We start from the raw sequence: 71,790 nt of genomic DNA on the forward strand, positions 1-71,790 counted from the left end.
CGTTCCCCCCGCTGACAGGTCGGACCCACCAGCTATATCTTCGCACGCAAGGAAGTGCCTCCTTATTACGCCCAAAAAAATGAATACCCCCCTGCTAGCTGGGACCCACCATATTGTTGGGCTGACTTGTGGGCCTACTAAGTTGACGGGGACGGAGGTCTTTGTCAACTTAGTCAATACTCTAGTGACCGTATGATGTCCATCCAACGGCCATAGTGCTTCTTCAACCTCTGGTCTTCTTGCTCCAGCCGCCCAAAGCAGCGCCGGTCATGCCGCCTGCTCCTGCCTCCCGTGGCCGGTTGTGCTACAGCGGAGGCCTCACCGCCCCCATACTACTCCCACCACTGGCCAGGCCATCCCTCCACTCACCCACACCCCCTGTTATTCTGCGGCGACGGCAGCCTCACACCGCAGCCGAACCAGTGAACGCTCGTACTCCTCTCCGCGCGGGCATCCACTGCCACGTCTTGCCCGGCTCCGCGTCGTCCCCTTCCTAGGCCTCGCCGTCGTCCACCGCCTTGGTGCTCTCGGCGCGGCGTGGTCAATGTGGTCAACGACCGACTTCCATCGGAAGAGTACTGTACGTGGAGAGGCTGACAGCTGGGTCCACGGCAGCCGCAAGGAAGTGCCTCCTTATTACGCGGAAAATAATTATTCCTCCACCTGACAGCGGGGACCCACCGGACGGGCCACTAGTATTTTGCGAAAAAAATCGTTTCCCCTGACTGCTGGGACCCACCGAACGGGCCACCATATTTTCCGAAAAAACGTTCCCCCCGCTGTCAACTCGGACCCACCGGAAGTGCCTCCTTATTACGCACAAAAAAAGAATACTCCCCCGGCTAGCTGGGACCCACCATAGTGGGGCTGACTTGTGGGCCTACTAAGTTGACGGGGACGAAGGGCTTTGTCAACTTAGTCAATATGAACGATTCTAGCTCCAGTGACCGTACGATGTCCATCCAACGGCCGTAGTACTTCTTCAACCTCTGGTCTTCTTGCTCCAGCTGCCCAAAGCAGCGCCGGTCGTGCCGCATGCTCCTGCCTCCCGTGGCCGGCTGTGCTGCCGCAGAGGCCTCACCGCCCCTACTATTCCCACCGCTGGCCAGGCCCTGCGGCGACGGCAGCCTCATACCGCAGCCGAACCAGTGAACCCTCGTACTCCTCTCCGCGCGGGCTTCCACTGCCGTGTCTTCCCCGGCTCCGCGTCGTCCCCTTCCTAGGCCTCGCTGTCGTCCACCGCCGTGGTGCTCTCCGCACGGCGTGGTCAACGTGGTCAAGGAACGACTTCCATCGGAAGAGTACTGTACGTGGAGAGGCTGACAGCTGGGTCCACGGCCACAGTCCAGTTTTTTTGTGATTTGCCAAGTAAGTCGCATTGTCAGGCCTGTTGGGCTGCAAATCTTTCAAGACGAGGAGAGCTTTCATTCGGCTGGCCGAGAAAATGGCCCATCAGTAATGAGAAATGGGTTGTACATTTTTAAAACACATCAAACCGGCAATTAGTTTCAAATATCTTTTTTTCATTTCAAGATTTTAAATTACATTAATTTTTATGCGTGGAGAATTTGTTGGATTTTATATTGATATACATTTATTTTTAAAATCAGTTTGAATGTGAGTCGAAATTTCGGGATAAAAAACAGTTCGGACCGCACCGAAATATGCAAAATTTCGTATAATTTTTTAACCGTGGCCACAATATGGGCTGTAATGCTAACAAAAAGAATATGGGCTCGAAAAAAACCTTAAGAATTAGCAAATGGGCTGTAAATTATTAGAAATAATGGCAGATGGGTTGTATGCTGTTTTCCATAGATTTGAGGCTTTCCTAAAAAAAGGTTGACGCACAAGCACTGACTGTTGGATGTCCATCCAACGGCCGTCGTGCTTCTTCAATCTCTGCTCTTCCTGCTCCAGCCGCTCAAACAAGCGCTGGCGGGACTACCTGCTCCCTCCTCCCTGCGGCCGGCTATGCTGCCGCGCAGGCCTCACCGCCCCATCGTACTCCCATCGCTGGCCTAGCCATCCCTCTACTCACCCACACCTGCTGTTATTCTCCGGCGACGGCAGACAAACCAGTAAACCCTCGTACAGTCGTACTCCCCTCCGCGTGGGAAACAACTACCGAGTCTTCCCTGCCTCCGTGTCGTCCCCTTCCTAGGCCTCGCCGTCGTCCACCGCCGTGGTGCTCTCAGCACGGCGTGGTCAATGTGGTCAACGACCGACTTCCATCGGAAGAGTACTGTGCGTGGAGACGCTGATAGCTGGGTCCACGGCCGCAGCAAGGAAGTGCCTCCTTATTACGCGGAAAATAATTATTCCTCCACCTGACAGCGGGGACCCACCGGACGGGCCACCGTATTTCGTGAAAAAAAACGTTTTCCCTGACTGCTGGGACCCACCAGCTACACCTTCGCACGCAAGGAAGTGCATCCGGGCAAAAAAACAAAACGATTCGCCCCCCTGACTGCTGGGACCCACCAGCTACATCTTGGCACGCAAGGAAGTGCCTGACAATCGGGACCCACCTGGTCGAAGCGTACGTAGCGTTGTCATTCTGGTCGCGAACGTGTACGTACATATATACTGGTGGAGGTAGAGGCGCGCACGTGTCGTAGTAGAGGCGCGCACGTGTCGTAGTAGAGGCGCGCACATAGCATGTACACGTACGTACAGCGGCCAGGGTGCAAGAAAGAAAATACGGCCACGTATGTGTACATACGGGCGGGGTCTCGAACGCCTACTCGCGCATACGTACGGCGAGGGCTCGTTGACATGGCTGGGTCGGAACGGAGAAACAGCGTCGTCGTCGTGTTCATGGGGAGGCAACAGAATGTGTCGTGTTCATGGGGAGGCAACGGAATGCGTCGTGTTCATCGGGAGGCAACGGAACGCGTGGGAGCCAACCGGCTGGGTCGAAACGGAATGCGTGGTCGTGTTCATCGGGACGGCTTGGACGGAACAGGCGATGGAAACGAGGCCTGGCGTACCGCAGAACGAAGGAAACGGCCTTGTGTTCGACCGGCCACGTTCGAAACGGGATCCTGTTCATCGGGAGGGGTCTGGCGTACCGCAAAACGGACTAAACGGACCTCCTACGGTCGAAACGGGGGTCCTGTTGATCGGGAGGGGTGTGGCGTACCGCAAAACGGACGAAACGGACCTCCTATGATCGAAACGGGGGTCCTGTTGATCGGGAGGGGTGTGGCGTACCGCAAAACGGACGAAACGGACCTCCTGCGGTCGAAACGGGGGTCTTGTTCATCAGGAGGGGTGTGGCGTACTGCAAAACGGGACTCCACGGGATATTGTTCATCTCCACCGTCGACCTCCTCCAGCCTCCACGGGCTACCGTCGACCTCCTCCAGCCTCCACGGGCTCCTGTTCATCCAGCCTCCACCGCGCGCTACTCCACCGGCTACTGTTCAACCACCCCTCCACGGGCACCCCTCCACCGTCTACTGTTCATCCAGCCCTCCACACCACGGGGTCCTGTTCAACCACCCCTCCACGGGCACCCCTCCACCGTCTACTGTTCATCCAGCCCTCCACACCACGGGGTCCTGTTCATCTAGAGGCAACGCCACCGCTCACTGTTCATCCAACCCCCCCCCCCCCCCCCGGCAACGCTCACTGTTCATCCCAGAGGCAACATCGATCGGCTTCAGTTAGCAGCAGTACCAAAGGAATCGCTCGATCGGGTTCAGTTAACAGCTATCGATCGATCGCTCGGGTTCAGTAAAGCGTAGCCTGTAGTGCAATCGCTCGGGTTCAGTTAGAGCCCAACGCCTCGCTCGGGTTCAGTTAGAGCCAACGCCTCGCACACACGCGCGTACGTGTACGAGAGATACGCGCATCGCTCGGCCGCTGACCTCCCATCGTAACCGGGAACTCCCCGAAATTTTCCTCGCCCTTGCTTCTACCACAATTTTTTCCGTCATGGACGGCCCAAAGAATGTCATGCAGCTGCGTCTCCGGCCCGCCCAGGACGAAAAGCCCATTTTCTGTCATGATTTTTTGTCATAGAAGTAGGAGCCCACCACATCTATGATGATACCAGGTTTTGTCACAATTATCGTCATAGAAGTGTCATATGTATGACAGAAAAAAAATTCGTTCGGCCCAAAATGTCACGGATGTGTCTTTTTTTGTAGTGTGTTGTGGCACATCTTACTAAATTAAATGATATAGCCACCCTATTCACTAATGATGAGAAAACTCGCTACTACTATATCCTTAAATTATTTCCATTCTCATTAAAGGGTGATGCTAAACACATGGTTTAATGCTCTTGATCCTGGTTGTCTGCGTAGTCCCCAGGATATGATTTATTATTTCTCTGCTAAATATTTCCCCGCTCATAAGAAACAAGCTGCCTTAAGGGAAATATATAATTTTGTGCAAATTGAAGAAGAGAGTCTCCCACAAGCTTGGGGGAGGCTTCTCTTAATGCTTTGCCTGATCATCCTCTCAAGAAAAATGAAATACTTGATATCTTTTATAATGAACTAACCGATGCTTCCAGAGACCACCTGGATAGTTGTGCTGGTTGTGTTTTCAGGGAAAGAACTGTTGATCAAGCTGAATTGCTATTGAATAATATGTTGAGTAATGAGAATAATTGGACACTTCCTGAACCAATTCCTAAGCCAACTCCGAAGAAAAGGGGTATTCTATTTCTTAGTCCTAAAGATATGCAAGAGGCAAAGAAATCCATGAAAGAAAAGGGGATTAAAGCTGATGATGTTAAGAATTTACCTCCTATTGAAGAAATACATGGTCTTAATTTGCCACCTGTTGAAGAAATACATGGTCTTAATTTGCCACATGTTGAAGAAATACATGGTCTTGATAACCCGACACAGGTAGTAAAGGTAAATTCTCTCTATAGATTTGATGAAGGTGATATTCCTCGTTATAAGTCTGCTAGCCAATGCTCGGATGAGTTTGATAATTTTATTGTCAAACAAGAAAACTTCAATGCTTATGTTAGTAGACAATTGAAACGCAATGCTTATATGATTGAACACTTGAGTGATTATATGTCTAGAGTTAAAGGTGAACTTAAACTTATTAGCAAACATGCTTCTATGGTTACCACTCAAGTAGAACAAGTACTTAAAGCTCAAAATGATTTTCTCAATGAATTAAATAATAAGAAAAATGATAATGCAATTAGAGTTGTGACTAGAGGGGGTAGAATGACTCAGGAACCTTTGTATCCCGATGGCCACCCTAAGAGAATTGAGCAGGATTCTCAGAGAACTAATGTTGATGCACCTAGTCCTTCTAAAAAGAAGAAAAAGAAAAATGATAGGACTTTGCATGCTTCTAGTGAACCTGTTGTTGACACACATGAGAATCCCAATGATATTTCTATCTCTGATGCTGAAACACAATCTGGTAATGAACATGAACCTAGCGATAATATTAATGATGATCTTCATGTTGATGCTCAACCTAGCAATAACAATGATGTAGAAATTGAACCTGCTGTTGATCTTGATAAACCACAATCAAAGAATCAACGTTATGATAAGAGAGACTTTGTTGCTAGGAAGCACGGTAAAGAAAGAGAACCATGGGTTCAGAAACCCATGCCTTTTCCTCCTAAACCATCCAAGAAAAAGGATGATGAGGATTTTGAGCGCTTTGCTGAAATGATTAGACCTATCTTTTTGCATATGCGTTTGACTGATATGCTTAAAATGAATCCTTATGCTAAGTATATGAAAGAAATTGTTACAAATAAGAGAAAGATACCAGAAGCTGAAATTTCCACCATGCTTGCTAATTATACTTTTAAAGGTGGAATACCTAAGAAACTTGGAGATCCAGGAGTACCAACTATACCATGCTCCATTAAAAGAAACTATGTTAAAACTGCTTTATGTGATCTTGGAGCCGGTGTTAGTGTTATGCCTCTCTCTTTATATCGTAGACTTGATTTGAATAAGTTGACACCTACTGAAATATCTTTATAAATGGCCGATAAATCAACTGCTATACGTGTCGGTATTTGTGAGGATGTGCCTGTTGTGGTTGCAAACGTTACTATTTTAAGAGACTTTGTTATTATTGATATTCCCGAGGACGATAGTATGTCGATTATCCTTGGTAGACCCTTTTTGAATACTGCAGGGGCTGTTATTGATTGCAACAAAGGCAATGTCACTTTTCATGTTAATGGTAATGAGCATACGATACACTTTCCAAGGAAACAACCTCAAGTCCACAGTATCAATTCTATTGGAAAAAATTTCAACTATTACTATTGGAGGTTTTGAATTTCCTCTTCCTACTGTCAAGAAGAGATATGATATTCTTATTGTTGGGGATGTGCATATCCCCGTTGAGGTAACCTGGTGTTATTCGAAAATTTTCCGGTTCCATGTTATTCGAAAAGAGTTTGTTAACAAGACTTGATCAACCTTGTTAGTGGATTCCTTTTGATGAGCATGAGATGGATGAAGTTAGAAAGCACAACTTTCTGTACCCTCCTTTTACTTTCTGTTATTTAGATTAAATAAAGCAAAAATAGTATTTTCTGTCTGCTTTCTGAATTATCCGTGCAATAAAAAATACCCCGAAAATAGAAGTTCTCCAAATGCCCTGAAAATAAAATATGATTTTTTCTAGAATATTTGGCACTGAGAACACATCAGGGGGAGCCAGCACCTGGCCACGAGGGTCCAGGGCGCGGCCACCCCCCTGGGCGCACCCCTGCCTCGTGGGCCCCACGTGGCTCCCCTCCACTTACTCCAGCATCCACACACTCCTTCTTCCTCCAGAAAAAATCACCAACCAGCTCAAGCACGAGTTCTAGCTCGTTTTGCTACGATTTTCGATCTCCTTGCTCAAAGCTCCACTCACAAAACTGCTTTGGGGGATTGTTCTTCGGTATGTGACTCCTCCAATGGTCCAATTAGTTTTTGTTCTAGTGCTTTCTTTATTGCAAATTTTTGCTGCTTAGGTGACTCTGTTCTTGAGCTTGCATGTCAAATTTATTTGGTCCCAAGTAGTGCTAATGCATGATATAATCTCTAGGCACTTGTGGGAGTAGTTGCTATCAATTGTGTTGAGTCTGGTTCACTTTTATTTTTAGTTACTAAAATTTTTAGAAATTTTTTGGAGGAAGAAATATGTTTAGGAAAATGTACCAAGGTGGTTCTTCAAGGAAGCAAGGACCGAGGCCCGCAATACGTGAACCGGACCATGAACCACCGAGAGAAGCCCAAGTGCGGCCTTGTGAATGGCCGTCAGAAGGTTTCATGGTCCAAGCAGGAATTAAGGAGGAATTTGACGCATATGTGCGTAATGCTGAACTTGAGGGCTTCATGCTAGATAAGTGCCCTCAGTACTACCACCTTACTGATTCCTTTGTGAGAAGATTTAAATTTACATAATCGCTCAATTCTCACACTGTCCTATTTGATCTCTATGGTAAATCTTATACTATGGACTTAGAAGATTTTAATACTGCTTGTAAACTTCCGCAATGGGGTAGTGCTAGTGAACCTCGCAAATCTGAGTTTAAGGATTTTCTTGCTAGTATCACTGTGGGGGAATCTAGAGAAATAACACAAGCTACCATAGGGAGCATTCATTTTCCTGCTATACATTATTTTCTCTCTTTATAGGTAGATGCATAAATGTTAAGGATGAGGCATGCCACATGTGTGTTCAAGATCTTAGTGTTCTCAAGAGTGTTGTGTTAGGAGCTAAACAATATAACTTGGGGGCCATTATTGCACGTAGGTTGCATAATAATAGTATTAGTGGAGATTTGTTTGGTAGAATTTATGCAACCCGTGTGGCTAATTATCTTGAGATAGCCATACATGAAAATGATATGGAATTGCCTCCTGCTTATTTAGATTATAATGCTATGGTTCGCCATCAGTTTGTTGAGAGGAATGAACAGTTCCTCCAATACCGACTAATCTTCGACAAACGTCGCACTATCCATGTTGCTCTCCCTGCTCCTGCTTTCTTTGACTTTCAGGCAAAAGGGAGATATGTTATAACCAGAGAGGAGGCGAACGAGTACGAGAGGAGGACGAAGGCAACTCGCCTCCAAGCTGCATCTCATCAGGCAATAGCCGCTGCATCTCAGTACGACCCTAGTTACAACTTCGGATATCCGCCAGGCCATCCTTGGGCATAGACCAACTTAGGCCAAGAGCCTAAGCTTGGGGGAGTACGTATTTCTCACCGACATTACATTCATGTTCACACACTCATTCCAGTTTTCGGTGCTCATACTTTTTCATTGTACTATCCATGCTACTTTATTTTCCTTTTTATGCTTTCTTCTTGTGTGTTTGAAAAACCTTAAGAAGAAAAAACTAGTTGTAGCTTTTTAGCTAGTTTACTTTCCATGCCCGTAGTAGTAGTAACTAAAAGAAAACCCAAAAAGATTTCTCGTTCTTCTTTTGCTTCTTGGGAGCTTTCCCGTGTAAATAGTTTTATTTTATTTCTTTTCTTTGGGGTCGAGAGGAGAAGACCGTAATTAAAATGTTGAGGTGGCTCTTATATGCATTAGTGTTGATTTAACCAAGAGCCCATATTACCTTGTCTTCTCCCTTGTATTAAATGCTCGCATATTCCAGCTTAGTCCAATTGCACATGCACTATTATTATTCACATCGTTCGGTCGTGCAAGTGAGAGGCAATAATGACGATATATGATGGACTGATTGAGATGAGAGAAGTTGGTATGAACTCGACCTCTCTTGTTTTTGTAAATATGATTAGTTCATCGTTCCTGATTCAGCCTATTATGAATGAACATGTTTGCAATGACAATTAGAGATTATAGTTGCTTATGCCATGCTTAATTTGCTAGGAGTGTATAATGGTTTACCTTGCGTGCCAACATGCTATTAAAATGGTTGTGATGTGGTATGATAGGGTGGTATCCTCCTCTGAATGATTCAAGTGTCTTGACTTGGCACATGTTCACACATGTAGTTGAAACAAAATCAACATAGCCTCCACGATATTTATGTTCATGGTGGATTATATCCTACTCATGCTTACACTCAGTGTTGATTAATTTTAATGCATGTTCATGACTGTTGTCGCTCTCTAGTTGGTCGCTTCCCAGTCTTTTTCTAGCCTTCACTTGTACTAAGCGGGAATACTGCTTGTGCATCCACTTTCATAAACCCCAAAGTTATTCCATATGAGTCCACCATACCTTCCTATATGCGGTATCTGCTTGCCGTTCCAAGTAAATTTGTATGTGCCAAACTCTAAACCTTCAAATGAAATTCTGTTTTGTATGCTCGAATAGCTCATGTATCAACTAGGGTTGTCTGTATCTTCCATAATAGGCGGGTTATTCTCAAGAGGAGTGGACTCCGCTCCTCACTCACGAGAAAATGGCTGGTCACCGGGATGCCCAGTCCCATGCTCAAACCAAATCAAAATAATTGCAAACAAAACTCCCCCAGGACTGTTGTTAGTTGGAGGCACCCGTTGTTTCGGACAAGCCGTGGATTGATGTTTGTTGGTGGAGGGGGAGTATAAACTTTGCCATTTCTGTTTGGGAACTGCCTATAATGTGTGTAGCATGGAAGATATCGAGATCTCTCGGTTGTTATGTTGACAATGACAGTATGCCACTCAAAATATTATTTATGTCTATTTCAAAAACCGAGCTCTAGCACCTCTACAAATCCCTGCTTCCCTCTACGAAGGACCTATCTATTTACTTTTATGTTGAGTCATCATCCTCTTATTAAAAAGCACCAGCTGGAGAGCACCACTGTCATTTGCATCCATTACTATTAATTTATATTGAGTATGACTATGACTGGATCTCGTTTACCATGAATTACAATGTTTAGTCAGTCCTTGATCTTCAAAGGTGCTCTGCATTTATGTTTTGCGGTCTCAAATAGGCTAGCGAGATACCGTCTTGTTATATCATATTATGATTGTTTTGAGAAAGTGTTGTCATCTGAGATTTATTATTATTGCTCGCTAGTTGATTATGCCATTGATATGAGTAATCATGAGACCTAAATGTTATTGTGAATATGGTTAGTTCATAAACTTTGCTAAAAACTTGAATGCTGGCTTTACATATTTACAACAACAAGAGCAAACAGAGTTTGTAAAAGTTTTTCTTTATCACTTTCAGTTTGTCAACTGAATTGCTTAAGGACAAGCAAAGGTTTAAGCTTGGGGGAGTTGATACGTCTCCATCGTATCTACTTTTCCAAACACTTCTGCCCTTGTTTTGGACTCTAACTTGCATGATTTGAATGGAACTAACTGGGACTGACGCTGTTTTCAGCAGAATTGCCATGGTGTTATTTTTGTGCAGAAATAAAAGTTCTTGGAATGACCTGAAACTTCACGGAGAATATTTTTGGAATTAATAAAAAATACTGGAGAAATAATCAAGGCCAGGGGGCCCACACCCTGTCCACGTGGGTGGGGGCGCGCCTACCCCCTGGTGCTCCACCGACCTCAACTCCAACTCTATATATTCACGTTCGGGGAAAAAATCAGAGAGAAGGATTCATCGCGTTTTACGATACGGAGCCGCCGCCAAGCCCTAAACTCTCTCGGGAGGGCTGGTCTGGAGTCCGTTCGGGGCTCCGGAGAGGGGAATCCGTCGCCGTCGTCATCATCAACCATCCTCCATCACCAATTTCATGATGCTCACCACCGTGCGTGAGTAATTCCATCGTAGGCTTACTGGACGGTGATGGGTTGGATGAGATTTATCATGTAATCGAGTTAGTTTTGTTAGGGTTTGATCCCTAGTATCCATTATGTTCTGAGATTAGTGTTGCTATGACTTTGCTATGCTTAATGCTTGTCACTAGGGCCCGAGTGCCATGATTTCAGGTCTGAACCTATTATGTTTTCCTGAATATATGTGAGTTCTTGATCCTATCTTGCAAGTCATTAGTCACCTACTATGTGTTATGATCCGGCAACCCCGAAGTGACAATAATCGGGACCACTCCCGGTGATGACCGTAGTTTGAGGAGTTCATGTATTCACTAAGTGTTAATGCTTTGGTCCGGTACTCTATTAAAAGGAGGCCTTAATATCCCTTAGTTTCCGATAGGACCCCGCTGCCACAGGAGGGTAGGACAAAAGATGTCATGCAAGTTCTTTTCCATAAGCACGTACTATATTCGGAATACATGCCTACATTATATTGATAAATTGGAGCTAGTTCTGTGTCACCCTATGTTATAACTGTTGCAGGAATAATCGCATTCAACATAATTATCCATCACTGATCCAATGCCTACGAGCTTTTCACGTATTGATCTTCGCTTAGTTACTTTTCCGCTGCCACTGTTACAATTACTACAAAACTGCTACTGTTACCTTTGCCACCGTTACCGTTACTTCCATACTACTTTGCTACTAAATACTTTGTTGCAAATATTAAGTTATCCAGGTGTGGTTGAATTGGCAACTCAACTGCTAATACTTGAGAATATTCTTTGGCTCCCCTTGTGTCAAATCAATAAATTTGGGTTGAATACTCTACCCTCAAAAACTGTTACGATCCCCTATACTTGTGGGTTTTCATTCATCCACCCCCCCCCCCCCGCCCAACGGGAACTGTTCATCCAACCCCCCCCCCCAACAACGCCAACAACGCCCACTGTTCATCAAGAGGCAGCAGGTTCAATCGGTTTCAGTTAGCAGCAGTAGCGAAGTAATCGCTCGATCGGGTTCAGTTAACAGCCAGATCGATCGATCGCTCGAGTTCAGTAACGCGTAGCCTGCAGTGCAATCGCTCAGGTTCAGTAGGCGAACGCCTCGCTCGGGTTCAGTTAGAGCCCAACGCCTCGCACCCACGCGCGTACGTGTATGAGAGAAACGCGCATCGCTCGGCCCCCGACCACCCACCGTAACCGGGAACTCCCCGATATTTTCCTCGCCCTCGCTTCTACCGTGGTTTTTTCCGTCATGGACGGCCCAAAGAATGTCATGCAGCTGCGTCTCTGACCCGCCCAAGACGAAAAGCCCATTTTCTGTCATGATTTTTGTCATAGAGCCCACCACATCTATGATGATACCGGGTTTTGTCACAATTATCATCATAGAAGTGTCATAAGCATGACAGGAAAAAAATCGTTCGGCCCAAAATGTCACGGATGTGTCTTTTTTGTAGTGAAACCAAAGATTCAAAGAAGAAAAACGAGGCTATAAGTAATCATGCATATAAGAGATCAAAAGACTCAAATAACTTTCATGGATAAAAACATAGATCTGGTCATAAACTCAAAGTTCATCGGATCCCAACAAACACACCGCAAAAAGAGTTACATCAAATAGATCTCCAAGAGACCATTGTATTGAGAATCAAAATTGAGAGAGGAAGCCATCTAGCTACTAACTACGGACCCGTAGGTCTACAATGAACTACTCATGCATCATCGGAGAGGCACCAATGAGGATGATGAACCCCTCTGTGATGGTGTCTAGATTGGATCTGGTGGTTCTGGAACTTGCGGCGGCTGGAATTGATTTTCGTCGACTCCCCTAGGGTTTCTGGAATATTGAGGTATTTATAGAGCAAAGAGGCGGTGCGGGAGGCCACCGAGGTGGGCACAACCCACCTAGGCGCGCCTGGGCCCCCAGGCGCACCCTGGTGGGTTGTGCTCCCCTCGGAGCCCCCATCAGGTACTTTCTTGGCCCATCGTGTGTCTTCTGGTCCAGAAAAATCACCAAAAAGTTTTGTTGCATTTGGACTCCGTTTGGTATTGATTTCATGTGAAGTAAAAAAAAAGCAAAAAACATCAACTGGCACTGGGCACTATGTCAATAGGTTAGTCCCAAAAATGATATAAAGTTGCTATAAAATGATTGTAAAACATCCAAGATTGATAATATAACAACATGGAACATTCAAAAATTATAGATACATTGGAGACGTACCATTCTACTACAGCTCAAATCCTCATGCATAAAAGCAACCTCTCACTTGAGGATGTTCATATTGCATTAGGTCCATCCCGAATTGGGACACACCTAGAAGGCTACTGAGGACCCATAAGACTCGTATGGACATGTCTTAGCTCTAAACCTCCTGCAAAGACCTCGGCAATATTCTTAAGGCCCAATCCAATGGCATCAACATGCACTCCCACCGTCCAGAGAGCTTCTCATTGTTGAGTTGTAAAAGTTCGGTTATTCATAGAGATTTTCTTCTTCCTATGAAGCAACACACTCTTAATCTCGAATTCAGTGGCACACAATATCGAGGGATCCGGTTCGGCAACACCTCGGACGCCACTAGTGGTCATTGACGGAGGAGGAATCGCTGGTTGTTTCGACGCTAGAGATACGAACGTATTGTCCGTGGCTGCGTGGTTCGGCTTGCGAAATAAAAATCTTTGAGTATTGGGGTGTTTTATCTTAAAGAGGACCATAGATGAACTGAGAAGTTGCCCTTATCGAGAAGAAGAGGAAGGCCCTTGAGGCATCGTTTCCTCGGCTCTCAACCTTCACCCACTTGGTGGCTCTACAGCACCCAAGGGAATCCTATCGCGTGTAACTGTTCCCTCCCGGTTCGCCTTTGGCGTTTCGGCCACCGAACCTCTTCGGATAGGGGAGCTGAGGCACCCCACCAATGAGTTATATGTCTCTAACGTATCAATAGTTCTTAAATGTAGTAGAAAATAAAAAATTTGACCTACGATCACCCAGGAGTAATATGAAGATGCATAAACGGTTTCAATCATGATCGTTATCGACTCCAAGTAGCAGCGGAAGTAGACGAGTCGATGTAACTTGGAGTCCCTAGAACCATAGATGAACGATCCCGTGAACCGCCCATGAATGGTCCCTTGAACGGGAGACCGAAAGCATGGCCGCTCTACTTGGTTGCAATGGTACGGTCTTCATGATCTGTCAGCACTTCGTCGTCCAGAGCTAATAGTCGCTGGAGAATTAGAGGGTGGATATTAGAACCACGCTAGGCTTCTAATTACGAGGATTAGAGGATCTAGGCCATTCTCCAATTGATCAACTAAGACCAACTAGAACTAGAACTAGAACTAGAGAACTAGAGGACTAGAAGAGTCTCCAAAACTTGTGTGTTCCAGTAGCACCAAAACCTCTATTATATATAGGTTGGAGGGAGGGGAGGGGCCGACACACAAAGAGGGAAACCTCTCCTTGCTGCGCCGACCAAAGGGGAGAGGAGGAGTCCCCCGCCCCACTCCAATTCGGCCTCCCCACCAGGAAAAGTGGGGCGCCTCCCCTATTGGGCCATGGTGGCCCAATTCTCCTTCCATCACTTAGCCTTTTAAGGACTGTTAATATCAAATTAAATATAGAAGTATCCTAACAATTACTAGAGCCATTATTATTAATTTAGCATCATCGGAATTTTTTTCCACATATATATTATTTATCAGAAAATACCCGGTATTGCTCGATAAACTCCGAAACCCTTCCGGTGACCTCGAAACGCTTCCGGTTCCTCTCAAAACTATTTTGAATATTAATGAACAAATTCCACAAATAAATCCTTGATACTCTCATCCTTTTACACTCAGCAGAGCCTGATTACCTTAAGCTTGTGATCCCGTACATTCGGTAAAACATAGATATGAACGAAACCCTTTCGTTCAATGACTGCTAGCGGAACCGTGGACGTCCATTTTGCATCATGTTTTCCTACTTTTATTTATTGTGTTTTGGATTGTTATTCACTTTATGATGCAATTCTTATGCCTTTTCTCTCTTATTTTGTAAGTTTTACATGAAGAGGGAGATTACTGGCAGCTGAAATTCTGGATCGGAAAGGGCTATATCAGAGATACCTATTCTGCACAACTCCAAATGACCTGAAAATTTATGGAGAACTATTTTGGAATATATGAAAAATACCAGCGAAGGAATTACCAGATGGGGACCCACTAGCCAGCCACAAAGCCTGGGGGCGCGCCCCTGGACTTGTGGGGCCCCTGGCAGGCCTCCAAAGCCCATCTTCTACTATATGAGGGGCCCGCCCGTCACTGCCATGACCGACGTCGATGACCCCGCCGCCTCCTCCTCCTCCTCCCCCGCCGCCGGTGGTCTGACCCACCTCACCGCAACCGCCGCCTCTATGACCACCTTCCCCAATCTGGCCTCCGCCTCCATGCCGGTGCCCCGGTTTGCCCCACCGCAGCCGGTCGCCATCGCGCCTGAGCCAAGAGTGAAGATGTAGTGGGCCGCCAAGCCCTACGGTGGAGGCGTGAAGTGACTGGTGGCGCGGGGGCACAACCTGGCGTCGAACCAAAGTTGGGCGGCCAAGAATTTGAAGCCAGATGTGGCTGCGTCGGCCGATTGCCGGTTGCCAACGGCCTTGGCGTCCTCCTCCGGCCAAGGTTCCCCTCCTCCACCTCCACCTCCGCCATCGCCGACCATGGAGGAAGATGTTGTCAAGCCGACGGGCACCGCATCCAACGTGTTCAATGAAATGTCGCAATGGTAAAAAAATTCTTTTAATTGCTCTGGTTGTTCTTTCAGTTTTCGATACGAATAGAATGTGAGGTTGATTACGTGTACATCCATTTGTAGTCTTCATGATGAATCTTTAATGACGCTACAAATGTGTCAAATGATGATTGTTTTCTCGCATGAGTATGCATCACACGAATATGATATGATACTCAATGTGATGATAATCTCAACATGGACGAAGAGGGCTTCGTTATGAAGGGAAGAACTGCGAATTATACCAATGCCAAAGATGTGTTGATTTATATCGCATGGAAAAAGTCTCTCTCGATGCATTCATTGGCACCGAGCAAGCCACGAACAATTATTGGCAACACATCAAGGAGTACTCCGATGAGTGCAACACTAGCGACCACTTTCATTCAAGGGACTGTCTTCGTCACGTTGGGGCACCATCAACGGCGAATGCCAAAAGTGGGTCGGTTGCTTGGCAAATGTTGATCACATGAACCCGAGTGGTTGCGGTGATTGTGACTTGGTAATCATTTGCTACTTCTGTGTGCTTTCACTACTTTCCGTAAATATTGAAATGTTCCCTAATTTGATGATGACATCTTGGTTGTTTTCTTGTAGAAAATGATTGCGCAAGGATTATTTCGAGTGAGGAACAACAAAGGAGAGAAGCGGAAGAAGAAAGGAAAAGCTTTCTGGTAGGAACCGGATCCCTACCAGGGCGTGGTCTCAGGTTGTAGGGGTGGAAAGAGGGATGGCGTGAAGGAAGGCGTGGTCGCCGGTGCTGGGGCGCCGTCATTGTGTGTGTGTGCGCGCGCGAGAGAGAGAGAGAGCGCAGGGACGGCGGCTAGGGTTAGGTCTCCCGACTCCCTAAGGAAGCCGAGCAAATATGATTGCTTCTTGCTTAATCCCAAAACAGGTCCTTACACGAGTTTATATAATCCTCCTAATAAGATAATTGGGCCGAGCCCCTAATAATGATAAGATAAACTGGGCCACAACTAACTGGGCTAAGCCCCTAATATGCCGGTCATAACATCTCTCCCTGCCTGCACAAACAGCTCGTCCTCGAGCTGGAAGGCGGGGCAGATCAACGATCGCCAAACACCTCCGCGTCAACTAGGGCGGGCTGGTCGCCGAGCCCGGCGGCGGCGGGGTCCTCATCAATGTAGTCTGTAGCCTCCAGGTAGAAGAGTCGTGGGCGGACGTGGCCCGGTACATAGGGCTCGTCGCAGTTGAAGCACAACCCTTGGCGGCGACGCTCGAGTTGCTCGCCCGGGGTGAGCCGACGCAACGGGCGTGCCGTAGCTGTGGCGAGGGGTGCCGCGAAAGCCTTGGCAGGCTGACCCTGCGCGGGAACTTCCAGCCAGGGTGGCGGCCCAGCAGCCCGAGGCGGTGGTGCCTGCTGGATGGCCACGCGCGACGCTCGAACGCGCGGGCGCAGTACATGGCCGTCTGGAAGTCCTGTGGCCCGTGCATCTCCACGTCCACGCGGATGGGTCTAGTAAGCCGCCGACGAAGAGCTTAGCCCGCTAACGAGCCGAAACGCCGGGGGCGTGGCACGCTAGTGCCTGGAAGCGGTCGGCGAAGTCTTGCACCGAGGTGAGGAATGGAAGACGCCCAAGCTCCGCCAGACGGCTCCCGCGTATAGGCGGACCGAAGCGCAAGAGGCACAAATCGCGAAAGCGCTCCCATGGTGGCATGTCGCCCTCGTCCTGTTCGAGGGCATAGTACCACGTCTGCGCGGCTCCTCAGAGATGATACGAGGCGATCCAGGTGCGGTCGGACGCGAGCGTGCGCTGTCCCCTGAAAAATTGGTCACATTGGTTGAGCCAATTCAGGGGGTCGACGGTGCCGTCGTAGGTCGCAAACTCCAGCTTGGAGAATCTCAGTGGCGTCTGGACGTGGACGACGGGCGGGTGCGCCTCGTCAGGACGGTGCAGCGAGGATGACGGGGCCGAGTAGGCAGGCATCAGGGTGCCGCCCTGGAACAGGGGCCCGTCAATGCTGGCGAAGGGCTCGGCGTAGCCCGAGGACCCGCCAAACTGCATGGCCGGGTGCGTCGCCGGCGGGGGTAGCACATGCGGCCCAACCGAGGCCGTCGTGTAGACCGGCTCAAGGGACCCAGCGAGCTAGGCCGGTAACGGAGACGGCGACGGGGAAAACCGGACCTGGTGGATGGTCACCCCCGGGCCCGTTGTCAGGATGCCCAGGGCCGCGGTCACCGGTGGCGGCGACTGCAGCTGTTGCCCCTGCTGCATGGTGGAGGCGCCGGGGTTCGTCGCTTGTGGCGGCTGCCACGACAGCTGCTGCATGGCGGCGGCGACGGGGGTCACCGAGGGCGGCGGCTGCCACGACGGCTGCTGCAGCGGCGGGGCGGTGGCGAAGGGCACAGGCGGCTGCGGCCCATAGGATCTCACGAGGAACATGTAGATGCCCGTGATCGCCTGGGTGAGATCCCGGATGGCAGCCGTCATCTCCTCCGGGGTGAAGACGACAGGGACGGGCACGGCGGAGGTGACCGGTACCGGCAAGAGCGAGGCATTGGCCATGGTGGCCATCGGGCCGGTCATCACGATCGGCAGCGGGAGGGTCGGGGTGGCGGCGGCGAGGACATGATCGCACCAAAGCTATCTAATACCAAATTGGTAGGAACCGGATCCCTACCAGGGCGTGGTCTCAGGTTGTAGGGGTGGAAGGAGGGATGGCGTCGAGGAAGGCGTGGCCGCCGGCGCTGGGGCGCCGTCGTTGCGTGCGCGCGCGCACAAGAGAGAGAGAGAGAGAGAGAGAGAGAGAGAGAGAGAGAGAGAGAGAGCGCAGGGGCGCGGCTAGGGTTAGGTCTCCCGGCTCCCTAAGGAAGCCGAGCAAATATGATTGCTTCTTGCTTAATCCCAGAACGGGTCCTTACACGAGTTTATATAATCCTCCTAATAAGATAATTGGGCTAAGCCCCTAATAATGATAAGATAAACTGGGCCACAACTAACTGGTCTAAGCCCCTAATATGCCGGTCATAACACTTTCACTTTCCATCATTGCTACAAAGAGCTAAAGGATGAGGAGTAGTGGAAAACTAGAAGTTTTTGATGCTTCAAAGAATAAAAATGTGGTGGTGGAGGATGAAGAAGATGGCCCCGGTGAGCAGAGAAGGAGCCCCACTCATCACTCGGCGACTAAATCATATTGGCCTGATGAAACTAAGAACGTGAAGGGTTATAAGAATAGAGACAATGATCTTAAAGAAGGGTTTGACGCCATTGTCCTTGCGAGGAAATAGTATGCCGAAGAGGCTAAATGTTGAAGTTAAAAGAAATGGAGGAGAGGGGAGAAGCGGAGCGGCGGTGGCCGAGGAGAAGAGGGCGGCGACCAAGGAGAGAAAGGTTGAATTAGAGGAGAGGACGGCGGTGGACGAAGAGTACAAGATGGTGGAGGTGCCATGAGAGGGGTGGGAGGAGGAATGTGCGGCTACATGAATGTGATGGGAGGTGCCATGAATGGTGCATTTGGTGGCAACATGGGAGGTGGCTTGGTGGCAACATGAGTGGCATGGGCGGTGGCTTTGGTGGCAACATGGGCAGCAATGGCGGTGGCTTCGGCGGAAACATGAGTTGCATGGGAGGTGGCTTCGGTGGCAACACGAGCAGCATGGGAGGTGGCTTCGGCGGCAACACGAGTGGCATGGGAGGTGGCTTCGGTGGCAACACGAGCGGCATGGGAGGTGGCTTCGGCAGCAACATGAGTGGCATGGGAGGCAGTGGCGGATCCAGGAATTCAGCTTTGGGTGTTCAAAAAAATTTCACCCTAATAGAGAAGTCCATTGGCCCACGGCAATACAAATTGTTCACAATAACAGAAATATCTCAAAAGACGAAGAAATTTTTTCACCTTGATAGAGAAGTCCATTGGCCCCGACGGCTTGGTCGAGCTCTCCATTAGCACAGCCGCACATCAGCGCAGTGGTCAGAGCATCAAGCCGCGGTGCTCGTCCCGCTCTGGTGCTGATGGATTTGGTGAATTTGGAATGAGTTTTCTTTCGAGGGGCATTTGGACTGAACTGAGCTTTTTTTAGGGGTGGATTGAGTTGAGCCGTCGAGCATCTCTCGTGTAGTCGTGCGTGAGGGCAGAGGTAACATTACTTTTTGTTTTTTGAGCAGAGAGGTACTGCTGCTGCTCTTGGGCTGCTGGTTAGTGGGTTGTGCCACTGCTACCAGTGGACTATTATTGGCCTATTTGCCAGCAGGAGAGCTGCTGCGTAATCTCTCAAAGTAGTACTTGATGGTGTCCTGGACTAGGGGGTACTCACCACATCGTCTCCCGGCTAGGTGGATCGGGCCGAGGACTCCCATGGCGGCTCACTCATGGGCAACTTTGGGCAGCCCATGCCGCATACAAGGAGTATTCCACAAGACTTGGTGATCAAGACAAGGACTCCTCTCCATCAACGTATTCGGCTAGGACTCTTGTTATCCTAGGCCTCTGGTGCATTATATAAGCCAAGGCCAGGCTAGTCGATAGATCATGATGACATTAATCATCATACCCCTAGGGTTTAGACCACAACATATGATCTCGAGGTAGCTCAACTCTATACTTGATACTCCATCAATATAAACAAGAGCAGGACGTAGGGTTTTACCTCCATCAAGAGGGCCCGAACCTGGGTAAAACATCGTCTCCTTTGTTCCTGTTACCATTGATCCGAGAATCCACAGCTCGGGACCCCCTACCCTGAGATCTGCCGGTTTTGACAAACTTGATGCTTGCTATGCTTGTGGCCAAGATGCCAATATGAATTATGCTTATGGAGATGAACTTGCTATAGTTCCTTATGTTAAACATGAAATTGTTGCTATTGCACCCACGCATGATAGTCCTATTATCTTTTTGAATTCTCCCGATTACACTATATCGGAGAAGTTTGCCCTTGTTAAGGATTATATTGATGGGTTGCGTTTTACTACTACACATGATGATTTTGATAGATATAATATTCATGTGCTTGCTGCTCCTACTTGCAATTATTATGAGAGAGGAACTACATCTCCGCCTCTCCATGTTTCCAATACAATAAAATTGCAAGAAACTGTTTATACTATGCATTGGCCTTTACTATGTGTGCATGAATTGTTCTTTTATGACATGCCGATGCATAGGAAGAGAGTTAGACTTCATCATTGCTTGATATATGTTGCTTTGTGCTCACTACTAAATCACAAATCATTGTTAATTATTGGCTTTGATATACCTTGGGATCCGGGTGGATCCATTACTTGAGCACTATATGCCTAGCTTAATGGCTTTAAAGAAAGCGCTGCCAGGGAGACAACCCAGAAGTTTTAGTGAGTAATTTATTTCTGTTGTGTGCTTTTATAAAGTTTAAAAATAAAAATAATGTGCCAAAATTTGCCTTTAGGATGTTTACATTGCTTGTTGGTTTGTGTGGTGCAAGACAGAAACTTTGGCTGTAGTGCGCGATTTTACATTTTTTACTGGAACGTCAAACGGATCTGAAACTTTTTGCACTATCTTTCTATACGAATTGTTTATTTTTCCTAAACTTTTTCAGAATTTTTGGGGTACCAGAAGTATGGTGAATGTCAAATTACTACAGACTGTCCTGTTTAAGACAGATTCTGTTTTTGATGCATAGTTTGCTTGTTTTGATGAAACTATCAATTTCTATCAGTGGATTAAGCCATGGAAAAGTTATATTACAGTAGCTACAATGCAAAAACAAAATATGAATTGGTTCGCAACAGTACTTAGAGTAGGGATTTGCTTTATTATACTAACGAATCTTACCGAACTTTCTGTTTAGTTTTGTGTGGATGAAGTGTTCGAGGATCGAGGAGGTCTCGATATGAGAAGGAGGAGAGGCAAGAGCTCAAGCTTGGGGATGCCCAAGGCACCCCAAGTAAATATTCAAGGAGACTCAAGCGTCTAAGCTTGGGGATGCCCCGGAAGGCATCCCATCTTTCTTCAACAAGTATCGGTATGTTTTCAGACTCGTTTCGTTCATGTGATATGTGCAAATCTTGGAGCGTCTTTTGCATTTAGTTTTCACTTTTCTTTTATGCACCATGCTGGTATGAGATAGTCCATGGTTGATTTATAGAATGCTCTTTGCACTTCACTTATATCTTTTGAGTATGGCTTTATAGAATGCTTCATGTGCTTCACTTATATCATTTGAAGTTTGGATTGCTTGTTTCCCTACACATAGAAAACCGTCATTTGTAGAATGCTCTTTTGCTTCACTTATATTTGTTAGAGCATGGCCATATCTTTTGTAGAAAGAATTAAACTCTCTTGCTTCACTTATATGTATTTAGAGAGTTGACAGGAATTGGTCATTCACATGGTTTGTCATAAAATCCTGCATAAAACTTGTAGATCACTGAATATGATATGTTTGATTCCTTGCAATAGTTTTGCGATATAAAGATCGTGATATTAGAGTCATGCTAGTGGGTAATTGTGGATTGTAGAAATACTTGTGTTGAAGTTTGTGATTCCCGTAGCATGCACGTATGGTGAACCGTTATGTAACAAAGTTGGAGCATGAGGTATTTATTGATTGTCTTCCTTATGAGTGGCGGTCGGGGACGAGCGATGGTCTTTTCCTACCAATCTATCCCCCTAGGAGCATGCGCGTAGTACTTTGTTTCGATGACTAATAGATTTTTACAATAAGTATGTGAGTTCTTTATGACTAATGTTGAGTCCATGGATTATACGCACTCTCACCCTTCCATCATTGCTAGCCTCTTCGGTACCGTGCATTGCCCTTTCTCACCTCGAGAGTTGGTGCAAACTTCGCCGGTGCATCCAAACCCCGTGATACGATACGCTCTATCACACATAAGCCTCTTTATATCTTCCTCAAAACAGCCACCATACCTACCTATCATGGCATTTCCATAGCCATTCCGAGATATATTGCCATGCAACTTCCATCATCATCATATACATGACTTGAGCATTTATTGTCATATTGCTTTGCATGATCGTAAGATTGCTAGCATGATGTTTTCATGGCTTGTCCGTTTTTTGATGTCATTGCTACGCTAGATCATTGCACATCCCGGTACACCGCCGGAGGCATTCATATAGATTCATATCTTTGTTCTTGTATCGAGTTGTAATATTGAGTTGTAAGTAAATAAAAGTGTGATGATCATCATTATTAGAACATTGTCCCATGTGAGGTTATCAAAATAAAAGTGGCCAAAGAAGCCCCCCCCCAAAAAAAGAGAGAGGCCAAAGAAGCCTAAAAAAGAGAAAAAAATAAAAAAATGAGAAAAAAGAGAGAAGGGGCAATGTTACTATCCTTTTACCACACTTGTGCTTCAGAGTAGCACCATGTTCTTCATATAGAGAGTCTCTTGAGTTATCACTTTCATATACTAGTGGGAATTTTCATTATAGAACTTGGCTTGTATATTCCGATGATGGGATTCCTCAAATGCCCGAGGTCTTCACGAGCAAGCAAGTTGGATGCACACCCACTTAGTTTCTAGTTTGAGCTTGCATACACTTATAGCTCTTAGTGCATCTGTTGCATGGCAATCCCCACTCCTCACATTGACATCAATTGATGGGCATCTCCATAGCCCATTGATTAGCCGCGTCGATGTGAGACTTTCTCCTTTTTGTCTTCTCCACACAACCTCCACCATCATATTCTATTCCACCAATAGTGCTATGTCCATGGCTCACGCTCATGTATTGCGTGAAAGTTGAAAAGGTTTGAGAACGTCAAAAGTATGAAACAATTGCTTGGCTTGTCATCGGGGTTGTGCATGATTTGAATATTTTGTGTGGTGAAGATAGAGCATAGCCAGACTATATGATTTTATAGGGATAACTTTCTTTGGCCATGTTATTTTGAAAAGACATGATTGCTTTATTAGTATGCTTGAAGTATTATTGTCTTAATGTCAAATGATAGACTATTGCTTTGAATCGCTCGTGTCTTAATATTCATGCCGTGATTAGATTACATGATCAACATTATGCTAGGTAGCATTCCACATCAAAAATTATCTTTTTTATCATTTACCTACTCGAGGACGAGCAGGAATTAAGCTTGGGGATGCTGATACGCCAATATTCTACAACTTTTATATACTTTTGGCAACTTTTATACTATTTTTGGGACTAACATATTGATCCAGTGCCCAGTGCGAGTTCCTGTTTGTTGCATGTTTTTTGTTTCGCAGAAAATCCATATCAAACGGAGTCCAAACGGGATAAAAACTGACAGAGATTTTTTTGGAATATATGTGAATTTTGGGAAGTGGAATCAACGCGAGACGATGCCCGAGGGGGCCACGAGGCAGGGGGCGCCCCCTGACCCTCGTGGCCACCCCGTAAGGCGGTTGGTGCCCTTCTTTCGCCGCAAGAAAGCTAATATCCGGATAAAAATCGTGTCCAAATTTCAATCCAATCGGAGTTACAGATCTCCGGGAATATAAGAAACGGTGAGAGGGCAGAATCAAGAGCGCAGAAACAGAGAGAGACAGAGAGAAAGATCCAATCTCGGAGGGGCTCTCGCCCCTCCCATGCCATGGAAGCCATGGACCAGAGGGGAAACCCTTCTTCCATCTAGGGAGAAGGTCAAGGAAGAAGAAGAAGAAGGGGGGCTCTCTCCCCCTCTCTTCCGGTGGCGCCAGAACGCCGCCGGGGCCATCATCGTCACCGCAATCTACACCAACACCTTCGTCATCTTCACCAACATCTTCATCACCTTCCCCCAGCTATCTACAGCGGTCCACTCTCCCGCAACCTTCTGTACCCTCTACTTGAACATGGTGCTTTATGCTTCATATTATTATCCAATGATGTGTTGCCATCCTATGATGTCTGAGTAGATTTTCGTTGTCCTATCGGTAATTGGTGAATTGCTATGATTGGTTTAATTTGCTTGTGGTTACGTTGCTGTCCTTTGGTGCCCATCATATGAGCGCGCGCATGGATCACACCGTAGGGTTAGTTGTATGTTGATAGGACTATGTATTGGAGGGCAAGTGTGACAGAAGCTTCAACCTAGCATAGAAATTGATGCATACGGGATTGAAGGGGGACCAATATATCTTAATGCTATGGTTGGGTTTTACCTTAATGAACATTAGTAGTTGCGGATTCTTGCTAATAGTTCCAATCACAAGTGCATAGAATTCCAAGTCAGGGATGACATGCTAGCAGTGGCCTCTCCCACATAAAACTTGCTATCGGTCTAGTAAAGTAGTCAATTGCTTAGGGACAATTTCGCAATTCCTACCAGCCGATGATGGGCCACTCTCAACTGATAAACAGTCGCAATGGAGTCAAAATAAGTATATATCATCAGCATTTGTATTCATTATACAAGCGTCGCCTTCCGTAAATATCGTTATAGAAAGCCATAAATATGCATCAATTTGACTTAAGATTTTGGCCAAGCTGGGTTGCCTGGCTTCTGTTCTTACCCCTACGTTCCCGATTGTTCGGCTAGGCGGTAAAGGGAGCACCTCTGTGATTGTTACTACCGGGTCATCTGAGTTAGTACCTCAGACTGGGTGAAGCCGAAAGCTAGCGATCTTAAAGGATATAATTGGTCGGCAACGATGGAAGTGAAAATTTAGGTTCGCTATAGACCACATAGTTCAGGAACTTTCCCCAAACTAAATCCTCAATATTTTCCACCCACATTGATCGGAGGTGAGGTTTCATGATCATGATCAGCATGACAACCCGAAGAAAGGAACCGATGGCGGGACTATTTTCCTTGGAAGATGTTTCTTACATTAAAAAGTAATATAACATATCTCTCCGCGTACCTTTGTTTATAAAACCGTATGACCGGATTGCCTTGTTTGTCGTAAATCTTTGCTCTTATAAAGGCTTTGTAAAGAAGGACAAACACTCCCCGGCTGCTGGCCGAGGAGGTTGAAGCCCATGGTTGGTCAACAAAGTTTTGTACAATGCAGATCCGAGCATTAATGATGTAAAATACCTGGATACATAGGATCATAAATTGCGAGTAAAGTCGACTTATTGCAGCTCATCTTTTAAAGACCGAGGGGCACAATCTCACTGAGACAACCGAGCAACTTACATAAAGCTCTCTTAAATCTCAAGTGGCATCGATTTCCTTTCTATTAAGCCCCTTGGGGCCAACCTTGGCGAGCCCAGCTTTCGCTGGCTCTAGCTCCTTTAAGAGATCTTTATTCTCTTTTCGAGAAGTTTGTGTTAAACACAACAAAATTTTCTGTCAAACGGATATCGATCCTTAATTTGGCCACCCGTGCCCACATTAAGGCTTGGGGCTACTGGGTTTTGCGCTTATTATTTATAAATATTAAAGGGGCACATCGATCCCCTGATCTGGTGTTGCCACCCGACCAGTGGCTCGGGGGCTACTGCATTGCCTATTCAATGCAGAAAATTGAAAGTGCTCAGTGTTCGGCATAACCGAACTATGGACAAGCGCGTCTTCAGACGACAATAAGTACCATATGGGACTTATCCGGCATCTAGCTGATATATCACGGCGACTTCTCACGACCCTCTCTCAGGGGCCCGTCCGCCGATCACTATTACCTCTAATATATTACACTGCGTTTCTATTCCTGTGTATGTTGCCGAGCTAGGAGTTGATCCTCAGGCCGATTTCACGACCTGAGTCTCAGAAGCTACTAGGATCAACGGTTTCATATTTTCCTTCAGGTGCATCTCAGATTTTAGGCCGACAGACACCTTGAGGGCTACTGGCAATACATCTTGTTAGCAAATAAATTTATACGCATCGGAAGTAATATCCACAAACAATCAGCCCATGACCGAGGTGCTGAACCACCTCGGAAGCAGTTCGGCATATAGCTCGGATGCAAGTGGCTGGCTCCTTAGAGGGCATTTCCGGCATTAAGCTCGGCTAAAACTTTTTGAACCAATGTGATCTATGACACCTTGGATATAGTCTGGCGTTGGAGCTCGGATACAGTCCGGCGTTGGAGCTTGGATACAGTCCGGCGTTGGTGCTCGGCTGCAAAAGATACCTCGAATGCAAACTGGCGTTGGGGCTCGGATGCAAGAGGACACCGCTGCGCGGGAACAACTTCAAACCCGAGGTGGGCGTAAAAATAACAAGGCATTGATAAAGGTCGATAACTTAAAGGGGCTCCTCGGATACCTGACATGTAAACTCTTCGGATTTACTTCGGCGATCCTCAAGATCGAAGATGAGAATATTTGTTGAACCAGTTTTCAAGACCGACGACCGAAGATGAAGAACAGTTCGAAAGGATCGATGAGCATCCCCAACTTGAAGACCGGTTCAGGGGGCTACTGACGGTGTCCTGGACTAGGGGGTACTCACCACATCGTCTCCCGACTAGGTGGATCGGGCCGAGGACCCCCATGGCGGCTCACTCATGGGCCACTTCGGGCAGCCCATGCCGCATACAAGGAGTATTCCACAAGACTTGGTGATCAAGACAAGGACTCCTCTCCACCAACGTATTCGGCTAGGACTCTTGTTATCCTAGGCCTTGGTGCATTATATAAGCCAAGGCCAGGCTAGTCGATAGATCATGATGACATTAATCATCATACCCCTAGGGTTTAGACCACAACATATAATCTTGAGGTAGATCAACTCTGTACTTGATGCTCCATCAATATAAACAAGAGCAGGACTAGGGTTTTACCTCCATCAAGAGGGCCCGAACCTGGGTAAAACATCGTCTCCTTTGTTCATGTTACCATTGATCCGAGAATCCATAGCTCGGGACCCCCTACCCCGAGATCTGCCGGTTTTGACACCGACAGTACTCTTAGTATTTTTGTCATATACCTATATGTAGGAAACTTTTTGCAGTAAATTTTGGGTGTACATCTATACACCCATGGCCAATACTAGATCCACCACTGATGGGAGGTGGCTTTGGCGGCAGCATGGATATGTGAGGTGGCAATGAACGCGCTTTCGTTGGAGTTCTCGGCAAGGAGACATCAACTTTTGAAAACGTCGACAAATAAGCCATTGATGATGACGATCATACCACCGTCCACAAGGTCGCTAGTGACAACGGAGAGGACGGAAATTGAGTGATATGTTTGATGTTTATGTGCATTTCAATTTGTTGGACCAAGAACTTTGTTTGAGACAATGCACTTTTGGTTGTAGGATTTCAAACTTTGATTGATATAATATACTTTTGTTGGTAGAAATATGAAATTTATTGATATTTGAATGTTCAAATGCAGCTGTACAACGGGCGTACAACAGTCGCGCGGCCGTCGACAGCTTTTACATCTCTATTTGCATTCTCTATTGGAATTACTCTTTTACATCTTCAATTTACATCATTTGTTGGAGTTGTCTTTTTTTAAGAAGTAAAATGCACTTTCTAAAGATGAAAATCTTACAACTCTTAGGTTTACATCTTTAAATTTGCATCCTCTATTGAAGATGCTCTAGTTAAGTTGGTTGGTGTAGATAGTCTTGATAAATCTACATACGGTCATTTAGTTTCGGAGATTAAACATCTACTTATTGGTAAAGTTTGTTCCTTTAAAAATTTCTAGAGCCCAAAACAGAGTAGCAGATCGCCCGGCGAACTATGATAGAATAGAGTGTAACACGGCTTGTTGGCTACATGTTTGCCTACCTTGTATTGTTGAGCTTTTGCCAGCTGACTGTAACTCTACGTCTATGGAATAAAATTCTTTATCCTCGAAAAAGAAAAGTTGGTCTGTGTAGCTCTAGAATATCCGTACTACGACTAGTTTCATACCCAGTTGACTGCACACGTTATTCGCGATGCACGCACACGGCGCAGCTGCGCTCCGGCGCGGCGGAAAAAGCCGCGGCTGCGTGGAAGGCAAACCACGGTGTGCCACACTTTAATAATAACAAAACAAATCATGATACCCTCAGAAAAAAAAACAAATCATGATGTGATGAAAACTTTGGGCCCATCTGCAGCAGTATAATGAAAGACCAATAGCCCCGGCACGTAAAGCTAATCCAGATCGCCGTCAGTAAAGTGGAGATCCACGTCACCCCCTCCATCCATCTTCATCCCCGGGATCAGCTGAGGCGACAACTCAGCAGACACCACGCCTGTGTAATATGTACCTCCATGCATCAAGTTTACGGTCTCGATGCGTTCAAGGAGAAAGTATACGGTGCCTACCAAAGAAAGGTTTTGAGTTAAGACTTCAGTACGCCCTAGAGCAACGAACCTAGAGGCTTTAAGCGACCGTCGTACAAAAACCTAGAGGTCTTAAGCGTACTATAACTAAACATCAAGGCTACTAGTTGGTGCCATCAAAATCTCACTAGTACAAACCTATAGCTCTTAAGGAATGAATTTATGAGAGACGAGCAACAACCTACTCCTAAATCCGTCCACTGTCTATGCCTTTTAACACCAGCCAACTCGACATAAATGGATGTTAAGAAGAAAGAAAACGCTCTCATAAATGGATCCTTCTCCAAGATCACCAAGAAGGTTCACACGATTAGCCGTCACAGAAGATCCAGCGTCCAGGAGAAGGGAAAAAACGTCGCCCTCGGCCCAGGCTTCAGCATCAAGGATGTCCCTTTGAGCCGCCCACCCACTCGCCGCGGCTCCCCTTCTTCCTCCCATCGCATTCTCCCCGCACACAACCCATCTTTCTTTATTCTTCCCTTCCACTCTTCCTTCGAGTCTAATCCCGTTTCTTCCCTCGTCCAACTCCCAACTTCCGCTCTCCCGCACTTCACATCACCTTTGCTCCGGCTTTCTTGCCGCCCGCGGGCCGCCGTTGAACTCGACAAGAAGGAAGAAGCCAAGCACTCCACGGAACCTCCCACCACAAGCCGAGAGATTCCAGAGGGAACCTTTGGCTCCAAAAACCCCAGAAGAGAAGCCAAGAAATCGAAAGGAGGGATAGTAGTAGTAGTACTGCAGTAGCAGCCAGCCATGGTGAGGAGCAAAGAGATGCCCAAGAGGCCCAAGGACCCGCTCATGACCCCTCCGTCCAAGCCCAGGGGCTTCAGGGACGACGACGGCGGCGGCTTCGGCGGCAGCCTGCCGAGGAACCGCGGCGGCGCGGCTATGTCCCCGGCGCCGGCCTCCGTGCCCAACTACATGCGGGCCACCAGCAGCTCCGGCGCCAAGGCCGGGCCCGGGCGGCGCGCGGGGGCGGTGCCCTCGTCGGCGTCGCCCGCGACCAGGCGGGGGCCGCTGCGGACGGTCACGAGCGGGAGGGTGCTGTTCCCGACGCCGGAGGTGCCCGGCATGGTCCGCGCCACGCCCACGTGCTCCTCCACCATGAAGGAGGCCAAGTTCCCCGGCGCGCTCGACCTGGCGCCCGGGGCCACCGACGCCCAGGGCCCCGCGGCGATGCGCGTGTGCCCGTACAACTACTGCTCCCTCAACGGCCACACCCACTCGCCGGCGGTGCCGCTCCGGAGCTTCCTCGCGTCGCGCCGCCGGCTCATCAAGACGCAGCAGAGCATGAAGCACAAGGGCGTCTCGGCGTTCCGCAAGGGATCCGGCCACCAGAGGCCGGAGGACAAGAACGGCGGCCCCGTCGTCCGCGCCGCCGTCGCCAAGGCCGCGCCTCTGGTCGACGAGGAGGCGCTCGGCGACTTCTTCGTGGAGGTGTACGCCGGCCCGAGGGTGAGCTCCGACATGAGCTGCAGCGACATGTCCCTGGACGAGATGGACGCCGCGGTGAGGAGGATGGAGTTCGTCGTCTTCGACCGGTGCGGCGTGGGCGAGGACGACGAGAAGGGCGGCGATCCTGCCGTTCGCGGCGACGGCGGCGGGAGGCCGGAGGAGGACAGGCTCGGTTTCTGCAGGGACAGTTCGTCCGAGTGCAGCGATGACGGTGCCTCCGGTCTCATCTCCGGCAACCTCGTGGAGGAGCTCCCCTGGATGAGGTACGATTGCGATAGCCTGGACGATGATGTTTCAGAAGAGCAGGTTCAGCAAGCAGAGGTTTCAGAGGGGCAAGAAGGTGAAGATGAAGAAGGCAGATCGAGCGATAATCACGAAGAGGAGGCGGATGAAGAACAGAAACCGGAAGAATCGAAGATCATCTCCGATCTGCCCCGTGAAACGGGGATCATCGCGGAGCAAGAGGGTGCCGATTGCAGAGTGGAGATCTGCGAAGACATCTCAAACACAACGGATCAACAGGAGGCTTCCACAGTGCAAGAGACGCAACATGAAGACGATGAGGAGCGTGTCTCAGATGTTGCCCACAAAATGGAGGTCGCCGCGGCGCAAGCATGTATTGTTTGTGCAGCGGGGGTCTGCAATGAGCAGGAAGAAGAAGAAGATCAAGACAACATCCTGGGCAAAGTGATCCAAGGGGATGCTTCTGATGGACAGGGCACATCAGAAGAGAAGCTCTCCAATGGTGTCGATGAGTCCGAGGAGATTCCTGAGCATGAACTAGACATCCTGGGCAAAGTGATCCAAGGGGATACTTCTGATGGACAAGGCACATCAGAAGAACAGCTCTCCAGTGGTGTCTGTGAACCGGAGATTCCTGAGAATGAAGTAGCAGAAAGAGTGGAAAATGTCCTCGAAGAGAGCCGGGTGGATGAGAGTTCAGCAGATCAAGAGGCAAAGGATGATCAGAGCAACGTGGAATCTACCGGCAACTTGGAAGTTACAGAGAAGCAGGACATGCCGGATGATGGGTCTGAAATGGAGATTTCTGAGACTGTCCCCAGTGTTGCATGCGAAGAGGATTTTGCCGAGGAAGAAGTAACCTCCAGAGCTGTTTCAGAAGGTGAAATTTCTGACTGCAGTGCTATTGCTTCTCTGGATGCTGAAATCTCGACACCACCAGCAGAGGGTGGCTTTGAACAAGATGTGAACATGGTGGAAGACGGTTTTGAACAGTATGACGGTGCCGTGAACAATTTGGTCGATCAATGTATCCCTGCAGAAGACAAAGTGGATGTCACAGAAGATGCTCAGAAGGAAATTGAGATTACCTCATGCAATTTGGAAGATGCTTCTGAAGAATCTGGTACTGCCCAAGAAAGCAGCCAGGAAGTTAATTTCATATGTGTTGATGCTGCTGAGCAAATGGAACCAGAGCCAGAGGTTACAAACTGCAAGTTGGAAGATCCTTCTGAAGAATCTGTTATTGCCCAGGAAAGCAGTCAAGATGTTAAGCCAGTATGTGTTGATGCTGCTGCTCAAATGGAACCAGAGCCAGAGGTCGCAAATTGCAAGTTGGAAGATTCTTCTGAAGAAGAGTCTGGTATTGCCCAAGAAAGCAGCCAAGATGTTAAGCCTGTATGTGTTGATGCTGCTGCTCAAATGGAACCAGAGCCAGAGGTTACAAATTGCAAGTTGGAAGATTCTTCTGAAGAAGAGTCTGGTATTACAAATGTTAAGCCTGTATGTGTTGATGCTGCTGCTCAGATGGAACCAGAGACTACAAACTGCAACTTGGAAGATGCTTCTGCAGCAGCTGGTATCACTGGAGAAACTGTTCGTGATGATAGCTTGGTGTATGTCTGCGAGGTTGCTCAAGTGCAATCAGGGGTTGACACAAGCGAGTTGGTAGACACTTCTGAAGAGTCTGGTATTGCTCATGAAATTTGTGCAGATAACTCTGCATCGTATCTCAGAGATGATGCTCAAAGTGATTCTGGGATCGCCACATGCGATTCGGGAGAGGAATCTGCTACCGTTCAGGAAGCTGATCAGGATCACAACTGTACAGATGTCAATGGTGGTTCTGCAAATGAATCCGCGCTTACCCCTTGTGAACTGGCAGAGGCTTCTGAAGCATATGATATTACCCAAGAGGCTATTCAAGATGACAGCATTTCAGATGTCAATGATGGTGCTCAAAAGGAATCAGAAATTATAGCATGCGGATCAGAACATGCTTGTGAAGAATCTCATATTATCCAAGAAGGGGGTGAAGATGTTAACACTGCTTGTGAAGAACCTGATATTATCCAAGAAGGGGGTGAAGATGATAAGACTGCTGGTGTCTGCGCTGGTGCTCTAAAAGAACCGGAGATTATCGCATCCGAATCGGGAGATGCTTGTGAAGAAGTTTGTCATACTGAGGAAGCTAATCTCTTGACAGTTATCCAGATACCTGAGCACAACTCTGACTTCTCCGCTACTGACGGCCATGGGGAGCCCCAGAACCAACCAGCAGAAGACAATGTTGCAAAAGAATTTTCCATTGACGACATGTGCAATGTATTCAGCGGGATGAACCTCAAAGGCGATGTATATGTTGATCCTTCCGAGTCCGATATTTGTCCGAGAAACAGAATGATCATTGCCAGGAGGAGGAGAACACCTGAAGAAGATGAATACATGCGAGGCTTTAACCCAAGGGCACCGAATTTTCTTCCTCTGGAATCGGACCCGGATGCAGAGAAGATTGATCTGAAGCATCAGACGGCGGAGGATCGCAAGAATGCCGAAGAGTGGATGATCGACTACGCGCTTCGGAGGGCGGTGAATAATCTAGGCCCTGCTCGGAAGAAGAAAGTGGAGCTTCTGGTCCAGGCCTTTGAGACTGTCCTACCGCAGGATGAGAAGAAAAGCATTTCACCTACAAGGCCTGCCCAAGCTTGCAACTGATAGTTCTAGAGGTGAGAACACTTTGGATATGTTTCACGGCGTATTTTGCTGTGATAATTGTAAAAACTTAACTTATTTGCACTTAACTGTAAAACCCTTTGCACTAACTGACCTGTTACTTGCATGTCTTTTTTGTGTTGCAGTTAGTGGTTGAACTAATCGCGGAGTATGTTGACGACTCGCGAGCTACTAACTCGGTGGTCACTGCAATATTAGTGCCAGAGACCTGCTCCAAGTTGGACGAGAAATAACTACTTACTTACTAGTCACCAGAGATCGACCGATCGTTCGTTTGCTAGAGATCTCTGGTTAAAGTAACATGGAGAGGGTAAACTACTCACTGATGAAGAGTTTCCTGTCTAGTCTAGTTGCTGAGCTGCAAAGGAGTAGCTCAACAACCGAGCTCTGTGTGTGTATATATGTGTCATAGTCCTGATGCTTGGTATTCCTTTATGTATACTGATGTGTCTGATGTTTGTGAGAGTTGCAAAATGTCAAGGGCGCTGAGGTGCTGCATTGACTTGCCTGAGATCAATCAATAAAACTCTTCTCGGAGTGCATGTTTGCTGTGAGAAATGATGGCTATCGTATGTGTAAAGTGCTCGTGTTATGTGCAGATGTTTAGAATCCTATGGCTGCTTTCTGTGAATTCAGTTTCCATTTCATTTCTAGTCCTGTATGCAATGCCTGAAGAAATGCATCAGCTGGCCAAATCAGCTAAATGAACCTGCAGATACTTCCTCTCGAAAGTTGTATCAGTACTACAGTCTGCGTGATCTAAACGATCCTATATTTCTTTACAGAGAGAGTACTGTAAGATTTAAGTTGCCCAGGAATCTGAAGGTGACGCCGCGCGTGTGCTTGGATCATGTAGCTAACGTTAACCAGTCTGATAGCTGCAGCCAAACTGTGTAGGTTGTGTGTGGAGTCGTTTGGAACAGTCGAGAAGAAATTAAAGGGCCCCGGAGCGGGAAAAGGAGTGGGAGACGATCCCATCCGAGCTGTCTTGCTCTACGCTGACTCGCCAACTGATCAGCCAGCCTGTATAAATCCTGTGGCCAGCGAGCAGCCGGCCAAAGATCTCCGCCGACGTGACACAGACCCAGCCATCGCCATCGTCGGCATTACTGCTTTCTCCACCCAGCATGCAAGGCAAATCCTCTTCGTTTAACACGTGGTTTGCCCTCTCGTTTCAGTCTTGGCCAACGCAAATCTTGAAATTTGCACCTCACAGTCGATGGAACGTCGTCAATAAGTCTTTAGAATGCCCGAGATAAATCCTGAAAAACGCGGGTATCAATGGCACATATGAGACTTGAACTTTTTTTAGGGCGACTTAAGCCTTGGTGGAGCCGTTCCATCACAAGAATTTTTTCTTGCTAAGTCTCAGTTGACTGAGCAGTCGATGCTATATCCGTAAGATCTTACATTGAGATCTGTGTAAGGCTTTTTTTAGTCTTTTTCTCCCTAGCATGTTATCTCACTTGACTAAGACTTGGTTAAATATAAGTCGACTGAGACCTAGCCACACCTTTTTTTTAGAAAATTTTCGATCTATTCGTCAACTGTCAAGGTAGTACAAAGAACACGAGAAGTAAAAATTACATCCAGGTCCGTAGATCAGCTAGCGACGACTACAAGCATTGGAGCGAGCCGAAGGCACGCCAGCGTCGTCGCCCCTCCATCACCAGAGCCGAGCAAACTTTGTTATAGTAGACAGTCAGGAAGTCATCGTGCTAAGGCCCCAAAGGACCAGCGCACCAGAACAACAACCGTCACCAATGAAGAGAAGCGTAGATTGGAGGGATCCAACTTGTAGACACACGAATATAGACGAACGAAGACTGGATCCAAGCGGGTCCACCGAAAGACAAACGTCGACCGAATCCCACGATATCCGTCGGAGATAAACCTCCACACGCCCAGCGATGACGCTAGAAACATCATCGGGAGGTTACAGTCTCTAAAAACGGCGGGGGAAGAAGGAAGAAGGCGGGGGATGCTAAGCAGGAGAAGGGGAAAACATACAAGCGTATTAAAAGGAGCAGCGATGGAGGAACCTCTAATGTGGGGGAAGTGAGTTTGGTGGGTAAAAAGCGGGAACTGACGCCAATGGAGATTGATGATGAGTTGGAGCGGGAGATAAGAGCGAAGAAACAGAGGGGCTTCGAGATCAATGTCGAGACATCAAGTGAACATTCAATGGAAGCGGTGCTGTATCTACAACCCTGCAGTAAGCAATGAAAGTTGTGATGTGGAACTGCCGGGGGTTGGGAAACGCCTCGGCAGTTCGTGGACTTCTGGACATCCAGAGGTCCGAGGACCCAGACATCTTGTTTGTGTCTGAAACAAAACTGAAGGCGAAGAAGATGGAGAGATTCAAGTGGCTGCTCGGTCTTTCGTGCATGGTTGCACGAGATAGCGAGGGAAAGAGTGGAGGTGTGGCGGTGTTCTAGAGGAGAGGACTATCCGTCGAGTTGCGCAATTTCTCTAGGTTCCACATGGATCTGGAGATCAAAGAAGAGGATGGTTTCGGGTGGAGGTTCACCGGCATGTACGGGGAACCGAGGGCGGAGAAAAAATACCTCACGTGGAAGCTTCTCCGGATTCTTCACAACGAGGCTTCCCTGCCTTGGCTGTGCTTAGGAGATTTTAATGAGGTTCTTTTTGCTAATGAAAAGGAAGAAGGAAATGAGAAGTCCCAGGCATGCATGGAAAGATTCAGAGAAGCGCTGGACTTTTGTGGGCTAGAGGACCTGGGCTTCGAGGGCGACAAGTTTACCTGGCGAAACAACAACCACCGATGGGAGAACTACATACAACAAAGGCTAGACAGGGCGGTTGCAAACGAGGGATGGAGGAGCGGGTTTGGGAGCTTCAGGGTGGTTAATGGTGATCCTAGACACTCGGACCATAGACCGATTATTATTACCATGGAGGAAGCAGGAGGGGAAAGATCTAGAGAGGAAGAGGCAAGGGGAAAAGGTTGCGGGCGCCATAACTTTAAATTTGAGGCGCGATGGCTGGAGGAGCAGCAATGTGACCAGCTGGTGAAGGAGGCGTGGCGCCAGGCCATGGATGATGGTGGTCTCTGTGTCAAAGATGGGTTAAACCGTGTGGCGGGAAAGCTAATGTGTTGGAGTGAGAATACCCTAGGCTCCTTGGAGAAAAGAGTGAAGAAAGCAAAGAGAGAGGTGGAACGATGGAGGCGTATGCCAGTGAGCAAGGAGAAGGTGGCAGGGGAGGAAGTGGCACGGTATCGATTGGAGAGGTTGGAGGACCAAGTAAACACCTACTGGAAGCAGCGCGCGCACACGGACTGGCTGATGAAGGGAGACAAGAATACATCCTTCTTCCATGCGCGGACCAAAGAGCGGAGGAGAATTAATAGGATTGGGATCCTTTTCAAGGCAAACAAAGAGAGCGCAATGCAGATCCAGCGTATCCTACAAATGTATGAGGCAAGCTCGGGACAAACCATAAATAAGGATAAGTCAGCGGCATTTTTCAGTGGCAATGTGAAGGCTGAGGATAAGAAGGATGTCATGAGCATCCCAGGAATTACAAAGGAGGCCATGAATGAAAGGTATTTGGGCATGCCAATTCATGTGGGTAAGTCAAGAATCAAGACCTTCAGACACATCATTGACAGAATCTTACAGAGAATTAGTCGTTGACAAGAGAAGATGCTTTCACGTGCAGGGAAAGAACTACTGATTAAAGTTGTGGCGCAGACAATTCCCACCTTTACCATGTCATGCTTTGATCTAACGAAATCAATTTGTGAGGAGATTAGCACTGCGGTGTGCAAATATTGGTGGAGCCAGCAGGATAAAACAAATAAAATCCATTGGCTGAGCTGGGAGAAGCTGACTAAGTCAAAGGGAGATGGGGGGCTTGGCTTCCGTGACATCTACAACTTCAACATGGCTATGCTCGCGCGTCAAGGTTGGAGAATGCCGCAGAATCCGGAGTCCCTGTGTGCTCGGGTGCTTGGGGCGAAATACTTTCCTGATGGAAATGTGCTGAACGCAAGGGAGATAAGCAATATGTCCTACACATGGAGGAGTATCTTGAAAGGAATAGTTATTCTAAAAAAAGGCCTCATTTGGCGGGTGGGAAATGGCCAGTCTATCAATATATGGATGGACCCATGGATCCCTAGGGGAACGACACGGCTGCCAGCTACACCAAGGGGCACCAACTTACTATCAAAAGTGAGTGATCTGATCGACCCTGTGACGGGTGGGTGGGATGAACCGCTGGTGAGGGCCACTTTCCATGAGGATGACACATCCTGGATCCTTGCCATACCTATAAGCAATGTGCTTGAGGATCTCCGTGCATGACATTTTGATAGAAGGGGCATCTTCTCAGTTAAATCGACTTATTGGGTTCATATGCATGATAGAGCTCTGGAGGGTCCAAGAGGTGTTGCTTCAGGGGTGGAGGAGTCAAACAGAATGTCCCCATGGAAGATATTTGGCAGCTGACCGTCCCTAGCAAAATTAGGCACTTCATGTGGAGACTAGCGCACAACTCGACGGCTTTCTGCGTGAACCTTCAAAGAAAGGGGCTCAAGATCTCTCCGCTCTGCCCAGTTTGCCGCATTCACGAGGAGGACGGGGGCCATCTCCTCTTTAAATGCAAGCAAGTCAAGGAGGTGTGGCGCCTTTGTGGACTGGAGGCGGAGAGGCTGCTGTTAATGGACCAGGGAACGGCTATGACAATGGTGGAGAAGCTGATGGCCTTCCCTGTGGAGAAACAAGCTCTCATCACTACACTCATGTGGAACTGGTGGTGTGAGCGAAATAACCGCAGAGAAGGAGGCAAAGGCAGATTGAGCGAGGAACTAGCATGGATTATCCAACATCAGACGCGTGAATTCTGCACTCTTCAGCAAAACCAAAAGAACGCCCGTTCGTTACCCAGACAACATTGGACGCCACCACCCGAGGAGTGGATTAAGATTAATATTGATGGTTCATTCAGGCCAGATGAAAGAAATGGGGGCTGGGGTGCAGTGTTCAGGGATCATATGGGCGATGTGCTGGTTTGTGCGTCAGGTTTTCTCCCTAATATTCTGAATGCTCTACATTCAGAGATGCTTGCTGCTGAAACTGCACTTCATTTGGCTTCAGACCTGGGAATGGGGAGGGTGTACTCGGAAACGGATGCACTTCTACTGAAAGATGCTATTGATGACAAGGGCGTTGATTTCTCTGATCTGGGCGTTCTGGCCGATCGTTTGAAAGACTTCATTAGGTGTAATTTTACTGAGTGTAAAACTGTGTACTGCCCTAGAGTCTGTAATCAGGTTGTTCACACCCTGGCGACCAAGGGATCGCTGATGGCTGGAATGGCTCCCTGTGTAACGGACGGACCTGATCCGTGTGTATCTTTCTTTGTGGCGAGTGATTTGGCTTCGCACACCGTTTAATGCAATGCATTGAAGCTCAAAAAAAAAACATCATCGGGATGGGGCTAGGCGGGGAGAACCTTATTTCATCTTTAAAAAATCGTCGCCATCTCGTCTTCCTGAGCAGGACACCAAACCTAGAAAAACTCAAAAAACAACCTAAAAAACATGATGATCAGCCAAGAGCAGTCCAAAGCCCAAACTCTGTCTTGACGTAGCACAAGGAAATCAAACCGAATGATGGCGCGACGCGAGGTTGTGATCTTGTCGTGCCGGCGGTGCATGCATGCCAGAGTTAGTAGACGAAGATGGATTGGGCACGTGCGCCAGCATTTAATTTGGGCGTCCACATCGCCTTCACCGCCTATTCTATTCTTGGTCAACCGCGCTTCCACCCCCACAGAAACAGAAACAGAAACGACGACGATTGAGGAACGGCGCCAAGACCAAACGACAGGAGCTCCGACGTCGCCATGGCCCGTCTCTTCCTCCGGCCGATCTGATCCTCGCCGGCCCCCGAATCCACAATTTTATCATCGGCGGAATGTGGTGATGGGCCGCCGCCACGCCCACGTCCTTGTCTGCGTCGCCGCGAGGAGCTGAATAGGAGGAGGGAATGGACGACGAGAACAATCTCCTGCATTTTCTTGATGATACACCCAGTTCGCATTACAGGAAGTGAGTAGCACCTATTACAATCCCCTGCAATTCCCCCCTCTGATTTTATTTTTAATTTTTGTTACAATCCCCCTTAAATCATGCCTATGTGGACTCGATTTGAGTTTCTGATTTGGTGCTCCTTTTCTGCCTTCCAAGGACATGGGATGGATATTCATCCCAAAATGACGGCGATGATCAATCCGATACATCAGGTTTGTTTCTTCTTTTTTCTCTCCCTGGCGTCGTGATTCAGCCCCTGCAAATTTCAATCTGAATCCATGATTTACCTTAAAATACAACGTTGATGGTTCGAATAGATGGGGCGTATGCATGATTTATTTTAGGCTTTGTTGATCCCCTTCCTTAATTTCCATCCTCATTGATCTCGTTTCTTGCTCGTATTGCTAATGGCACGTCCGAATATATGTACTACTATCTACTCCCTCCGTTTCTAAATATTTATCTTTTTAGAGATTTCAAATGGACTACCACGTACAGATGTATATAGACATATTTTAGAATGTAGATTCACTTATTTTGCTCCGTATGTAGTCACTTGTTAAAAGCTCTAGAAAGACAAATATTTAGGAACGAAGGGAGTACATTTGTTGGTGGAATTTGCTTTGTCTGTATTATGATGTGGCCTGCCAATGATCACCTCCAATGCTTAACAGACGCAGATCCATCCAATGCAAGGGACAGATTGGAAACTCTACTTAACCAACCTGCCAACAAGTTCTGTGCAGATTGTGGCACCCCAGATCCAAAATGGGCGTAAGTATCAACTAATTTCAGATACGCGACATTCTTACCTACTAAATCCTACCGTGTCTGCTACGTCTGATGCTGTTTTCGTTAGGATTGTGTTGTTTCATGGTGGGAATACACTATACATATGCCAATTTAGCTGCTACAATTTACCGATTCCAATTTCCGTCGAAATGCTTAACGCTCGATCGTGGTCATATTCAGGCCATGCAAATATTTTCTCACTAACATTAACTGGTGTGGGCATTTGCAGGGCTTTGCCTTTCGGTGCGTTCATTTGCATCAAGTGCTCTGGAACTCACAGAAGTCTTGGAGTACACATATCAAAGGTAAGCAATGGGGTCTATGTAGTTCTTGTTGTTGTGTCGTATTCTCGTCTCCAATTTTACTTTAGCTGGACTTGTTCCACATTTTGCGCTCCATAAGACCAATACTTGTACCCTGAAGTTGCTCAATATGTTGATTAGAAAAAGCATGAACATAGCTTTATTATTTATTTTTTGAATTAACTGATCCGTACTAGTATTAACACTCCAATTTTCCCTGTAAAGTATACACATATGGTGAATTTTTTCTAGCAATGGCCTCCTGTATTTGTATTTTGAAACCCGTACATATACTTAACATGGTGAAGCATGAACATAGCTTTATTGTTCATTTTTTGAATTAGCTGATCCGCACTAGTATTAACACTCCAATTTTCCCTGTAAAGTATACACATATGGTGAATTTTTTCTAGCAATGGCCTCTTGTATTTGTATTTTGAAACCCGTACATATACTTAACATGGTGAAGCATGAACATAGCTTTATTGTTTATTTTTTGAATTAGCTGATCCGCACTAGTATTAATACACCAATTTCCCTGTAAAGTATACACATATGGTGAATTTTTTCTAGCAATGGCCTCCTGTATTTGTATTCTGAAAACCGACATAGTTAACATGGTAAATATTTTCTTGACAGATCTTCTACTGAACTAATCAACTATTTGGTTGAGTATGCACAGGTGATTTCGGTGAATCTAGACGAATGGACAGATGAGGAAGTCAATTGTTTAGCTAATTCAGGTGGAAATGCTACTGTGAACACCAAATATGAAGCGTTTTTACCCGAAAACTACAAAAAGCCAAGACAAGATTTTGCGACAGAGGACCGTGCTATTTTCATTAGGTATAACATCTACCATCACTACTTTTCTCTGACTCTGTCTGACGAAACTATTTTGTTTCTGTTTGTCTATATGCAGGAAAAAATACGAGCTTCAACAGTTTGTGACTAATCCACAATTTGCATGCCCTTTACACAAACATGGAGCAGAAAAACGTCATAACCAGCAACATAGTGGCAGCAAGCATGGTACTTTCAGAAATAGCTGGATGAAAAAGGAATCCGAAAACAAAGGAGTAAAAAAAATGGTGCGACAAACTGTCATAGCCATTGCTAGTCTTACACTACTTCTACTGTAACTGTACATATTATTTTTCAGATGGATGTGGGCATGGTAGAGTTCGTTGGATTAATTAAGGTCGACATCATAAGGGGCACAGATTTAGCTGTTCGTGATGTGATGTCAAGTGATCCATATGTTATGATTATACTAGGACACCAAGTAAGCAAATTTCATTCATTGTTTGTTATGGCAGATTAGTCGTGCAATTTTTTCCTCTTATAATTCAGTTAACAATTTCTCCATTTTAGTCCATGAAAACAAAGGTGATAAAGAACACACTGAACCCTATATGGAATGAAAGATTGATGCTATCAATCCCTGACCCAGTCCCGCCTCTTAAAGTGGTATGTGTTCTTTCCTGTGGACATGAAGTTTATTAGCAGCTAAAATTTTATTTTATTTATTTTACCTTGTTCATCTCAATGGAAAGTTGTGGTTATCGTCTTTGCCGAGTGTTGTAGAATAGCTTATGTGTGCAAGTGGAATTTTATCTTTGATGTGTATGGCTAAGGTATTGAAGGTTTAGTGTCTAAATTTGTTCTCGGGTATTGAAATACCTGCCAATTTTAACTAATAAAACATACTCCCTCTGTCTGGAATTAGTTGACGCTCAAACAGATGTATCTAGCTAGCACGTCTGGATACATCTGTTTGAGCGTCAACTAATTCTGGACGGAGGAAGTAGTAGCCAGCGATTAAATTTATACTTGTTGAGGTTTACATATACGTAGTTAGTTCTCATCATTATTTGATATTCTTATTTTATGGATGAGGGATAGGCTGCATTCTGGTGGTTTGGCACATTTGTGTAAGAATGTTTTTTGATAAGCATATGAGGCCTAAACTGCCCCCAAAATTACTCTTAGCAATCTGCTTTGTACTACATGACAGCTAGTGTTCGACAAGGACACATTCACCTCCGACGACCGAATGGGAGAGGCTGAAGTTGATATCCAGCCATTGATCTCTGCAGCAAGAGAGTACCAGAGCTCCATCATCACAGAATCGACACAGATATGCACATTCTTGGCAAGTGAGAACAGCATTCTAGCCAAGGACAGCATTATCTCGATCGTCGGTGGTAAGGTGGAGCAGGAGATTGCATTGAGGCTTCAGAACGTCGAGCACGGGGAACTTGAGATCAAGCTCGAGTGCGTGCCCCTCAATCAGTAGTGCGGTTTTTCACCGAGATGAAATGCTCCATGGCTGCGATTGATACTAGCATCGCTTTGCAACACCCAGAGAAACATTGCCTGTTGTGTCTACTCCATGCCTGTAATTGTCATGTCGAAGGTATTTCATGCATGTGATATGTTGGATAGATAGGAAAAGAAACTTAAAGGTCATCTACGGGACTCTAATGTAGGCTTCAAAACTCCTTTTTGTACATGGCAGAATTAAGAGCTGTCTGATTTTACACCTCTTTAAGTCTCGTTTGAAATAAATTAAAAAAATATAGGAACCTTGGATGATAAAATCGTTATGTCATTGTTATGCTGCGATGAAGCAACCAACGCCTTGCATAGTCCCAAGTTTGAAAGAAATCTAATCGGGTTTGAAGATTATTGACTATGTGATCGTGGCATGTAAATTTGGCTGCGGCAAATTTGGCTAACCTAGGTTGGAATTTCCTTTTTCTTAGGAACACGGTACAAACACATAAGCTCACATGCGATAGGTTGGAATTACTTAATAGGAAGACTTGTAGGCTTTCTTTCTCCTTTTCCCCATTCTTCACCGTTACCCTTTTCGTATGTCTTTTTGTTTGAAGGACAACAGTGGAGAAAAACCCCATTGTTTTTTTTATAAAAATAGTAGTATATACAAAAATACAACAGGCTTAAGATAATCCAATCATCTATCTACAATTAACAAATGCAGTTGATCTTGAAGCCAAGAATGATACAGAGAGGCATATTTGCTTTTATTATATAGCCCAACAAAGATAGTTCCTGATAGTAAATTTGCTTCCATGTCTGAAAACACACTAAGTGGTGAAACTTAAGATGAAAGCACTCACCAAACCACAAGTCTGTCCAGAATAGAGCATTTTTACCATCTCCTAGATTGCATTTTGCCATTGACTTATAAACATCCAGTAGGTTTAGGTTGTCTTTCCACCAGAAAGGCCCCTCCATATGATTGCATAGACGAGTGCCATTACTATACTATGTAGTCCATACCAATTTTACCGAGGGGATATCATGTGTATTAAAGAACTTACGCAAATTATTAAGCATTAGAGCCTTGTTCTGAACACTGAGATCACCTTGTCCTTTGGGCCTAAATACTTTGGAGTTTGGACCAAGCAGCCAAAGCAGGTCCTTGTCCTTAATATCAAAACCTCTTTACAGAGAATGTTGGAGATGCTTGATACTTGATGCTTAACAGTTTCAGGAGCCCATGAAGAAAATTGGTAGAGAGGAAAGGACTGTTAAACAACCTGTCACGTTGCCTCATTAAGCCGTACCAGGAGTCATTGAGCCGCACCAGGATCCCTAGGATATTGGTAGGGATAAGCTAGGTAGTTGTTTCATATTTATCTGTTGTAACCTATTCTATCTCTTCCTCTCCAAGTCTCCTATAAGATCTCCAAACTATCGATTTGTATGCGCCTCAGGGTTGTTGCGCCCCTGCCTATAACACAGCACGTCCCCTCGTATCGAGGCTAAGACGTTTCCGCAACTCACACATGGTAATCGGAGCGATCCTCTCCAAAGCCATCTAGCAATCCAACCTCCAGCCATGTCTTCCTCTGGCGCCTCCCAGACTAACCTCAGCGGCCAAGTCACGGAGAAGCTAACCCGCACCAACTATGTCCTCTGGCGCGCGCTGGTCACGCCGCAGCTCAGGGGTGCGGAGGTCTTCGGCTATGCCGACGGCACTACACCGGAGTCGGCCAAGTTCCTCACCACCAAAGATAAGGATGGGAAGGAATCCTCTGAGCCCAACCCTCTCCACCCTTTTTGGGTTCGGGAGGACCAGCAAGTGCTGGGCTATCTTCTGAACAACCTCACCAACGAGGTCCTACTGCAGGTGACCACGGTCACCACGGCGAGCGCTCTGGACGACGCTCGCGGGTATGTTCTTCTCACAATCTCTGAGCCCTGTCAATAAAATTCGCACGGCCCTGCTCAACGCACAGAAGGGCACCCAATCGATGGCCACCTTCTTCGCCCACATGCGCGGCCTCACCGATGAGCTGGCGGCCACCGGCAAGCCTCTGCAGGACGACGAGCTCATCTCGTACATCCTTCACGGCCTCGACATGGAGTACCAGCCCTTGGTCTCTGCCCTCGACGTCCGCACCGCCCTAGTCTCCCTCGACGAACTCTTCGCCATGCTCAGCAACTTCGGCCAACGGGTGGCCCTGTTCCAGGGGTCGGGCGGCTTCAAGTCTTCTGCCAACGCCGCGACTCGCAGCTGGGGCGGCTACTCCTCTTGCCACCGTGGTCCTCCTCGCTCCAAGGGCAGCCCTGGCGGTGGCGGCGGTGGTAACACCAACGGCCCCAACTCCCGTAGCGGGCGCCCCTCATCCACCAACACTCGGGGTCGCCGCGGCTGGAACAACAAGTCTCGCCCAGATGCCATGTGTTGCCAGATCTGTGGCAAGCTCGGGCACTCGGCCAAAGATTGTTGGTACCGCTTTGAAGATGATGAGGCTTCTTCAGAAGATGAGGAGAAGGTTGCAGCCGCCGCCGATGGTGCCTACGACGTCGACACAAACTGGTATCTTGACAGTGGTGCAACCAATCATCTTACTGGTGAACTTGAGAAGGTCACCCTCCATGAGAAGTACCCCGGCAAGGACCAAATCCACACTGCAAGTGGTGCAGGTATAAGGATCCGTCATATTGGTCATTCAGTCATACATACCCCTCATCGTAAATCCATCTTAGGAAAATTTTGCATGTCCCTAGTGCCAACAAAAATCTCCATTCTGTTCATAGAATTGTACTTGACAAGCATGCCTTCATTGAGTTTCATCCTTTTTTCTTCTTGATTAAGGATCAGGCCATGAAGAAAATCCTATATCGAGGTAGATGTGTTCGAGGGCTCTACCCGTTGCTTCCGGAGTTTAGAAGATTTAATAAACAAGCCTATGGTGTTGTCAAGCTTTCCTCCACACGATGGCACGATCGTCTAGGACATGCTTCTTTTTCTTTACTTCAATGTTTGCTTAGAAATAATAAGCTCCCGTTTGTTGGTGAGCGTCATGTTGAAACCATTTGTGATTCCTGCCAAAGAGCAAAAAGTCATCAATTACCTTATCCTGTTTCTACTAGTGTTTCTACTCAACCTTTGCAATTAATTTTTTCGGATGTATGGGGCCCTGCTCCTAGTTCGGTTGGTAGACACACATATCACGTCAGCTTTATTGATGACTATAACAAGTTCTCATGGATCTATCTTCTCAAGAAACAATCCGAGGTTTTTCAAGTGTTTCAAAACTTTCAAGCACTCGTTGAAAGAAAATTTGATAGCAAGATCATTGCTGTTCAGTCTGACTGGGGGGGGGGATACGAAAAGCTAAATTCCTTCTTCCAAACACTTGGCATCTCCCATCATGTGTCTTGCCCACATGCTCACCAACAAAACGGCTCTGCTGAACACAAGCATAGACACATCATTGAAGTTGGTCTAGCTCTCCTAGCCGGTGCTTCTATGCCCCTTAAGTTTTGGGATGAAGCTTTTCTTGCCGCCGTACACATTATAAACATGCTTCCTCGTCGTGTCATCAACAATGAAACCCCCATAGAAAGACTCCTTCACACCAAACCACTATCAATTTCTTTGTGTTTTTGGTTGCGCTTAATCTTCACCCTTACAACAATTGCAAGCTCATGTTTCACTCAAAACAGTGTGTCTTTCTTGGGTATAGTGCTCAACACAAGGGTGTAAAATGTCTAGATGTATCCACCGGTCGTGTCTATATTTCTCGTGATGTTGTTTTTGACGAGACAAAGTTTCCCTTTGCCGACCTTCACCCTAATGCTGGTGCACTCCTTCGCAAAGAAATTCTCCTTCTGCCTTCTCATCTCGCCGGATTTGATCAAGGGGGAAATAACTGCAATGATCAAATGTCGACTAACCCTCTTAATACCCTGTGTGAGCCTTGTGATGATGTAGGAGAATGCACAGAAAAAAGGGAAGCCAAAATGATGAAGAAATACGCCCTACATAGCCATATTTCATGTGCTCCGGCGAAGGGAACAAATCGCTCTCGGGATCCGCGCTGCCAGATGCGTCAGCCACATCGTCTCCAGGATCCGGGCGTCCAACAGCATCAGACCGGCCAGGCGGATCTGCACCAGATTCCGCGCCAACAGCCTCCCCAGGCGCGGTCGGGCGCGGGCCATCGCGCGACGTCTCCAAGCCAGCCACGCGGCGCCCCGCGACTGGAGAGAGAGCCTCCTTTGCTCTGCACCAATCAGAAGCCGCTGGGTCCTCCGCTCGGTTTCCGGACCAGCTAATCTGCTATAAAAGGCGAGACCTGCGCCACCCGGTAGCTGCTGGCCGACAGGCGCGGAATCCCGCGTTGATGGCCGGCCCACTCAATCATGCGCCAATGATGAGGCCCGCGGGACGGGATCTTCTGCGCCTGCTGCAACACATACGCTTTCACCGTCCACCACAGAAGATTCGGCGCACACAGATGCCGCCGCCGCCGCTGTTTCAGAATCTGTTGCAGGATCTTCTATGCCACAAGCTGCAGCTGCATCATCTCCACGTCGTACACGACTACAAAAAGGGGTAATACAGCCTGTTGATTATAAACATGTAAGTAAATATGGGATGGTGTGCTCTACAGGTGAACCATATACGTTTGAAGAAGCACTAACACTACCAAAAAAAAGACACATCCGTGACATTTTGGGCCGAGCGAATTTTTTTTCTGTCATACTTATGACACTTCTATGATGATAATTGTGACAAAACCTGGTATCATCATAGATGTGGTGGGCTCCTACTTCTATGACAAAAAATCATGACAGAAAATGGGCTTTTCGTCCTGGGCGGGCCGGAGATGCAGCTGCATGACATTCTTTGGGCCGTCCATGACGGAAAAAACCGTGGTAGAAGCGAGGGCGAGGAAAATATCGGGGTGTTCTCGGTTACAGTGAGTGGTCGGGGCCGAGCGATGCACGGAGGTTTGCGCGTTTCTCTCGTACACGCACGCGCGTGGGTGCGAAGCGTTGGGCTCTAACTGAACCCGAGTGAGGCATTCGCCTACTGAACCCGAGCCATTGCACTGCAGGCTACGCGTTACTGAACCCGAGCGATCGATCGATGGCTGTTAACTGAACCCGATCGAGTGATTCCTTCGCTACTGCTGCTAACTGAAGCCGATCGATGCTGCCTCTAGATGAACAGTGAACGTTGCTGGGGGGTTGGATGAACGGTTCCCGGTGGGGGTGGATGAACAGGACCCCGTGGTGTTTCCTCTGGATGAACAGGACCCCGATCGATCGAGCCGGTTGGGGCTGGATGAACAGGACCCCGTGGAGGGCTGGATGAACAGGACCATCCCGTGGAGGGCTGGATGAACAGTAGACGGTGGAGGGCTGGATGAACAGTAGCATGTGGAGGGGTGGTTGAACAGGAGCCCGTGGAGAGGGCTGGTTGAACAGTAGCCGGTGGAGTAGCGCGCGGTGGAGGCTGGATGAACAGGAGCCCGTGGATGAACAGTCGCAGGTGGAGGCTGGAGGAGGTCGACGGTGGATGAACAATAGCCCGTGGAGGCTGGAGGGGGTTGACGGTGGAGATGAACAGTAGCCCGTGGAGTCCCGTTTTGCGGTACGCCACACCCCTCCCGATGAACAGGACCCCCGTTTTGACCGTAATGCTCCAACACAAGTCCGTTTCCTCCGTTTTGCGGTACGCCACACCCCTCCCGATCAACAAGACCCCGTTTCGACCGTAGGAGGTCTGTTTCCTCCGTTTTGCGGTACGCCAGACCCCTCTTGATGAACAGGATCCCGTTTCGACCGTGGCCAGTCAAACACAAGGTCGTTTCCTCTGTTCTGAGGTACGCCAGGCCTCATTTCCATCGGCTGTTCCGTCCAAGCCGGTTGGCTCCCACGCGTTCCGTTGCCTCCCGATGAACATGACGCATTCTGTTGCCTCCCCATGAACACGACGACGACGCAGTTTCTCCGTTCTGACCCAGCCATGTACACGAGCCCTAGCCGTACGTACGCGCGAGTAGGCGTTCGAGACCCCGCCCGTATGTACGTACGTGGCCGTATTTTCTTTCTTGCGCACTGGCCGCTGTACGTACGTGTACATGCTACATGCGCGCCTCTACTACGACACGTGTGCGCTCTACATCGACCAGTATGTACGTACACGTTCGCGACCAGAATGACAACGCTACGTACGCTTCGACCGGGTGGGTCCCGACTGTCAGGCACTTCCTTGCGTGCGAAGATGTAGCTGGTGGGTCCCAGCAGTCAGGGGGCAAATCGTTTTTTTGCCCGTAATATGGACGCTCTTCCTTGCGTGCGAAGATGTAGCTGGTGGGTCCTAGCAGTCAAGGGGCGAATCATTTTTTTTGCCTGTAATATGGGCGCACTTCCTTGCGTGCGAAGATGTAGCTGGTGGGTCCCAGCAGTCATGGGGAGAAAAAATTATTTTTCAGGGTGAAAAGGATGCAGTTGCATGCATGCGTCCATGGGCGTGGTGCGTCCCCACTGTCAGCCTCTCACGTACAATCATCTTCCGATGACTCTCGGTTGTTGACCATGTTGACCACACTGTGTCGAGCGCACCAAGGCCGGTGGATGACGGCTAGGCCCCAGACCGGAACAACCCGGAGATGGGGAAGACGCGGCAGTGGAGTCGCAGATGGAGAGGAGTGGGAAACTTGACTGGTTCGGGTGCGCGGCAGCACTGCCGCCCATGGGAGACATGAGCAAGAACAGAGGTTGAAGAAGGAGCACGGCTGTTGGATTAACATCCAACGGTCCAACTGCTAGAATCATTTGTTGATTAAGTTGACAAAGCCCTGCGTACACGTCCGCTTAGTAGACCCACAAGTCAGCCACCAAATTTGACGGGTCTCAGCTGTCAAGGGGAGGAATATTTTTTTGCGCATAACAAGGAGGCACTTCCTTCCGTGCGAAGATACAGCCGGTGGGTCCCAGCTGTCAGGGGGAGGAAACAGCTTAATAAGGAGGAACTTTCCTTGCGTGCGACCGTGGACCTCGTGGGTCCTAGCCATCAGGCTCTCCACGTACAGCCCTCTTCCGATGACTCTCGTATGTTGACCACGCTGCGCCGAGTGCACCGAGGCGGTGGACGACGGCGAGGCCCCAGACTGGAACGACCCAGAGATGGGGAAGACGCGGCAGTGGAGTCGCAGATAGAGAGGAGTGGGAAACTTGACTGGTTCGGGTGCGAGGTGGGCCTACACTCGGCAGAGAATAACAGGAGGTGCGGAGTGGAGGGATGGCCTGGCCGTCGGCGGGGTAGCGTTTCGCTGAGGCATGCAAAACGATGCCGCTGGACGCCGGAGGCTGGAGCAGGCGGTCCCGGCAGCGCTGGGGGAAGAAGACGAGAGATTGAAGAAGAATGCCGGGCGTTGGATGTAAATCCAACGCCTTCTTAGGCTTCGACCTACTGGCCCACATGTCAGCCAGTCCATTTGTTTTTTAGTCCATTTGGTGGGCTGGGTGAAACAATGATGTAGCATCTATGCAGCCCGTTTATATATATGGTAGAATTTAAAGCCCATTTGCGTTTTTCTCGAAATCCGCGGACTTGCTGGGCTGGGTGAAAATATCATGTTGGGCTAGACGGAGAAATGTTATAAAAACATAAACACATGATTGCACTTCTATTACTGCATTGGTTAGTAAAATCTTTGCAAGCTTATGTACGCAATCACTAGGAGTTAACTTGCCAAGTTATATATAAACAATTATTATTATTATTTTGTAAGAACTTTCAACTTACAAAATAAAATATCATTTTAATTTGATGAGTTAATAGTACGTGGGGTATTATTATTTTTTAGGCTAGACGTGGGACAGTTGAGTTGGTTTTACGGAAAAGTACTGGGAAAAAACTTAGTTTACATCGAAAAAGAAAGTGGGAGAAAATTCAGATATAGGATTAATGAAAACGAAAAATAAAGGAAGTGGGAAGGTCTATAAAATGGTTGGACGAACGACAGGTTTAACAGAAACTTATGTTGTTTCTAATATATAAATATAGGTTCAGTTTTACATTCTTATAGAAAACATAGGTTCAGTTTTACATTCTTATAAAAAATAGAACTGAGCTGTGCGTCGTCTTGAAAAAACAAACATAACTTGGGCTGCTGATGTTATAAACAAGCCGCTTGATACCTGTTGGATCCAAAAAATGTTGAAACATGTCATGGGCTGCCCATGTTAAACAACAAAACCTAGGCCATGGACCTGGTGGGCCCGGCACTGTCAGCCTCTCGACGAATAGTTGTCTCCCGATTCCTCTTGTTTTGCTGACCATGTTGGGAACGACAGACGGCGGTGCCGCGGCTAGAGCACCAAGGCGGAGGACGACGTCGAGACCTCGGACCGAACGAACCGGGGTGGGGGAAGACGCAGGCGGAGGGGAATACAAGGGTTGACTTGTTCGGGTGCAGGGTGGGCCGGTGGAGCTGCCGCCGCAGGACAATGTGTGGTAGTAGAGGGATGGCCTGGCCAACGCCATAGGCTATGATGGCCAGCCGCTGTATAGGAAAAGGACGAAAGATTGAACAAAATAAAGAAATACAAATGGATAGGTGGTTGGTCCCATATGTTTGTGTACGAGACCTGCTGGGTCCACCTGAGGAGGGGAATATGTTGGGAGGAAGGAGATTCAAAGCACGGCAGCCAAGTGAACTAGTTTTTTTAACGGATAAGTGAAATAGTTACATACATAAGCAAATAGCCACTAAAAAAAGCAAACAGGTTAATGGGTTCTTAAAAGAAATATTTCGGACAAAACAGATAATTACGACACATAGGCTAATACATGAAACACTCAGATGATAAAGGTGCTTATAAACAGATAAAGTACAACATCTAGACCTTCCTGGCACGCTTGATCATGACGCTGCGGCTGTCGTACTCGTCGGTTACGGGAAGCAGACACACCCTCATGTCCAAGATCTGTCTGTACATGTCGTAGCATGCGTATGCATCCTTGGCCGCGTAGGTTATGTAGGATAGATTCAGAGGTACCTCCCATGTGTTCAGGTCCTAGGTATCGTTGTCTTCTTTCATGTTGGCGTACCACGGAGTCCTTCTCCTGCCCGTTGCTGATGATCTTGTATTGCTTCTGGATGTCGACAAGCTTATTGCACCAGATGGCCGAATCGTCGCGTTCTTCCTTCTCTCCACCGTAGCGAAGGTGCAGTCGGCGCTGCCGATGGAACGGGCGAATGCTCCAGAACCTCTGATGGCCCTACAGAAGTGGTAGATGAGAACCTCGTCCCGCACACATACCTGGGCGACGGCGATCCGCTGGTCCCTGTTAGGAGATGAATGGATGGGCACAAGGTCTAGTCCTGCAACCTTGTGCTTTCTCGTCCTGTAGGTACTGCTTGAACTTGGCGAGGCAGAGCTTCACCGAGTCCGGATCGTTGGTGTACATCACATTCAACTTGGTGCAGCCATAGGACTGAACGACGAACTCAAAGGGGAACTCCTTGTTGAAGTCCATATCCAGCAGGCTCACCCCTCGGATCGCCATTGGAGTCTCTTCAAGTGAACGAGTGGGTAGGCGGCGGCAGCAGTTCGTTTTTCAGCTCTTGGGGAACTGGATTCAATAGTAAACTAAGTGTGTACAGGCGACAACAGTTACTACCCCTCCCTCATCCGCTGCATGCCCGACAGAAGATGCATCGTCGGCGCATTCAAACGCCTCCATTAAGAAACACGTCGGTTCACGAGCGGGTTTGTATTGGTACTGTAATAACAGGAGTTAGTGGTCACTTTACTTAAATTTAATTAGCTTTAATAGAAATTTATACTTAAAACAAGCAATGCATTGGCTCGTTCTATCAGTGCCACAGGATCAACATGCACAACAATTAGAATTATTATTCTCAGGACGCACAAGATCAGCATATTTGTCGCACTTTCACACAGATAATACTACCAAGTTTGAACTGTTTGTTATGGTTGTTGTCCTCTGCATCATCATGTCGTGTTTCCCAGCTTGCAAGATTCAGAACCAACAAAGAAGATCCAAATAATAAGTACAACAAAGATGCCTACACATCTCATTGATTCCCAGCTTGCAAGATTCAAAACCAACAAATAAGATCCAAATAATAAGTACAACAAAGATGCCTACACATCTCATTGATTCCCAGCTTGCAAGATTCAGAACCGACAAATAAGATTCAAATAATAAGTACAACAAAGATGCCTACAGATCTCATTGATTCCCAGCTTGCAAGATTCAGAACCAACCCATTAGAGCCTTTTGATAAAGTGAATATCGGGATTAAATCCATCTTGGCTAGCCATGTCATACAATCGAAGAACTTGGCGAATGCTCTTGACTGTCACAACATCTGTAGTTGAGTATTCCTGTTTGCACAACACAAATAAGAAGATCATGCTTAGTATAATAATGGCATTCCTTGAACTCAACCTGCAGCTCCACTCGGATGAGGCCAGCCTGGAGTTCCATGATTCAATTCATGCGCCTTTTTCTGCAGTTCACCTGAAATGAAGCAAAGATTGCGTCATTCAGCTAGCAAGAAGTACTTGCTCTCGTGAGCTGGCAGGTTCTTCTTTAGTAGTTGCACTAAAATTGAGGAACATTAAGGTTGGCTGTCCGGCTCATGTAAGGTGCAACTATAATTTGCTTATTCTTTTGTGCAGTTCCACTAAAATAAAGTGCCATTGTGGTGACAGTGACGACTCATCTTGCAAAGGCTAATAAAATGTTACACGAGATTACCAGCAGAATTTGACGGAGATTTTGGAAACTCCAATCACCATTTTGTGCAGTTCCACCAAAATTGAGAGATGTTGCCCAAGTGACATTTTAGTTGAACTGCACAAGACACTCATTCCAAAAAAGTGTTTTGTGTAGTTCACCAAAAGGTCAAAATAGCAACAAGGTGAAATGGATATCCCTATCTGCACAAAAAGATAGAAAGTAAACAGTTGCTGGTCAATAAGAATATACAACACATATACGAAATGAAAAGAAGCATCTTAATTATGTTCATGGCAATCACACAAGGACAGTAGAAATTTTAAAACGTCAGCAATGCTTCATGTAACAGAAGCATTACGATCAACAATGAGATTCCTCAAATATGGGATTACTTTAATGGTGGCATTGCTTGTTTACCAGATACAGTAAGTCAACATCAGCTAAAGAGTTGGTTTAAGGGCATGGGACCGTGGGGACACCAGGACACTCAACAGCGTAAAGGAGCAACTTACTTATCATACTGGGGAAAACAGTAGGAGTACCATTTGTAACACAGTTTAATTGCATCTTATCACTGGAGGCATTAGATTAACAATAACACTGGTTAGACATGTCCCTAAGGTAACAGTGTGATCGCTTCATTTTACATGCGCCCTTACATTAACAACCACAAAAGGTTGGTATAAGGACATGCGACAGGGGACGCATCAGCACAATGTACCTACAAGGAGGCATAAAGTGGTGATGCCGAGTTTGTTCATGCTATGTGAGGGCAGCAAATCTAATCCTGGAGACCTTTTACTATGTGAGGGCAGCAAACCTAATCCTGGAGACCTTTTACTATGTGAGGGCAGAAAATCTAATCATGGAGACCTTTTACTATGTGAGGGCAGGAAATCTAATCCTGGAGACATTTTACTATGTGAGGGCAGAAAATCTAATCCTGAGACCTTTTACTATGTGAGGGCAGCAATTCTAATCCTGGAGACCTTTTAATATGTGAGGGCAACAAATCCAATCCTGGACATACTCCATTGACTTTCCACCAGCCGCCACTTTCTATCCTTTTTTCAACCAATAATAGATCTGTTCCTTATCCAGTTTGTACAGCGTTTTCCCATTATTTCCCTTTTCAACCAAGAGACCGGTTGGGTATCCGATCTCTACTACTTTCACCATGTTATTTCCTCTTTGAATCAAGTCCTGGATTCATGCTACAACTTTCCCCCCTTTCTTCTTGTTTTAACAAAGTCCTAGATTTGAATGCATGAAATAGCTTTACCTCTAATAATACTAAAAATTTAGGTGGCTTTGGAAGAGCTAATGGGAGTAGAAAAAGATGCACATGCAGACACGTGGGGACCTGGGGCAGTAGAGCAAGGCCGCTTTCGAAGAACTTATACCTGAGGGTCGTCGGGATGTCGGCGGCGGCAGGTCGGATCTGCGGACAATACGGCAGGGAGGAAGAAGGGTCGGAGGACCTCCCAAGCCGGTGCTGTGTCGGAGAGAACGGCATGGGCAGAGGATCGGGCCCCTCCGACAGCTGTGGGTTTCCTCCCTCGCCGGCGATGACCGCGTGAACGATGCACCTAGTCCTCTACACACACCAGCTGAAGGGATCCGGCCGGATCTGTGACCAGTGGTGAGCAGAGAGAAAATGTCGCTACCGCTGTCTTGTTTATATCTGGAGAGGATGAGAGAATGAAGAGAGCAACCCTAGTAAAGCAAGCGTTCAGGCCCCTGCGTACATATATAGTGGAGTGATTATCTTTTTTCCTCCACAACAAGCGTTTCAATTTGTGTACGTGGCATTAAAGAAAAGAAACTCTCTATTTAAGGTGACCAACTGTACGACTCCTATTTACTACTACTAGTAGTAGTATTGTTCACTTGTGCTCCCAGGCCCTCCATTCATTGAACAACTGAAAGGATCGAGAAGAGGTGTCTAGAGGGGGGGGATAGACTCTAATCAATAAAAGTTGCAGTTTTTAATTTCCTTTAGTTGATGTGAAGTTTGAACACAAGTTTAAACATTCACAATACATATCAAGCAAACATGCAAGCATACAAAGAGTATATGAGCAGCGGAAAGTAAGGCATGCAAGTTGCAAGAATGTAAAGAGATGGGATTGGAGTGTGCAAACGCAATTTGGAGACACGGAGATTTTTTATCCGTGGTTCCGATAGGTGGTGCTATCGTACATCCACGTTGATGGAGACTTCAACCCACGAAGGGTAACAGTTGCGCGAGTCCACGGAGGGCTCCACCCACGAAGGGTCCACGAAGAAGCAACCTTGTCTATCCCACCATGGCCGTCGCCCACGAAGGACTTGCCTCACTAGGGTAGATCTTCACGAAGTAGGCGATCTCCTTGCCCTTACAAACTCCTTGGTTCAACTCCACAATCTTGTCGGAGGCTCCCAAGTGACACCTAGCCAATCTAGGAGACACCACTCTCCAAGAAGTAACAAATGGTGTGTTGATGATGAACTCCTTGCTCTTATGCTTCAAATGATAGTCTCCCCAACACTCAACTCTCTCTCTCATAGGGTTGGATTTGGTAGAAAGAAGATTTGAGTGGAAAGCAACTTGGGGAAGGCTAGAGATCAAGATTTATGTGGTTGGAATGGAATATCTTGACCTCAACACAAGTGTAGGTGGTTCTCTCTCAGAAAATATGTATTGGAAGTGTTGGCATGTTCTGATGGTTCTCTCCATGAATGAAGAGTGGGTGGAGGGGTATATATAGCCTCCACACAAAATCTAACCGTTACACACAAATCACCAAACTCGGGGGGACCGATTCAGAGAACTCGGTCGGACCGATTTGGTTCATAATGTGACCGTTAGGCATTTCGGTGGGACCGACTTGATCAACTCGGTGGGACCGATGTGCTAGGGTTAGGGTAAATCCAAAACTCGGTTTGACCGATTACTCAAACTCGGTGGGACCGATTTGGGTAATAAGTGAAACAGAATGTTGGCCAAGCAAACTCGGTGGGGCCGGTTGCAAATCTCGGTGGGACCAAAACTATTGCAACAGACAACAGAGAGTTTGCAAGCCCATCTCGGTGAGACCGAGATCCCATCAGTGAGACCAAATTGATTAGGGTTTCTGGCAGTGGCTATGTCAACTGAACTCGGTGTCTCGGGATGGAAAGGATTGGTGGGGCCGAGTTGGACTTTTGGATTAGGACATATGTGGAAGTGAGAAAGTGGTTGAGGGCTTTGGAGCATATCACTAAGCACTTTGAGCAAGCAAGCCATTAAGCAACACCTCATCCCTTCTTAATAGTATTGGCTTTCCTATGGACTCAATGTGATCTTGGATAACTAAATAGAAAATGTAGAGTCCCGAGCTTTGAGCTTGAGCCATTCCTTTGTCCTTAGCATCTTCAAGGGGTTCCACATCCTCTTGTCCATGCCACTCCATTGTTGAACTTATCTGAAACATACTAGGTAGAAACATTAGTCCAACAAGAGATATGTTGACATTAATTACCAAAATCACCCAGGGAGCACTTGTGCTTTCAATCTCCCCCTTTTTGGTAATTGATGACAAGATACATCAAAGCTTTAGATAAAGATATAGAGAGCAACAAGTAAAGCTTTGGAAAGACAAGTAACATGCATAGGCTCCCCCTACATGTATGCAATCATATAAATATGAAACATAGGAGCATGTGAATACATAAGCATGACAGAGTAATCCATGTGTTACATGTATCTTGGCTATATGTATCAGAGCAAATGATGTGAATATAGGAAATGTACCTTCATACCCATGAGTCCTTCTTGCAAACAGTATGTACATCAACAAGAAATCCTCATACACATGAATGTGATGCATATACTTACCTTGTGGTCTTGAGTTGGCTTAGGAAGGAATGAACCTGAGTAAACAAGGTTAGACAACACAGATACACCTATTGGCCAGAGCAAACAAAAGAAACCACAAGAGAACCAAGACTGGGATGACATGTAGAGAGTGAGTACTGAGTACCCCATTGGGTATAGACATGTCCCCAAAGGTAAAGATATGCAATAAAATCAGAGATTTCCTTCCCTTAGATGTCTTGCTCCCCTTGAATCTTGCATGGGATATTGGGAGAAGACAGGGAATAGAAAATCAGAGCAAAAGAAAAGAAACAACAGAGCTTGAGCTAATGCAAGCAATCAAATATGATCAAATATGAGCATGTCTTTCCCCTCTTAAAGACATGTAACTTCTCTCCTCTTGAACACCAATCATCTGGGGTTTCTTACACACTCCCCCTGAGTATCCTCTCCCCCTATAGAAATGATATTAAGCATAGAGCTTTTAAGCATAGAGCTTTGATGTGATCTCTCTCTCCCCCTTTGACATCAATTTCCAAGAAGGGCTCTTCTGGATTTTTGTGTAATTGCAGAAGGGTTTGGTCCTTGAGTCACAAAGCAAGTTGAATGTGATGCTGGTAGAGGACAAGAGTCATTGAGTGGAGCTGGAGCAAAAAGACTGTAGAAACAAGTGGCAAGTTGTCTTTTCTGTAGTGAAATCGGTAGCACCGAGTTGTGTTCTTCGGTGGCACTGAGAGAATTCGTTTGGGCCGAAGAAAACAGACCGGTGTGACCGAGTTCATCACAGTAAAACACTTGTCACCTCAGCTCACTAGGCACTTTAAGATCTCACAAGGATTTGCAAGGAATTAGCTGAAAGATTTGCAATGAATTGGATGCAGAAAATGCAGAACAAAAAGGAAAAGACAAGAAAAGATCTAGATGAAGTTTTTTTCTGATGAAAGGGAAACACATATGCAAATGCAAGAGCAGGGAGAAATGCACGAGAACTTCATCTAGAATTGGTCGGCGACAAAGTCACCTATGTTAGAGTATATTGACTTAGGAGTCAAGTGAGATCACTTGATCATGGGTCATACTCATCGTTTAAGCTCAAAATGGGGTTACCATTTTTCGTTAAAGCATCTTGATGTAGTCACATCTTGTTGAGTTGCTTTATCCCATGACTTGGAGTAAAGCTTCTCTAAGATGGAATAGCATACCTTGGGTGGTGGTGTTGATCTTGATCATGTAGTCGAACTTGTATGGGTTGATCAAGGTTGATGTAGCTCATCAAGAGTTGGGAGCACCACTTGAAGTTTGAGTTCATCTTCCTACATGGGTTAGCTTTGCAAGGAAGAGCAATTGTGTATCCAAAATGACAATCATAAAATTTAACATAGAATGAGTCAAAGGATATATTTGAGGGGTTTTGTGCTTCCTTGACTTCAACCACCATTGTATACAGACTTGGTGATGTAGAGATTGCTCAAGATGTGAGTGAGTTGCAATCTCATGGATTTAGTTTCATCCAAGTACCTACAAGGGCTAGATAGCATGCAAGGGTGCAAAAGCATCCAAGACATATAGATAGCCTCATGAAAGAAATTTTAAGGATTAGTCAAAGACTCATGCCTTGCATGTATCCAAATGGAGTTCCTACTCCAAGTTTGAAGCATCAATGATGTTCAATTCACCTCTCAAACGGCAAAAGACGTTCTCATCAAGCGGTTTGGTAAATATATCCGCTAATTGCTTATTGGTGTGAACATGTTTAAGATTAATGTCCCCTTTGGCAACATGGTCTCGAATGAAATGATGACGAACTTCAATATGTTAGTTCGAGAATGTTGCACGGGATTGTGAGCAATCTTAATAGCACTTTCATTGTCACACAACAATGGAACATGTTTCACATATATCCCATAATCTTTAAGAGTTTGGGTCATCCAAAGTAACTGAGCACAACATGAACCAGCGGCAATGTATTCCGCTTCGGCTGTGGATAAGGATACCGAGTTTTGTTTCTTGGAGGACCAAGACACAAGAGATCTACCAAGAAATTGACAAGTACCCGAAGTGGACTTTCTATCAACCTTGTCTCCGACATAGTCCGAATCGAAGTAGCCAACAAGGTCAAAGGAAGACCTCTTAGGATACCAAATGCCAAAATTTGGTGTATGTATTAAGTATCTCACTATCCTTTTCACAGCCTTAAGATGACATTCTTTAGGTGCAGCTTGATATCGTGCACACATGCACACACTTAGCATAATATCGGGACGAGAGGCACATAGATATAACAATGAACCAATCATAGAGCGGTAAACTTTTTGATCAACCGGTTCACCATCTTTGGTCAAATCAAGATGTCCACTAGTAGGCATGGGGTAGTCATACATTTGCATTCTTGCATATTGAACTTCTTGAATAAGTCCTTGGTGTACTTTGTTTGAGAGACAAAGGTACCTTCCTTAGTTTGCTTGATTTGCAAACCGAGAAAGAATTTGAGTTCACTCATCATAGACATCTCAAACTTCTCCGACATTAGCTTTCCAAACTTCTCACTAAAATGAGGGTTAGTCGAACCAAATATAATATCATCAACATAAATTTGGCACACAAATAGCTCTCCATTGACCCTTTTAGTAAAAAGGGAAGAATCAATTTTACCAATTTCAAAGTCTTTTTCAATAAGGAACTTGGTCAAGCATTTATACCACGCTCTAGGAGCTTGTTTAAGACCATAAAGAGCTTTGTGAAGTTTGTAGACATGATTAGGTTTCTTAGGATTGACAAAGCCGGGAGGTTGCTTAACATAAACTTCCTCCTCAATTTCACCATTTAGAAAAGCACTTTTAATGTCCATTTGGTACAAGGTGATATCATGGTGATTAGCATAAGCAAGTAAGATGCGAATGGACTCAAGTCTAGCAACGGGAGCATAAGTCTCACCATAGTCCATACCTTCGACTTGAGTGTAGCCTTGGGCGACTAGGCGTGCTTTGTTGCGGATGACTTGACCATCTTCATCTTGCTTGTTGCGAAACACCCATTTGGTACCAATGATGTTGTGGTTGTTGTCGGGCTTCTCGACCAATGTCCATACTTGATTTCTCTCAAAGTTGTGTAGCTCTTCATGCATAGCGTTTATCCAATCCGGATCTTCCAATGCTTCTTCAACCTTCATAGGTTCAATGCTAGAGATGAATGAGTAATGTTCACAAAAGTTAGCTAAACGAGTTTTAGAGCGAGTGATTCTCCCAGTTTGGATATCATTGTAGATTTGCTCGACGGGATGATCTTTGGCGATTGTTGCTCGAACTCGTGGGAGCTTTGGCTTGGCTCGGGGTGGAACATCTTCTTCATCTTGTTCTTCTTCTTGGCCTTCTTCATTGTTGACGTTGTCATTCTCTTGTTGTAACACCCCGGATGTAACTTTCCATATTTGTAACTCCAACTCTTGCCATTTTCGGCTATGTGTTATGATATTCCCTTCGTGGTCGGGTTTTGTCTTTCGTTTTGCATTTTGTTCATGTCATGCATCTCATATCATGTCATCATGTGCATCTCATTTGCATACGTGTTCGTCTCATGCATCCGAGCATTTTCCCCGATGTCCGTTTTGCAATCCGGCACTCCCACATGCACCGGCGTACCCCTCTTGTTTCTTTTCATGTGCAGGTGTTGAACGTTCTCGGAATGGACCGAGTCTTGCCAAGTGGCCTGGGTATACCACCGATAGACCACCTGTCAAGTTTCATTCCATTTGGAGGTCGTTTGATGCTCCAACGGTTAACCGGGTAACCGCAAAGTCCTTTTGTGTGTTGCAGCAAAACCCTCCTCCAAACAGCCCAAAACCCCTCTAGGTCACTTCCATGCTCTAGGTCGTTCGATCATGATCGTGTGGGCGAAAACCGTGCTCCATTTGGACTCTCCTAGCTCCCTCTACCTATATATTCACCTTCCCCTCCGAAATATTCCGGATCCCCGAAACCCTAGCCCGCTCCTCCGCGCCGTCGGACGTGTCCGCCGCCGGCCGGACGAAAGCCCACCGCCGCCCGCAGCCAACCGCGGAGCGCCACGTCACCGCCCCGTACCCCGCGCCGCCCGCGGCCCGGCGAGCCCGTGGCCGGCCCCCGCGGCCCACGGCGCCCTCCTCCCCGCGCGCGCGCCTCCTCCCCGCGGCCGCCCGCCGCGTCGCCGTCCTTCCGCGCCGGCGCCGCCGCGCCCCGTCACCGGCGTCGCCGCCGCGCCCGCCGTCCCGCGCCGCCGTCCTCCGCCCGCGGCGCCGCGCTCCTTCTCGCCGACTGCCACGCCGCCGCGCCCCTTCTTCCTCCTCCCCGCCGGCGTCTCCCTCCTCCACTCTGGCATCCTCGTCCCCGAGCTCGGCCCGATCCGATCTGAGAAACGACGGTTGACTTTTCTTCTCCTCCCCCGAAATCTCTAAGTCCTGAAGATTTTACAATATATTGCCATGTTCATCGCATCATAACTCTCTGCATATAGCTCCGTTTCGCGCGTGTAATATATCGAAATGTTCGTCTAGAGATGCTCTTCATTTTGTTCCATTACGCCATATTCATTTGAGTCCATATTGATGCCCAAATCTCTGGTGGAAGAGTGCTACTTGTTGTTAACTGTTGTTACTTATCAGAACTTGGTGATTTGTTATTTTTGTTGCATTTAATGTGTGCATCTTATGGGCATGAGCTCTACATGTGTTTTGATTTATGCCATGCCATCTTTACAGAGGGGTATGCCATGTAGTTTTGTGATCTCTGTGGTGACTAGCACAAGCATGCAAACTAGGCTTCGTGATGTTTCTGATTTCAGGGGCTTAGTAATTTTACCAAGTCTGTAACTGATGTTATTTTGTTGATATGTATCCTTGTGGCTACTGAGAGATCCATACTTATTTTGGTGATGTTCAGTAAGGATATTTTGTAGATATAGTTGTGCTCTATCCATCCATGCCCTTGTTTGCAATTATGGAGTGCTATAGCATGACTCAATCTTGCTCTACTTTTGCTATAAAATGTTCCTGGCAGATTGTTTACGTGTTATTCAATTGCCAAGGTTGTTGTAGTTGTTTCATACATGCTATGAACTTGCTCTTGCCATGGATAGCTTCATAAACATGCCATCTTGCTGTAGGTATGCTTGTTTTTTCATGCATTGCTTTGTGGTGAGTGCATCAAGCTCACAAAGATGCCCTCATAATGTCTGTTTCTGCCATGCTATGTTTTCTGCCAAGTCTGAAACCTGTTAACGAAACTTGCTATGTTTACATGGTTGCCATCATATCTTCTGGTCCTTGTTGGTTTATGGGCATTAAGGAGCTTTTGTACTATGCATTTAGTAGATTCATGCCATGCCTTGTTTTGCCATGTTAAATTCCTGTAGCATGTTGATTTCTTGCTCTGAACATTGCTACCTGATGCTGTTTCAGGCATGTCCAGTAATTTCACCAAGTCTGTGAACCTGATATCTTTTGCACTTTTGCCATGCTTGTTTGAACCTGTTATGCTGTGATCTAGCCGTAGCTCAGTGTTCATCTTTTGTCAAGCATCTCCTGTAGATTACTTCCATATGCTTTGTTGCTATGCTGGAGTGCTGTAGCATAGTTTCTTGATGTATTCTAAGTGCTATCGTGCTGTTAATCGCAGATTCGTGTCATTCTTGTTTTGTTTGCCATTTGCAAACCGTGCATCCGTTTCCGGTGATCTTTATATCGATTTCGACCGAAATCATCTCATCTTTCCAGTGGCATGCTTGGTTTGCCAAGTTACTGCCTTGTTCACCATTTTTCTTCCGGAGAACGCATATGCATCGCATATGATATCTTGCATATCATTCATGTATTGCATCATGTTGCTTGTGCATTTCCCGTGTTTGATTGTGGTTCTGTTGCTTGTGTTCTTGTTTTGGGTAGAGCCGGGAGACGAGTTCGTGAACGAGGAACCTGTTGAGTACGCTTACGAGGATCAAGTTTTCGACAACTCTGAGAATGCAGGCAAGATGGCCATACCCTCGAAATCACTTCTATCTTTGCTTTGCTAGTTGTTCGCTCTATTGCCATGCTGCGCTACCTACCACTTGCTATATCATGCCTCCCATATTGCCATGTCAAGCCTCTAACCATCCTTTCCTAGCAAACCGTTGTTTGGCTAAGTTACCGCTGTTGCTCAGCCCTTCTTATAGCGTTGCTAGTTGCAGGTGAAGATGAAGTTTGTTCCATGTTGGAACATGGATATTTTGGAATATTACAATATCTCTTATTTAATTAATGCATCTATATATTTGGTAAAGGGTGGAAGGCTCGGCCTTATGCCTGGTGTTTTGTTCCACTCTTGCCGCCCTAGTTTCCATCATACCGGTATTATGTTCCTTGAGTTTGCGTTCCTTACGCGGTTGGGTGATTTATGGGACCCCCCTTGACAGTTCGCCTTGAATAAAACTCCTCCAGCAAGGCCCAACCTTGGTTTTACCATTTGCCACCTAAGCCTTTTTCCCTTGGGTTTTCGCGAGCCCGAGGGTCATCTTTATTTAAACCCCCGGGCCAGTGTTCCTTTGAGTGCTGGTCCAAACTAGAGCACCGTGCGGGACCGTCCCTTGGCAACTTGGGTTATGTTGGTACCTGTACGCTTCGCTTATCCGGTGTGCCCTGAGAACGAGATATGTGCAGCTCCTATCGGGATTTGTCGGCACATTCGGGTGGCTTTGCTGGTCTTGTTTTACCATTGTCGAAATGTCTTGTAAACCGGGATTCTGAGACTGATCGGGTCTTCTCGGGAGAAGGTTTATCCTTCGTTGACCGTGAGAGCTTATAATGGGCTAAGTTGGGACACCCCTGCAGGGTATTATCTTTCGAAAGCCGTGCCCGCGGTTATGAGGCAGATGGGAATTTGTTAATGTCCGGTTGTAGAGAACTTGTCACTTGACTTAATTAAAATACATCAACTGTGTGTGTAGCCGTGATGGTCTCTTCTCGGCGGAGTCCGGGAAGTGAACACGGTTTGAGTTATGCTTGAACGTAAGTAGATTCAGGATCACTTCTTGATCATTTCTAGCTTCGCAACCGTTGCGTTGCCTCTCTTCTCGCTCTCATTTGTGTATGTTAGCCACCATATATGCTTAGTGCCTGCTACAGTTCCACCTCATTACACCATCCTTTTCTATAAGCTTAAATAGTCTTGATCTCGCGGGTGTGAGATTGCTGAGTCCTCGTGACTCACAGATTCTACCAAAACAGTTGCAGGTGCCGACGATGCCAGTGCAGATGACGCAACCGAGCTCAAGTGGGAGTTCGATGAGGAACGTGGTCGTTACTATGTTTCTTTTCCTGATGATCAGTAGTGGAGCCCAGTTGGGACGATCGGGGATCTAGCATTTGGGGTTATCTTATTTTCATTTGGATTTGACCGTAGTCGGTCTATATGTGGTTTTTGGATGATGTATGAATTATATTTATGTATTGTGTGAAGTGGCGATTGTAAGCCAACTCTCATTATCCCATTCTTGTTCATTACATGGGATTGTGTGAAGATGACCCTTCTTGCGACAAAACCACAATGCGGTTATGCCTCTAAGTCGTGCCTCGACACGTGGGAGATATAGCCGCATCGTGGGCGTTACACTTGTCGAGGTGGAGAAGGAGGTTGTTGATGTTCATCTTGGTGTGCTTCCTCGTTTTGTTCATCTTGGTGTGCCCCACTTGTGGATGCTTCCATATCAATTCTTGGTTCACCTTGTCGTGAGGTAGAAGCTTCCACTTGGACGGACGAGGTACTCTCCTTCACCTCCGTTGGACGAATCTTGCCAATAGACAAGTCTTGGATTGCTTCCGAAGGGTCTTTGTCTCCTACATCAATTGGCAATTGCTCTACTTACGAGCCGTTAGATTCATCAAACTTCACATCTACCGTCTATTCAACCTTTCGGGTGAAATTGTTGTAGACACGGTAAGTATGAGAGTTTGAGCCATAACCAAGTAGGAAACCTTCATGAGATTTAGGAGCAAATTTAGAACGATGATGCTTATCAAGGATGTAGCATTTTGAGCCAAATACTCGAAAGTATCCAACTTGGGGTTTGTTACCGGTGAGGAGCTCGTATGCCGTCTTGCCGAGTAGCTTGTGAAGATACAAGCGATTTGTTGCATGACAAGCTGTCTCAACCGCTTCCGCCCAAAAGTGTTTTGGAGTCTTGTACTCATCAAGCATCGTTCTTGCCATCTCAATAAGAGTCCGGTTCTTCCTCTCAATGACTCCGTTTTGTTGAGGTGTGTACGTAGCCGAGAACTCATGTGAAATCCCTTCTTCGTCAAGAAAGGTATCCACATTTGCGTTCTTGAACTCCGTTCCATTGTCGCTCCGAACCTTCTTGATCTTTACGTCAAACTGATTTTGGGCCTTCCTGGCGAAGCTTTTGAAGATCTTTTGGACCTGTGATTTGTCATCAAGAAAGAACACCCACGTAAATCTTGAAAAATCATCAACTATGACTAGTCCAAATGAGTTACCACCGAGACTCTTGTAGGCATTTGGACCAAAGAGATCCATGTGAAGTAGCTCGAGTGGTCTTCTCATGGTCATGATGTTCTTCGCACTGTGACTTCCTCCAACTTGTTTCCCTGCCTGACAAGCACTACAAAGTCTATCCTTGTCAAATATGACATCTTTTACTCCAAGGATATGATCACCTTTTATAAGCTTATCAAGATTTAGCATACCCACATAACCTAGCCTTCTATGCCACAGCCAACCCTTAGAAGATTTAGCAATTAAGCTAGTTCTAGGTTGAGCCTTTTTAGTGAAATCAACAATGTAAAGATCACCTCTATGTATACCGGTAAAGACCATTTTACGATTATCTCTATGAAACACTTGGCAATCTACTTCAGTGAATAGGACATTGAAACCGAAATCAGCAAGTCTAGAAACTGAAAGTAAATTGTACCCAAGAGATTCAACGAGCATGACATTTTGTATGGAGCTATCATGTGAGATGGCCACCTTACCGAGGCCAACCACCTTACCCTTTGAATTATCACCAAAAGTGACATATTTTCGAGGGCCGCCGTTTTTAGCGAGCTCACGGAACATATCTTTATCTCCGGTCATATGATCAGTACATCCACTATCAAGGACCCATTCCTTTCCTCCAGCCATGTAGCCGCGAAGATTTGCCATAAGACCAAAGTGTCTCATTGCATCATCAAGATCATAGTCACTATCATCATCCTCATCATAGTATACATGTTCAACATCATCTTGTGATTGATCAAGTCCTAGAGAGGGTAATTCATTAGACAAATGATCATTTCTATGATTATCTTTATGGATTCTAATAGCTTCGGAAATGATATTGCTAATGATCCCAACATCTCCTATGGCACACATGAGATTGGTAAGCTCAAATAGACAATCACCAAAGCTAGGATCACTAGAATTCATCTTACTCAAGGCAATAGACTTATGGAGAATTTCGTCTAAATTTTTCAAAGAATAATCTGGAAATCGTTCCTCAAGAAATCTCCATATAGTATAGGCACAAGCAAGAGTAGGCAAACTAGCAATCACATTTTTGGGCAATCCTCTTATGATAAGATTGATAGTTCTAAGATTGCGAATCATGTCAAGATCCTCTTCGGGTGTGGGATGCAAGGGATCAATATGAGGTTCACAAGGGCTAGTAATGTACTTGTTCAAATGATATTCATTGAAAATCTCAAGCATTTCATTTTTCCGCTCATGAAAATATTCTCCATCAAGAATAGGCACTCTACGTCTAAGACTCCCCAAAGTAGACACATCCATCTTCCTCCAAAGGTGTTTAAACCAAGGCAATGGAGACCAATGCTCTGATACCAATTGAAAGGATCGAGAAGAGGTGTCTAGAGGGGGGTGAATAGACTCTAATCAATAAAAGTTGCAGTTTTTAATTTCCTTTAGTTGATGTGAAGTTTAAACACAAGTTTAAACATTCACAATACATATCAAGCAAACATGCAAGCATACAAAGAGTATATGAGCAGCGGAAAGTAAGGCATGCAAGTTGCAAGAATGTAAAGAGATGGGATTGGAGTGTGCAAATGCAATTTGGAGACACGGAGATTTTTTATCCGTGGTTCCGATGGGTGGTGCTATCGTACATCCACGTTGATGGAGACTTCAACCCACGAAGGGTAACGGTTGCACGAGTCCACGAAGGGCTCCACCCACGAAGGGTCCACGAAGAAGCCTCCACACAAAATCTAACCGTTACACACAAATCACCAAACTCGGTGGGACCGATTCAGAGAACTCGGTCGGACCGATTTGGTTCATAATGTGACCGTTAGGCATTTCGGTGGGACTGACTTGATCAACTCGGTGGGACCGTTGTGCTAGGGTTAGGGTAAATCCAAAACTCAGTTTGACCGATTACTCAAACTCGATGGGACCGATTTGGGTAATAAGTGAAACGGAATGTTGGCCAAGCAAACTCGGTGAGGCCGGTTGCAAATCTCGGTGGGACCAAAACTATTGCAATAGACAACAGAGAGTTTGCAAGCCCATCTCGGTGAGACCGGATTGATTAGGGTTTCTGGTAGTGGCTATGTCAACTGAACTCGGTGGCTCCGGATGGAAAGAATCGGTGGGGCCGAGTTGGACTTTTGGATTAGGACATATGTGGAAGTGAGAAAGTGGTTGAGGGCTTTGGAGCATATCACTAAGCACTTTGAGCAAGCAAGCCATTAAGCAACACCTCATCCCTTCTTAATAGTATTGGCTTTCCTATGGACTCAATGTGATCTTGGATCACTAAATAGAAAATGTAGAGTCCTGAGCTTTGAGCTTGAGCCAATCCTTTGTCCTTAGCATCTTGAAGGGGTTCCACATCCTCTTGTCCATGCCACTCCATTGTTGAACTTATCTGAAACATACTAGGTAGAAACATTAGTCCAACAAGAGATATGTTGACATTAATTACCAAAATCACCCAGGGAGCACTTGTGCTTTCAACAACCTCACGGGTGAATAAACATAAAGTACTAGTATTTATATAGAACGAACAAGCTCGAACTATTTTCGCGTAGTTAAAAGTTGAGGGCGGGGCTTTTCCCAGGCAGTAGGCGCGGTAGTTTTCGCGTAGGCGGTTTGACAGAGAGGCAAGGAGGGTGAGGGAGTAGCGGATTCAACTTACTTACTGCTGGAAAGGTCGGGTTGTGTGATTTGACGACGCATTACTGTTTGGATCCATGTGTTAGAGTTAGTTTGGGTTAGTTTGAACTCAACTAACCCAAAAATATCCAAATAGGAGGGTTAGTTTGGGTTAGATGCATCTAACCCATTCAAAAAATCTAACCCACCCAAGAGGTGCTTATTTGGGTTAGTTCTTCTCAGGACACTAAAAAACACATTTTTCTCCCGCTCTCCCCGTAGCAGATCCCTCCCCACTTCCTCGAAGCTTCTCGTCCTCTCCCTCCCTCCCTCTCGCACCGCCCATGAAGGCACCTCGCCGTATCCGCGCTCCATCTAACCCTGTCATCCAAACACCTCTTTCACTAGAGTTACTTTAGGGTTAGTTCAGGATTAGAATCTAACTCTAACCTTTAACTGAGTTAGAGTATCCAAACAAGGCTAGGCGGTACGACCGGGGTGATGCCCCCCTTCCGTTCCGCACTCTAATCTGGTGCATGACACATATTACGTCGACCTGGATGCTGCTGGCTGTCCCACATGTCGGTGAAGTAGTACGTAGTAGTAAGAAGGAGCAAAGAATCATGCGGTATAAGTCTTTCTAGAGATTCCAACAAGTGACTAGACTACACCGCGTGCAGTACTCCCTCCCTTCTGGTTTATAGGGCTCAAATCTCAAATGTCATCAACCAAGGCATTTTGCATTGGAGGAATGTATCTCGTACTTTACAAAACTACCCTAATTAAACTCATGCATTAATTACGTAGTTCTCTCATTTTCCTCTCCGCCTTGGCCGCGGTGCACAATATTGAGCACTCCTATATGACTAGCCTCTCTATCTACATGCGGGACATCAAAGCATCCGGGCCCGCGTGCCATCCACCAAATCACAGCGAGGTGCTACATTCGAAACTCACCGGTCATCCCGGTGTGGCCGTCATGACCCGTCATATCACAAAACCCACACCTTTACCAGCAGTGGTAAAGTGGCCTCGAAGTTGGACTGGACGAAGCAACCATCATTTCACTGGAACGCTCGTTGAATCCCTTTCTCCCCTTTCTTGAAGAAAACCTCACTCCAGGCTACTCACTTCTGCCATTTTTCTTCTGTACGGACGAAGGAAAGGTGGGCGAATCCGTGATGCTGCTATATTTTCATTCCAAGAATCTTCTTTTTACGAAGCATCGACCGATTCTCACAGCCTATTCTTTTCCCGTTTTCATTGCGATTGTGGTTTCCTTTCAATTTTTTTGTTTGTCAGTTCATTGATGGATCCTGGAGCACTAGGCAAAGAGTTGCCGGCGGACAACCCACTGGAGACAGCGATCTCCAGGAAGCGAGCACCGACCAACGAGTTGACCATGTTGGCGGGCCAACCCATGGAGACGAAGAACTCCAAGAAACAAGCACTGGCCAAAGAGTTGACGACGTTGGCGGACGAACTCCTCAAAGAAAGTTGGAAGAACAGCAAGGGCCCCACCTTGCCTACCCCAGAAACTCTGATGGACACCTATGCGAGGCTCAAGGCCGAGTTTGAGGAGATAGTCGCCGTTGAGAAACAGTATTCCCCTGGCAAGGCGATGGCCCCCATCGAGGACGAGGAGATGGCCCCCGGAGGGATGGGATCCCCCGATGAGCTGCACAAGGTAAAAAATAATGGCTTATTACCATAGTTGTGGTTTTTGATTATTTGCAATGTTCTTGCTAATATGTTAGGGTTGTGCAGGTGTCGGTGGACGTGCTTGATGATTCTGATGTCGCGGCCCGTCCTGTGGACAACGCCCCAGAGATCGTTTTTGATGTCGCGGTCCGTCCTGTTGGCATCACCCCGGAGATCGATTTCGATGCCGCTGTCCATCCTGTGGACATCGCCCCAGAGATCGATTCCCATGTCGCGGTCAGTCCTGTGGACATCGCCCCAGAGATCGATTCCCATGCCGCTGTCCGTGCTGTTGTCATTGCCCGAGAGACCGATGACAAGAAATAGTTGGTCGCGCTAATTCAGGGTAGTTTGCATTGCCCTGTGTTTAATTACCAGAACGATGCGTGTTATCAAACCATCTTAGGGCTAGTGCACTGTCTTGTGTGGGCGGTACTTGCTACTTTTGTTTGATAGTGAATCATGTGAACCCTCTCCGAGTTATGGAAACAGATCTATCCTCACCAGCTTTTGATGTAATATATGGCATGCTTAGATGTAAGTTTGAACTGTTTATCATATCAACAGGGCTTATTTGATGATTCTTGGTGTTAGTAGGCTAGCTACTGTGCGAGCTATAGTACTTGCAAAACACTCACCGAAGAGAAATGTTGGGGCTGATGAGCTCGTGGTACGCTTATACTGATCCGTTGTCGATCGGCCAATAGCCCAAGCTCCTAAAATTGTAGGCTTAGCGGTCGATCAGACAATAGTCGACACGGAGACATTCAGGCCTCATTTGGTTCCTAGGGTAGGAAAATCGTAGCAAAAGTACAGAGACGTACAACACAAAATCATAGCAGTACAGAGACGTCCCTCCGTTCCAAAATAGATGAGTCAACTTTGTACTACTAACTTTGAAATGGAGGGAGTACAAATCCTAGGCGGGCTAGTTTGGCCTAGTGGGTTTTAGTCATATGACGTGGTACAGTGTCGTCCAGTCTTCGCGTGTGGTAGCAGTACTGCGGGTAGAGTAAGTTTTCTTGAAGAAGCGGAATTCAACGAAGTCATGATGGTTCCTTCGTCCGACTAACTTACAGTGGGAAAGGTTGAGCCTGCGCTACGACTGGGGTGGACCAGGATAATTTTGTGCTTGGCAGGTGGACCAGGATGGTCGACGTCCCACATGTCGGCGAATGAAAGTATTCTTTCCGATATAGTGGACGAGCAACGAGTATTCATTGTTTATTTTTGATGAAACCTATTGTCTCCACTGTTACGACAGAGGAGTGTGAAACACGGCAGCCCAGTGAACTTGGCATGTGCACCACTCCCTCCTTCCTCATGTAATACTACCATAGTGTTGACTATAAGGTTGGCTATAAGGTTACAACTTGTTCTCACTTTCTCTCTATCTATTTCCTCTCAAATATTTTTTACCTTTCTTTTTTAGACACAATTGTTTTTATGCCTCTTTTTTTAGAATTAGTTTTTTATACCTAGGAGCACGTGTAGAGACGGGCTCCTGCAGATCCCACTCCTCGACTTTGTCAATGCCTCTCTCTCCTCCACATAAGCGGGCTTAGGGCATGTACAATGGTTCTAATGTAAGGATGACACATAGGATAAATGATGAGGTGGAGGAAAGAGAAATCATAAGAAAAGCTTGTCTTCTCTTATTTAAGAGAAGACAAGAGATGGTCTCTTAGCATAATATGTTTCACCATGTTTTTAGGAATAACTAGTTATTGAAGATAAGGCTAAGAGATGATCCATCGTACACATGTTTTTTTGTCATCTCTTAATTACATGTAAGACTTATGATAAGACTATCTTATCAACCATTGTACATGCCCT

At 46.6% G+C, this 71,790-nt stretch overlaps 4 protein-coding genes across 4 annotated transcripts; all 4 read left to right on the top strand.

Moving 5' to 3' along the window:
* The first annotated feature begins 29,133 nt into the window (after positions 1 to 29,133).
* LOC109733380 (uncharacterized) lies at positions 29,134 to 33,638 on the top strand. The gene is made up of 2 exons (XM_020292590.4): positions 29,134 to 33,073; positions 33,206 to 33,638. The coding sequence occupies exon 1, from the start codon at positions 29,406 to 29,408 to the stop codon at positions 33,060 to 33,062; it is 3,657 nt and encodes a 1,218-aa protein (XP_020148179.1). The 5' UTR covers positions 29,134 to 29,405; the 3' UTR covers positions 33,063 to 33,073; positions 33,206 to 33,638.
* Positions 33,639 to 35,563: 1,925 nt separating this feature from the next.
* On the top strand, positions 35,564 to 37,411 carry LOC141031513 (uncharacterized). The gene is made up of 2 exons (XM_073506212.1): positions 35,564 to 36,674; positions 36,765 to 37,411. Exons 1-2 carry the CDS (start codon positions 35,564 to 35,566, stop codon positions 37,409 to 37,411), a joined length of 1,758 nt encoding a protein of 585 aa, XP_073362313.1.
* Positions 37,412 to 37,533: 122 nt separating this feature from the next.
* Positions 37,534 to 38,502, top strand: LOC141031528 (uncharacterized). Its single transcript, XM_073506213.1, has one exon. It carries the CDS (start codon positions 37,534 to 37,536, stop codon positions 38,500 to 38,502), a length of 969 nt encoding a protein of 322 aa, XP_073362314.1.
* A 329-nt stretch (positions 38,503 to 38,831) lies between these two features.
* Positions 38,832 to 42,838, top strand: LOC109733381 (probable ADP-ribosylation factor GTPase-activating protein AGD11). Its single transcript, XM_020292592.3, has 9 exons — positions 38,832 to 39,159; positions 39,298 to 39,353; positions 39,816 to 39,915; positions 40,163 to 40,238; positions 40,918 to 41,081; positions 41,158 to 41,326; positions 41,398 to 41,520; positions 41,610 to 41,705; positions 42,253 to 42,838. Exons 1-9 carry the CDS (start codon positions 39,098 to 39,100, stop codon positions 42,532 to 42,534), a joined length of 1,128 nt encoding a protein of 375 aa, XP_020148181.1. The 5' UTR covers positions 38,832 to 39,097; the 3' UTR covers positions 42,535 to 42,838.
* Positions 42,839 to 71,790: the final 28,952 nt, after the last annotated feature.

Source organism: Aegilops tauschii, chromosome 1 (assembly GCF_002575655.3).
Source record: "Aegilops tauschii subsp. strangulata cultivar AL8/78 chromosome 1, Aet v6.0, whole genome shotgun sequence".
Lineage (NCBI taxonomy): Eukaryota > Viridiplantae > Streptophyta > Magnoliopsida > Poales > Poaceae > Aegilops > Aegilops tauschii.

Coding starts and splice junctions, on each gene's coding strand:
- LOC109733381 (XM_020292592.3), top strand. CDS start 39,098: ATGGACGACGAGAACAATCTCCTGCATTTTCTTGATGATACACCCAGT. Junction 41,082..41,157: donor GACCGTGCTATTTTCATTAG/GTATAACATCTA, acceptor GTCTATATGCAG/GAAAAAATACGAGCTTCAAC. Junction 41,327..41,397: donor ACAAAGGAGTAAAAAAAATG/GTGCGACAAACT, acceptor ATTATTTTTCAG/ATGGATGTGGGCATGGTAGA.
- LOC109733380 (XM_020292590.4), top strand. CDS start 29,406: ATGGTGAGGAGCAAAGAGATGCCCAAGAGGCCCAAGGACCCGCTCATG.
- LOC141031513 (XM_073506212.1), top strand. CDS start 35,564: ATGGATCTGGAGATCAAAGAAGAGGATGGTTTCGGGTGGAGGTTCACC. Junction 36,675..36,764: donor GGGCATGCCAATTCATGTGG/GTAAGTCAAGAA, acceptor TTTCACGTGCAG/GGAAAGAACTACTGATTAAA.
- LOC141031528 (XM_073506213.1), top strand. CDS start 37,534: ATGGAAGATATTTGGCAGCTGACCGTCCCTAGCAAAATTAGGCACTTC.